This window comes from Solanum dulcamara, chromosome 10 (assembly GCF_947179165.1).
Source record: "Solanum dulcamara chromosome 10, daSolDulc1.2, whole genome shotgun sequence".
Lineage (NCBI taxonomy): Eukaryota > Viridiplantae > Streptophyta > Magnoliopsida > Solanales > Solanaceae > Solanum > Solanum dulcamara.
In genome coordinates, this window is record NC_077246.1 from 4756302 (window position 1) to 4828390 (window position 72089).

Below are 72089 nucleotides of genomic sequence, written 5' to 3' on the forward strand. Positions count from 1 at the left end.
TAATGACATCATGTAGCCTCCCGAAGATAAGTTACGGACGTCTCCGCACCTATCCGCGAGACTCTACTAGACGTTAGCTCTGTACAAGTGAGACCAACGAACCTGGGGCTCTGATACCAACTTGTCACGACCCAATTTCGTAGGTCATGATGGCACCTACTATAACCCTCTAGTAGGTAAGCCAACCCGTCAACCCGGAACTTCAAGTAATGTGTTTGAAGGCAAAAACTATATAAGAGCATTGAATTATAAAAGTAAACAGAATGAATAAGCGGAAGTAAACCAAAACATGTTTTAAACAACTAAAGATCCCTCCCAGAACCTGGAAGTCACAAGTACAGAGCTGCTACAAAATAAAATACGAGTACAAGTCCCGAAAGTGGACCAAAAAGATATAAAACAACTGGCTAGTCTCAGAAGGCAAAAGACGGGCCATCCATGCTGAAGGAGACAAGAATGATCTAAAAACGCCAAGTACTCACCCTAGTCTCCGAAGTTGACTGCAACAGGCTTGATTTATCCACGGCGATAGCTGGTGCTCGGTCCTGCATCACGAAAGTAGATGCAGAGTGTAGTATGAGTACCAAGACAACAGGTACCCAGTAGGCATCATAGGCCGACTGAGCAGAAAAGGTAAAAACAATATGAAAAAGAAGAATAGCCTAAATAGGAGTCAACATAAGCATCAAAAGGAAAAAAAAGTACTACCTATGAAAACTACAGCTAACTATACCCAACTGGGCCCCCATAAGCCCAACCGGGACACTCGTGCGCAAGTTAAATAAAAACTCGGACGAACCCCCATAAGCCCGCCGAGTACACAGAATAGCTACAACTACCAAGGCTAGGAACCAAGAATCTGCGATGTTAGCAACTGAAGTACTATATCATTTCCAAAACCCAGAATCTCCAAGAGTCAATCGATCTAGGGGTGACTTAGGGGTCGAGGCCGGGACTGGGACCCAGATGCTCGCCCGAATATTCAAAGTGGCCAAGGCCGAGACTGGGTACCCGGATGCTTGCCATAATACATAAGTGCGGGACTGGGTACCCGGATGCTCGCCATAATACATCGGTGCGGTCGAGGCCGGGACTCTATACCCGGATGCTCGCCGTAATACATCGGTATGATCGAGGCCAGGACTGGATACCCGGATGCTCGTCATACTAGCAAGTCGGTAGAGGCCGGGACTGAGTACCCGGATGCTCCCCGATAATTCAAAACGGAGGCCGGGACTGGATACCCGGATGCTCCCCGATAATTCAGAACGGAGGCCGGGACTGGGTACCCGGATGCTCATAGATAATTTATCCCATGGTTTCGAATATTCTCCTTTCCAACTAAACAATAATAGTACCGAGAATCTCATTTCCAATGAGTCAACCAATATGCCATCAAAACTAAAACCGGAGCCAAAGTCAACGATCACGAAATCTAGTGCTGCCGACGCCTTACAAAAGTCACGATTATATCGAGTTATGGATGATGGTATTTTTAAGAGCAAGAGTAACGCCTAGCTAAGGCCAAACTATTAGGCACTAGCCCGCTACACCATTCTACAAGGATCTAAGTCTACCGGAGCGACGCCGGGACATCTAAAGCAAGTTTACATCCTATACTAAGGCCAACATACCCCACTGTATCAATAACATGCTCATTCAACTCTACTTATAAAACTTAACAAATAACGACAAGATACACATGCTTCTAAATATCCGAAAACCCGATAATAAGCCTAAAGCATGATTTCTAACGCCTAAGATATACAATCAAACTACCCAACCCAAATTCCAACTATTTCAACATGCTTTCACACATTTCGGCTCAATCTAAAGAAAGGTAAACCGTAGCCTACCTGTAGGCCAAACACGCGGGCTCCAAATCACTGTGCTGGAGCTTTTCCCTTTCGAACGGCCTCGGAACGCTGCCAAGCTGTCAAAAATAGAACCACAACGTCGATACGGTCGTTTAGACACTAATTTCATAATTTTTGGAAATGGACCAATTTTGGGGTCGAAAACGGGAATTGTGGGGCCCACATACGAAATTCCAGATTTGACCCCCAAAACAGGTTCTAAACGTCACCCCAATCACACAAATCAGATTTATAACATAATTCGGGGTGGGAAATTACGTAAGACGATCAAAAATCAATTCCCACATTTTTAAACTAAGAAAACGATATAAGGCAGCCTCTTTACACGTCGATTTCTCAAAAACGACATACTGTCAATCAAAACAAATTATACCATGTCGTTCCTTGCGAAAAACCCCACTATCTAGCCTCAAGAATCACTCAAAACGGAGTTATATTGACCAAGATACACTCTTTCAAATTTCAACAAAATTTCATTCCGAAAATGACTAAATCTGCTGCTTAAAATCAATTTATTACCTCGAACGACGTGCCAAAAATAGATTCTGAAACTTCCACGATGTTCTCCTTAAATTTCCACGCAAGATAGCCTCTGGAATCACCCAAATCGGATTTATATTGGTCAAGATATAACTTGTCAAAGTTCTTCAAAAATCCATTCCGAAAATGGATACTGCTGCAAATAAAATCACGATTTTTACCAGAATCGAATACTCCAAATCAGTTTTCAATTTCTCCAATGCATTCTCCACGAAAAACCTCACAATTTTGCCTTTTGAATCACCCAATTTGGAGCTCTAGAACTCAAGAAATGAGGGTTCAAAGTTGAGGAGAAAATCTGAAAATATTCTGCACTGCTGCAGATTTTTCTGGTTTTTACCACAATTTAAAGTCTCCGAATGGACCCTCGGAATTCGTTCGGAATCCGATAAAAATAAACCAGATATGCTACCCTACTAAATTCGATATTCCGGACTCAATGGCACATTCAGAATTTCCATACGAGATCATTTTAATAAAAAGTGGGTCCCACACCCAAGAGTCATTTTAAGTCATATTCCACAACAGGCCTCGATATTAGTCCGGAAGCCTCAAAAAGCGAACGAAGGGTCGTTCTAGACCAAAATCAACATTCCGGAACTAACCGCGCTGTCAGAATTTTTATTCGAGCGCATTTTCCAAGAATGTTGACCAAAGTCAACTATAGGCTAAGTTTCAAAGTCAAAAGTGCCAAATAGCCCCAAACTCGTATTGATTGACTCGATAGTCATTCCAACAGTGCTACTAGCCTAATTTGGTCATTCCGGAGCTGATGGAACCATCAGAATTTGAATTCGAGATTTCGTTAGCCCAAAACTCAAAAAGTCGCAACTAAACTAACTTAGGCCTTTAAAATACCAAAATGGACTCGGGACCTCTAAAAATTCAACCAACACTTCTTCTAGACCAAAAACCATCTCCTGAATCCAGCGGAGTTGTCGGAATTCCATTCCGAGCATCGAAACTCCAAAAGTTGACCAAAGTCAAACCTTGGCTTAAAGTTCCTCAAATTCTCAATTCAAGACCTCAAATCTTCGTTACAGCTCCAAAACTGATTCCGTAAAGTCTCCTAACCCAATTTAGATATTTCAGAGCTGCTGGAATCGACGGAATTCCGTTCTGAGATCTGTAGCTCCGATTGACCCCAAATACCACTTTTTAACACTTAAAACTTATGAAACTCAAAATTTCCAAGGACTTAACTTTTCATAGGATTTTCTAAAAATCAACACCCGATAACAATTAGAAATGACTCGGGGCATCTAAAGGGATGGGTAAAATGGTCATTTTACAAAAATTTCAAAAAAATGACCTTGAGGGTCATTACAAACAATTAGCAAGCACATATAACACTTACAGAAAGACAAAACCATCACCTATCTCGAAACCAGGCTTTTGACAACTCTAAAATACTGGAGCTTTCCCTTTTCGGGTTTATTCGACTTGTTCTTGGTCTAAAAACAATCACATACATACAGAGGATCAATACAATGGCCTGATTTACATGTATTATAACGCAATTCCCAACTTAGGTCAAACCCATGATCGTAATCCCCCATCTAAGGCTACTTTCCACAACAAGTTCAGGCCAAACCCCTCCGCCATTGATTACCAATCATAATTCTAGGATCTAGGAATCAAAATACGAATGAGGGAAGTAATAATCTTACCTTTGGCGCGGACATTAGTGGAAAAATGATCAAAAGTGCTCTGGGTCGCCTCCTAACTTCTTAAGAACAGTTTTATGCAGAATTATCATTTCTGAGTTTTTTTACCCCGATTTAATCCGCGAGTGTCCCGCCCTAGAGGAAATAATCCCGCTCAGAGAGCTCTTAAGAGTCTCAAGGTCTCATATATCACAACATACGCTCATCCCATGACGTCTTAATATATACCCTTCATGCCAAGTCCAATTCGGGAGTTTTACTCGTCTGAATACGATTCACTAAAGCTGTACAAATTCTGTATCGTCTTGGCTATCAACTCAATCAATCAAGCTTTAAATTCAATCGCCCATCCATTATTGGATCACCCTAGTCATCACCTGACTCAGATTTCGTCCAAGTGTGGTCTAGGCTCAAAATTTCTAAGACACTACCAGAAAGTTTTCTAGCCTGATTTTCTTCCCCATTGACTTATTCGTAACGACAGAAACAGTATATCATATTTGTTCAATATACTAGTCTAAATAAACTATTTATTTTTTTAGTTTCTCTCTTTTTTAAATTTTAATTTACTTTTTTTCCAGTCATAAAAGTTCTTTTTTAAAATCACAAATGTAAAAGGTAATGTATGGATAAATTACAAATTACTGCAAATAATACTGATACTTTTCATGTTTTTCTTTGTTCATGGTTCAATATTGTAATGTTCGAGGAGAATAATTTTATATTGTTACATAAACTATTGTTTCATAGATTGGAATTCACGAGTATATATATTGAAGTTTCTCTCTCTATATAAAGGTGATTAAGAATATAAAGATTTTATCACTAACTAAGCTAACTCAAACACTTTTTTTAATATTTGATTTTAAATTTTAAAACTAATGAAGAGAAAACTAACTAAAAAGCGAATAAAGCGTTGTATCAATGGCCCACAAAAAAAATTGGGAAACAGGGAAATGGATTATATCAAGAAACGATCCATTGCAAATAATTATTCTCCACTAATTAATCATGGGTCAAGTACTTAACTTCAGCCCGATAATGTTTCTATATTAGCTCCTCTCGGACTTTAACAAGCCTACCTGATTAACTATTTCTAGCCCAATTAGGAGCATTAAGAACACCCGTATATGACTACAAATAGTTATCCTATCTCTAGCTAGAATCTACGATATGAGGATTAATGCAAAAAACTCATAATCTCTTCATTTTAATTTGTTTGAACTATTTTTTTTAGTCTTTTAAAAAAGAATGATTATTTTCTTTTTTAGCACTTTTTAATTTCAATTTTTCACATGACATGTTTAAGACTACATGGATTAAAGGACATTTTGATACATTTGACAGATCTTTAATTGTAATGACCTTGAGGGTCAATTTTGAAAATTTTCATAAATGACCATTTTATCCCTCTTGATAGTTGCCTTGAGTCATATTTGATCATTGCTTGGAGTTGGTTTTGGTAGTTCTATGAAAATCTAAGGAATATTAATACGAGTCTCCGAATGGAATTCCGTCAGTTTCATCTGTTTTGAAATGTGAAATTTGGTCTAGGAGAATTGTCGTTTTTGAATTTGGAGTTGTTTTGGGGGGTTTGAGGTCTTAAGTTGAAAATTTAAGTTATTTTAGACTAAGGTTTGACTTTGGTTAACAATCGGAGTTCAGATGTTCAGAGTGAATTTCTGATGATTTCGTTGGATTCAGAAGGTGATTTTAGGACTAGAAAGAGTTTCAGTGTATTTTCTGAAAGCTTCGAGGGCATTTTGGTCTTTTTGAGCTTTAAACTAGTTTAGTTGCGACTAAATAAATTTCGGGTCAACGAGGCCTCAAATTTGAATTCCGACTGTTCTATTGAGTTTGGAACGTCGAATTTAATGGGGTTACATGTTTGTTTTGTGTGCACGGGGTTCAGAACAAATCCGAGGGTCCATTCCACAATTTTGATGTTAAGGTGGTTGCTGTCATCTGGTGCCTCATGCACCATTCTCTACGTTCGCGAAGGCTCTACAACGTCCGCAGAAGGTTAGATCACTGACCTCCGCATTTGCAGAGGAGGATGGTTTCTTCTTCGCGTTCGTGGAACTTATGTTGCGTTTGCGGAGGATTCTTATTTGTTGTCTTCGCGTTTGCGGAGGGTAAAAGTCACTTGAATAGTGACTTAATTCCCAAAATTTGGGAAAGGGCCATTTTTCCTCGATTGTTGAGTTCCTAAGCTCAGGTTAGGCGAATTTTTATAAGATTTTCGAGATTCTTCAATTGAGTAAGTGTTTTTTACGAAAATTCTTCAATACCCATTGATTATATGATGATTTTAACCCCTAATTCCTCGATTTTGATTTTAAAATTGAGGGTTTTGCTCAAGAACTCGAATTTTACAAAAATGGTGATTATGGGTTGATTTTAACTCCAATTTCGAAATGGTTTTCACTAGTAGATTTCTAATACCTTGAAGAACATTTTCATATAATTTTTTTTGGAACTACCCCTTTGTTTTCACAATGGAGTTTTTGGATCGATTTTGGCCCGGATTCCAAAATTGATTATTTGGGTGTCGTTGCTCGTATTTTTATTGAGAATTCATATTTGAATAGATTTTGTTGATACGAAGAGCCGACGACAAGGGAAGGCCCAAGTTTCACAATAGTTTGTAATTGAAATTAAGGCAAGTGAAATTTTAAACCTTCGTTAAAACTTGTAGAATCTTGTGCTTCTTGTTATGTGCGTCAGGGAGTAATGAAAATCGGTTTGGGTTATTTGCTCATTTTGATTGGTATTAATAACAATGAAAAGGGGTAATAAAATGGCAAATTGATGGCTTATATCGATATGATTGATATGATGATGACTTGATACATTTGTGACGTGATTATCTTGATATAAATAATGTGTTTTTATTGTAATCATCTTTTTCTCGTATTTATGTGAACATTGCCTATTTGCATTGGTTCTGATACACTGTGTTGAAATTGGATTGATGATTATACCAAAGGAAAATGGTTCCGGTGATGCTGAAGGAAAATTGTTTCGACGATTGATGATTATGCCGAAGGAAAATGATTCCAGCGAATACATGGACCATGTGAGTCCCTCATAGATTCTGGCATGCTAGTGAGCTGATGTGTATCATTAGAATAGACATGAATCACTCTATGTAATATTTTATTGCATATCTTTTGTCATTTGTGGATTTATTTACCCCTTGGCGTTTTCCCCCTTGGCGTTTCCTTGATTGATACTATTGATCTTGAAGGAGCTGGTAGTGGGTCAGGGGAGAGGATGTTGGAAAGAGATTTTTGAAAAATACTTTTTCTACTTTTAATAGAAAAATTATTTTTCTAAGATTAAAGGAAAATAAATCCATTAATTAAAAAAACATTTAAACAAATCAATTATAAAAAAAAATTAAAATATATATTTACTTTCTTACCAAACACACCCTTTGTTCTTTGAATTGTACGTACGTATTATCTTTCATCAATCAGGAGTTGCATCTTATCTTCATCACCTGCTAAGTGCTGTTTATTTGTCTCTCTGAGTTAAATGTTAATTACAAGAATTGGAGGAGTTATTAGGGGAAATTAAATATTTGCTAATCTGTTAACTTCACATCTGTAAAACTAACAACTACCAACCAGACTTTGCTGGTTATGTCTTGTAATTCAGCACTAAAATTAAATGAAACTGTCTGTTTTTCTTTTTAACAACGGTGGTGTTTTGTTGCGCGCATATTAACTATTTTATTGTATATATATTTTTAATGGATATAAATATTAGATAACTTTACTCACTAAAACTAGACAATGGAGATTTTTTTGGGGGTCTTATATGTATAATTTTCTAAATCTTCTACAGAACAAAGATGTTGTAACAATTATCTTTTTCTTAAGGCATATATATTGCAGTCATACCCAAATTCCCAAAAATATCCTCTTTAATTTGTGGCAAAAGTACATAATATTATAGTATAATTAAAAAGAATATTATTTAATATCGTTAACCAAATATTGATTATTATTTTATGCGACTAATCAAATATTTTATTATTAAATATACGTGATTTTATGTTGGAATTAATTGTACCTCGGAAGCAACCAAACGATCCCTTAATCAACATTTTGTTAGTGTGTTTTTTTATTATGCATAGTTTGGGCCACCTACACCTCTCACCCAACTTTTGGACAAAACTTGAAAACCTTTACCACGTATTGTTACCTAATGTCACAATCATTGAATATATATATAAATAAAAGCGTTTAAAATATTTTTAAATTACGTAAAATAAACAAAAATATTCATTATATATAATTTGAATCAAAAATGTCATTGGCATTAATATTTTGGTTCAAAAATATCTCCGTCGTTCATAGTTTGGTCTAAAAATCTCCTACTGTTAGTAAATGGGTCAAAAATATCATTTTTGAATATATATATATATATATATATTTCTTTTTAAACACATCATTTTTTTTTATAAAAAAATTACTTTTAAAGAACTTTATTCTTATTTTCTTTCTTTTGAAATCATTTTAAGTAATAAAAATGTACGAAATAATTTTTTTTCTTAATCTCATTTAATCAATTAAATTAGAATAATTTTATGTACTCTTTTAACGGATACTATATATCATAGTAAATACATTATTAATTTTTATTTAAATAACGATAAAAAATAATTATAATAAAATAAAAAATATTTTTTTTTCCGAATTGAAGTAGGATAAATATTTACTAATAAGAAAATATTATTAGGAAAAGAATGTGTTCAAAATAGAAAATAAATAATTTATTTATTTGAAAAAAAGAGTATTTTGACCTAATAAGTAAGGACATTTTTAGACTTAAAATATTGACGTCAATGATATTTTTAATCCTTTTCTCTCTCTCTATATATATATATATGCGCACTCATGAAATATAATGTATCTATGTAATTATATTTTTATTGCATGACACTTGTATTATCATCAGAAATTATTTCAACTATCGTTAAAAATTACTTGTATAACATTCTGGTTAATTTATAAAATACTCATATATTTTATGCTTGAAATATATATTAGCTATATTTGCTACTAAATTCAAACTCTCTCTATATGTTTTTTTTTTTTCCTTCTAAAGTATTGCATTCGTGCTTATATTAATCCACCAAGTTCACCACCTCCACACTTATTCGATCTGGCAAAAACGATATATTTAAAACTATAGGAAAAAGGGTGTGCGAAGAAAAAAAAGAAAAAGAAAAGGAAAGTGTTGTTAGTAGTGAAATTAGTATTTGAAGTTTTTTAGGTTTGAAATTCCAACTCATTTTAAGTTATTGAGTTTAAAATTAATAATAATTTGTATATACTAAATAAATTTGTTAAAACAAATATAATATTGAAGAGAAAGAAAATAATGATCTCTTTATATGGTACATACACTCTTGAGCTAATGGTAGCTCAAAATTAAAGCTACTAATTTTAGCTGAAATAGTATTCTAGCTCCGTTCTCAAACAGCAGCGGAGCTAATAGAATACTAGTTCGAAAGAACCTAATAGCTTTTTTGTTTAAATGACTAAAATCATGAACCCATGAGTTTTCTGATTCCACTTCTACCCAGAAAGCTATAATAGAAATTACTCTCTTTATTTTAATTTAATTATCTCGTTTTGATTTGACACGAAATTTAAAAAATTAAAGAAGATTTTAAATATTATAATCTCACACTAAAGACATTTGTGATATACTAAAATATTCTTTAATCTTACTGTTTTAAATTTGTCATGTAAAAAATTTAAATTAAAAATTATTTTTAAAAACCTTTTAAAACGAATTAAAAATTAAACAAGCAAATTAAAATGGAGTGAATATATATCATAAAAAGTAACTAGTCATACTAATATCTTCTTTCTCTTGTACTAAAAAAATCTTTTATGGTAACATGTGGAGATGCAACTGAGTATAGTATTTCCTAACTTTGCGTTGTGCGTAGATTCCGGGGTCTAAAAGGGTACTATAGTAATAGTTATTTAATCTCCGTATACTATATAATTTTTTTTATAAAAGGGTGCACACTGAATTAACCTTCACCTAAAATGGCTTCGCTCATGCCTCTAACTCTCACCTCTTGACCATTTCATCCCCTATCATCAATAGTATAGTAGAATCAGAATTTTCGTTAAAAAATTTAAAACTCGACGAGTCGACACACAAAGTTACAAATTATTCGAAAGGGATTCAACATCTATTATATATATATATATATATAATATTATTTTAATTATAAATAAATAATATAATTTTCTTTCGAAGGGGTTCATCTGAACTCAAAGTGGCTTCGCCCCTGCCTATCATCCCCAACCTTACTATCCATACCATACCTTTATCATATTAATTTGCTAAACTATATATAAATATTTTTAAAATAATTTTTTTTTACGTATTTATCAAACACAAAAAGAAAAGTAAAAAACCATTTATTTTTTTAAGGTAATATTAGTCTAAGAAATATTATACGTGAAAAATATTTGTTCTCATACGAAACACACGTAAGTGATTGTCATTTCATGTGACCAATCAACATATTTTATTATTCATGATTCAACACATAGTTTTATGTTGGAATTAAGTGTTGGGCCAACTACCACCGCTCACCAAACCTTTGAACAAAACTCGAACTCTCTTCCACGTATTGTTTACCTAATGTCACAATCATCGAATAAGTCAAAATTATTTTGGTATATTGAACTCAATTTTCAACATTAGATTAATCGTCTAAGATCACCACATGCATCCTTCTTATTCGTTCCACCAAAAACAAATATTTAAAATTAGAAGAAAAAAATAAATACAAGTAGAAACGAAATCAGAATTTAAAATTTTAGATTTTGAAATACTAATTTATTTAAGTTACTAAGTTTAATATATTAGATTTGAACTAATATTATTGAATAAAGCTGAACCCGCAATCTATATTCTAGCTAGAGTTATTCAAATTCAATAGCTTTAATCAAATTCTATATTTGATTTAAAAAATCTACTAAATATGTATATACTGCAACATAAAAAAAAAAGTTCATATCCTTGTTTCGTCTCTAAACTTCTAGCTCAGGCCTTAAGTACTTTATATATATTTCTTCAACTAAAAAGTAACATGTCATACTCATCTCTTCTTTCTCTTCTTTTTTTTGTGCTCAAAAATCTATTTCCTAACTTTGCTTTAGGCGTAGATTGCGGGGTCTAAAGTGGTACTACTCTCAATCTTCAAAATTTCCTAACTTTTTATTCATACCAAATACCAAATAACAATAAACCTCACAAATAAAAAACGATGAAATTTTTTCAAGTAAATAGCAAAACCCCATCTTGTCATGGCATCAAGAATCTTATTTTAATCTCTTGTTTTGCTTGCACAATTTATTTTCTATATCCATTCATACTTGTCCCAAATTCCAATTTTCTTGATCATTCCTTTGTATCAAGACATGATCAACAATTTGATTTATCATCATCAATTACTCTTCAAAATGTCGTTTTTGGAATTGCATCTAATTCCAAATCATGGTCAAAGAGAAAAGAATATGTTAAACTATGGTGGAAGCCAAATGAAATGAGGGGTTGTGTGTTTCTTGAAAAAGAATTGCCTAGTACTACTACAAATGATTCAATATTTCTTCCTCCAATTTGTATTTCAGAGGACATTTCAAGATTCCCATATACAAATAGAGGTGGGAGTCCATCAGCAATTAGAGTGGCACGTGTGGTATCAGAGACAGTCACGCTTAATCTTAATCATTCAGATATCAAGTGGTTTGTTTTTGGAGATGACGACACTATTTTTTTCCAAGAAAATTTGGTTAAGACGTTGTCTAAGTATGACAATGGGCTTTGGTATTACATTGGGTCAAATTCAGAAAGTTTTATACAAAACAAGGTTTTCTCATTTGGTATGGCATTTGGTGGTGCTGGTTTTGCTATAAGTTATCCATTGGCTAAGGTTTTGGCTAGAGTTTTTGATTCATGTATAGAGAGATATCCACATCTTTATGGAAGTGATGGTAGAATTCATGCTTGTTTGACAGAACTTGGTGTTACATTAACACATGAGCCAGGCTTCCATCAGGTAACATTTTTTCTATCCTTTGCTTTTTTACTTCTTTTGTTTGCCTTCTAGAGGTCAAGGGGAAGTAATGGACCAAAAAGTTGTTTCCGTGTCACTTATAGATCGTGTGTTTGAGACATAGAATCAATCACTGATGTTTGAAATCAATGATGGATATTAATTTTTTTAGATTACTTACATTTTTTTCTATGGACTTTTTACAAGACATCTTCATTTTTACAATAATTTTTTTTTTGAAAAGACTGTTTTTTTATTCATTTAATAAAAGACTAAAAAATACAATAAAGTTACAAGTTTTATTCATCAAAGTAACTTAACAATGGATGAATCGTTCAAAAAATACAAATAATTGGTGAAGTTTCTGGCACAGAAAATAAAGCAATTGGCCGTGAAAATTTTGTCTAGACATTTAAAAGTGACAAAAAAAATTAACAATTACCTCATGCCACAAATTTGACTTTATTGTCATTTGTATTATCTATAAGTAATTCATACATCAATTAGTTTGTTACTTTAATGTGACAAGAAATAGCTATTTGACTTTATTATACTAGTGAGTAGAGCTTAATTAATTTAGTACGATTTAAAAAAAAGTTTCGTGACTTTATTGTTATAATAATATGTAAATGTCAGTGATTATACTTGAAATTAAGTTTCGATTTTAGGCTATTATAAATTTGAATTTTTTTGGCTAAGCTGATTTTTGCTCTGTATTTTTTTTTATGAAATTGAATTGATTAGATGGATTTTCAAGGAAATGCATTTGGATTTTTGGCTTCACATCCCATTAGACCTTTGGTATCTTTACATCACATGGAGAAAATTGATCCAATTTTCCCTAACATGTCAAGAATGAAGGCCTTGCAACATTTGTACCATGCTGCAAATTTTGATCCTCAGAGGATTTTGCAGCAAACAGTATGTTACGATCGACGATTTTCGTGGACCGTGTCAGTGTCATGGGGCTATGTTGTACAAGTTTTTGAGCTCAATGTACATTTGCCTGATGCACAACGCGTGCAGGAGAGCTACTTGCCCTGGAAAAAGAATGCTTATGGTACACTTTATGAGTTTACTACAAGGAAATTTGAGGTTGATCCATGTAGAAGGCAATTTGTTTATTTCTTGGATGAAGTGGCTTTGGGGGTTGATGTGATCAAGACTATTTACAAGAAGAAAACATATGAAAATTGCACATTTAGCAAGAATTCACCAACAAAACTACAAGAAATTAGAGTGTTCTCCACCAAGTTAGAGCTTGACCAGAAACAGGTAATTTGCGACATACTCTACTTTTTAGTCTGTTTAAAATAAATGCATATTATATTTAGCAAGGAATTATTTTAATTCCAACATTCACACTTTCACCTAATGACAACCTGTTGTAGCAATGACATGCATATTTGAGACTGCATGGTTCAAAAAGGCATTTTTGATTGTTATATGTTTAAGCTTATCAGATTCAAAAATCTTATTTATAGTTTTAAGTCATAGACATAAACATACATTCAAACTTGACAAGTAATACTCTAATTTTAAGAATGTATATCTAGACATCTTAACTTGATCTTAGTGGATATAGCTAAACACTCCAACTCATCCCCACTATGTCTTATAGACACCCGAAGCTGACATGACACATAAATATTGAAGGTGTCTAGATGTTCATTTTGTAAATTGAAGTGTTCAACTGATACAGTGGAGACGAGTTGAGGTGTCTAAATGTGCATATTCAAAGTTGAAGTGTTTGCTTGCCAACTGAGTCTAAGTTTAAGGGTCTGTTTTATATATTATATCTATTTTTAAACTTGCTATTTAGTCAAATTATGTTAACATTTTGTTTAATGTCATATGCAGTTGCTAGCACCAAGAAGGCATTGCTGTGATCTATTACCTTCTACATCTGATAAAGTGATGGAAATAGGGATAAGAGAATGCAAGGAAGATGAACTTATTTACATGCACAATTAGAGATTTTGTGTGAATTTTAACCAATGGGTAAACTGGAGATCAAAGAAAGTTTTGAGCAGAAAAATTCTTTTTTTCTTTGCTTGTGACAAAATAAATTAGGGAATTCAGAGTCAGATAAATAAATTAGGAAAATCATAGTTTTTTAGAATTGTTATTGTATATGTATTTAGTCAGTTTAAATATATACTTTACTAAAGCAATTTAGGGAGCTTTTAGGACTTTTCTTGATTTACCTGTGAGTTAATCAAGAAAAATCTCAAATTTGACTGGAAGTTAAAGATTTTTTTAATTAGCGTAAATATTTTTTATACTATTTCTTTATTTAAATATGTTGTAGCATGTTATTAATTTGCTTTATTATTTCAGATTACTATTGTCCTATTTATTATGAACAATCACTTATAATCATTTTTTAAGTCCGGACTAATATAAAGAAAATAAAGAAAAATTAAAGGATTGTTCCAGGACAAAAAAGGACATAAATTGAATTTAAGCTGCGAAAATGCATACGACTAACCATCAAATAAAAAAAGTAATAAATTAAATGGTCATTCAGTCATCAACATTGGTATAAAAAAAATAGAAATAAATATCTAACACATAAACTAAGAGCTATGCGAATCCTCAAACATATATGAAATAAAGATGAACCAACTACTTACGAAAGTAATGACTGTTTAGTTAGGCGTTAGTCTAATTTGCTTGTCGTGTGCAGACAAGCGCTTTGTCCCTTTTGATTTCTTCAGATATTCAAAAGCCATCTAACTTTACTAATACATAAGTAGACACTTTAATTATTCAAAACTTGAACAAATAAACGCACTCGTGCTACATGGCATCCTACATGATAATTTTATGTCCTACGTGGTGTCCTATGTGTATTATGCCACGTAGAACATGTGTATCTATTTGTTCAATTTTATACAAATTTAAATGTCTATTTGTGTACACCCCAAATTGGAGAATATAAATGTGAAATAAGGTCAAGTTAAAGAACATATTTATGTATTATGTATATCCAAAAATGTATGTACCATATAAATTTTTGTTATATCTTATAAAAATATATACTTTGTTTTTTTTATTCAAATACAAATTTCACTAGCATATCATATATACTTCTATCTTCAAAAACTTATCGACCTAAATACACGTCCTCATCGGCCCGTCCTCCGTAATTATCGTCACGCTATGCATAATTTGACTATGTTATAGAGACACTATTATATATGCACATGTACTATGTGTTGCTATAAATTGGGAATTTATAGACATCCCAATTCCCACCTAGGACCGGCCTTCGAGTTTGGCCACCTAGTATAGCTAATGTGTCCATATTCTATTAGCACTAATTAAGTGCCAACATTTTCTTGATAAATTGTACTAGTCAACTTTCACATCATATTCATTGACTCAAATTTAACCACTTTGCCCTTTATGTGATTCAGTCTTCCATTAAAAAAGCTGTTGAGAATAGAATAATGGAAAGTTAATTGGGACTCCTAATCTCTTTTTACTAAAGCAATTTAACAACATGTGGATATGTAACAGAGTTTCCAAGGCAAAAAGATGTTAAAATATGTATACTTTAATTTGTCTAGGGCGAAATTTGCGGGTCTAAAAGGCTGATATGGGCAAATTTAGTATTTATAAGTATTCATGCACTCAATAATAACATACTCAGTATAATTTTATAAAGAGTCTGAAGAAGATCAAAAGTATACAAGCTTTACATTTATCTTTTGGAGGTAGAAAGACTATTTTTGAAAGATTCTTGGCTCAAGTGCAACAATTTCAAATAAAAAGAAGAAGAAAATAATGAATAAAACATAACAACTAATAAGAGAAATAATGTAAAGCCTAAGAGAAAAGATTATCAACAACAAAATAGTGTAGTAGTCGAAATACAATAAACAGATGACGATAAATATCAAACACTAGAATACATCGACAGACACCAACAAGTCCGAACCCTCGACAACAAGACAACACTCCTCGACATGCACTTGGGAATTCAGATTGTTTTGCAACGAGCGAATCAATGGTATGTCCTCCCTTTTGTCTGTGATAAAATTAACTTATGAAAATATAATCTGTCTTATTAAAATGGGTCAATAATTGGCCATTTGTACTTCTATTCTTATTTTGTGCTAGTTTTTAACTTTTTACATCTCGAGATAAGTTATTTTTTAATGGTGCATAAGTTTATATTTTTGCATCATAATGACACATAAATTATGTCTCTTATTGCAGCATAATGACACATAAATTATGTCTTGCCCTTTTAAAGAACTTATGTCTCACTAATCATAAGTTGGATTTCTAGGGGTAAAAATTAAAGACCAACTTATTTAAAAGGCAAATCATATTACTCCCCTCACTCCATATTAAGTAAATTTGTGAATTAATACACACATATTTCCCTGCATTATATAATGGGCTAGTTTCAAATATATACAATAAAGTAATTACTTTAAAATAAATATACCATGTTTCTATTTAAAAAAAAATAGCCAAATTCGTACCCAAGGCGGATTTATGGGCTTAGAACTACAAAGCTGAAATCGACCCAAGCCAGGCCATGGACTCATGACTAAAAAGCCTAAATCACTTCAAGACATATCATTTTTACTTCATTTTCTTTTTTCTTTTCAGCGTTATTTTTTAAAAAAAATAATAATAATTCTGTTATTGTTTTTTGTAAAAAATAATAATAATTCTGTTATTGTTTTTTGTAAAAAAAACAATAAAAATCATAAGACCACGCAATTCATTTCATTTATCAATATTGTATAAATAATATATAAACATGTATATATAATGTACAAACAACTATGTAGTGTATAGGTAATGTATCGATATTGTATAAATAGAGTATAAACGTGTATCAATATTGTATAAATGATGTATAAACATATATATATGATCTATAAATAATGTAGTGTATATTAATATATCTATATTGTATAAATGATGTATAAATATGTATATATGATGTATAAATAATTATGTAGTGTATATGTAATATATTGATATTGTATAAATGTGTATAATATGTATCAATATTACATAAAAAGTCATATAATGTGTCGATATTTATTTGACTATCATGCATTTTCATCTTAATAAATAAAAGAATAAACAAAAAAAGACATAAATATTCATTTTTTTCCAAAAAAAAGAAGTGAAACAATTATAAAAGAAAAAAAATTAAAAAGTCAAAAAAATAAATTAAAACAACTATTTTTTGTTCTTTAAATAGCACAACAAAAAATATTACTAATAAAAAGTTTTTTTTTAATACGAAAGAAACTGGCCAAATGGCCAAAGTAATGCCGACGCCAAAATGCCACTACTATGACAAATTAAAGGCCATGGCCATTTTTTTGATAAGAGAAAAGGTCATGGCCATGTTTTTTGAAAACGAAATTGCCGAAGGGCTATAGGGTGTAATTAGCCTTTATATAATTTGGGCTTTTAAAGAGATTGTATATACAAATACAAGTTTTCTTTAGTGATTTGTATATGAGCTCTTAAATTCGCTTTGTATACATATACAAATCTTTATATATTTGTATATGAGCCCCACAGATTTGTATTTTGAGGCTCAAAATATACAAATACAAAAGAAAATACAAATTTGCTTTAGAGATCTGTATCCTAAATTTGCTTTCAGATTTTTATATCAGCCCCAAAATTTGTATAATAGTAAATTTCATTAAACTATAGCCGCAATTCATAATTATATAAAACTATAGCTATGTTAAATAATAAACTTGTAATGTTATATGGTAAAATTATAAATATTGTGCATATAACACTGTATAAATACACCTTATAAATATTGTGTATATAACACTATACATTGTAAATATGAGAATTGCACATTTAGGAAGTATACAATTGATACAAATTAAATTTATTGAGCGAATGAATATAATTGACGCACACAAATTTCTATTCGTTGCAAATGAATACAATAAATATAAGCATCTAACACCCATATATTGCTACAAATGACAAATAACTAAAATGTAGCTATGCTTGGTAATATATGCAACGCTGTAGTGTCTTGTGAAAATTAACGAATGCATGTACACCTTTACTCTTCCATGTGGTTTTATCTTTGCCAATATTGCAATTGATATAAATTATAGTTGTTGTGAAAAAAAATATAATTTACACACATAAATTATATTCATTACGAATATAATGAATATAAACATCTAACATCCATATATTGCTAAAAATGGTAAATAGCTAAAGTGTAGTTACGCCCGTAATATGCAATAGTTTAGTGGCTTATGAAAAATTATTATATTTGATATACATATTGGTGTGATTAAATATTTACTTTCGACAAAAATTCAACCTTATACGCTGGCAATAATTCAGCCGCCATTGCATTGAATTTCACCTACATTTATTGGTCATATAATCCATTAAATTCTAAAGGCAAATGACCTACTTCACTAACTTTTAATCATATATTACTCCTCCCATTTCATATTAATTGTTAATATTACTGAATATAGTTATTTTAAATTATTTATAAATTTATAAAATTAAGATAAAATTAATTATATTTTCTTCATTTTACTCCATCATAATTAACTTTTTAAATATGTAAATAAGTTTGTAAAGTTTTAAGTTTTTCAGTGATAAAACTATCCTTCTTATTTATGATTTATTAAGGGACGTACAAAAAGAAAAGTGAGCAACTAATATTAAACGGAAGAAGTATAACTTATAATGTGAGAGTTATTTTATGAATAATTAATGATATTGTAAAGAGCAAAATAATTAAAGATGTATAGAGATATTTTAGTTAGTGGGTGTGAAGGTACCATTGGACTCGTTATAAGTTAATCGAAAAATCAATCTAAACCAAAATTTGAATCGAATTGATTAAAGGGAAAATGACCTGATATGTTTCTTAGCTTTGTCATTTAGAACTGATATACACTTCGTTATAAAAGTAGCTCATATATATCATTATGATTATAAAATGACCTGATATGTTTCCCAGCTTTGTCATTTAGAATTGATATACACTTCGTTATAAAAGTAGCTCATATATATCATTATGATTATAAAAGTAGTTCACATATACTTTTACTGTTACAAAGGTGAGCCACATATACTCCAATTGTTACAAAAATGGCTTACATATACCTTTTTCATCTAGCGGAAGTGAAACAAAATTAATTTTAAATTATTTTTTTTGATTTTGATTTTAAAAAAAATTTATATATGGATATATGATCCTTCTAACAAAGTTCAAAGGTATATTTGATCCTTCTCACACATAATTTTTTTTTACTTCTATGATTATCATTATTTGAGTTTCTTTTTCTTATTTAATATTTTTCTTCTATTCTGTAGTGTAAAAATATGAGAAATAAAAAGAAAAAAGTGTAAATAGAAAAGGAAAAAAATTAAGACTAATTTTTTTGCTACTATATTGTAATTGCTTTTGTATGTATAAAAAAATTGGACATCTATGAGAAATTTTACAAGAAAATTAGTTAAAAAATAAATTTGACCATCAAAATAATAAATTCAAATTAGCCATTAAATCAAAAATTTTAAAAAATATGTGTGAGAAGGATCAAATATACACCTACATGGATTATTTTTTAATTAAAAAAATAAATTTAAAATTATTTTTTATTTTCGTTAGAGGAAAAAGGTATATGAGAACTTTTTGTGAAACAAGAGGGTATACATGAGACACTTTTATAACAAAGACTATATCAACTCTAAGTGACAAAATATATGAGTATATCATGACCTTTTCCCTTGATTAAATATATTGATATTTTTTTTGGTTTGAATTAATGCGATATGAAATTGATAATATTTGATTTAATTTAAATTTTGATAAAAATTAAATTGATCCTATAAATTATATTTTTTATCCCTCTTTATGAGTTTTCACCTTTTTCATATAATGTATATGTTTATCCAAATTTTCAACTGGTTCCTTCAATTTATATTCTTAACTATTACATTAATATTTACATGGAGTGTAACGATCTCTTTCCATCGTTATGGATAAGTCAATTGAGAAGGAATTTGGGCCAAAAAACTTCTAAGTAGTAACTTAAAAAATTTGAGCCTAGACCAGACTTAGACGGAATTCGAGTCAGGTGAGGTACAGGGTAATCTGGTAATGAATGAGGGATTTAATTATCAATTTGATGGTTTGAGTTGATAGATAAGATTCTAAGGAGATTGTACAACTTTACGAAATCAAATTCGGGCGAGTAAAACTGTCGTATGGCGTGAAAGGTTCCTTTTAGAACATCATGATTTGAGGGTATGTTGCAGAATGGGGACTTGAGACTCAAATTTTGAGTTTTTTTCCCGTGCAACCCATCACGGTGGGATTATTCACGCTATGGAGGGGTTGCCATGGCGGGGGTAAGTGTCTCCACAATGGAGTAGTTGCGGATTTAAACGAAAAAAGTTCCAAAAACATTATTTTCTGCAATTCTCATTTTTGGAGAGCAAAGGGACGAACTGGGGTTATTCCTTTCAGTTTTCCACTCATTTTGCGCCAAAGGTAAGTTAAATACTTCCTTAGCTTGTATTTTGATTATTATAACCTAGAATTCATGCTAAATACCTAAGGGGAGGGTTCTTGGCCTGAATTTAATGATGGAAAATAGCCCGTTGGGTAATGGGATCATGAAAGTGACCAAAGTTAGGGTTTTGATGTAATCCGGATATTGTAGGCCATTGTTTGTGGATTCCTTGTAATTATTGTTGTTCAAGAACAAGCTAAGAGATTTCGAAAAGGGAAAGTTCTAGCTCTTTAGAGTTCCCAAGCTTGGATTTTGAGGTAGGTGATGGTTTATTTTCTGTCCGTGTTATGTGTGTGTTAAACTGCAATTGATAATATTGCCTGCATGCATAAGACTAGGAAATGATGTAATGAACTTAATGAATTGACTACTGTGATCAATTACATACAATGAACCTGTTACTTGGTTGTGCAAGTATGTGAACTATTCTTTATGGACTGTGATTGTGATATTGGACCGAGTTTCATGGTCTGACACATATATTGAATCGGGTGTTACATTCTGACACATATATTAGATCGGGTGTCACATTCTGATACATATACTGGATTGAGTGTCACGTTTCAACATATATACTAGATCAGGTACCACGCCGATAAAAAATAACGGTTTTAGTATGAGTCCCATGAGAGGACTATTGTACTAAGATTGACACTGTGAAATTGTATAATGCTTATGAAGTGATAATTATAATGTGTTTCCATATATGCATGTCTTTACTATGTTGTAGTTACTTGTGCATGTTTCACTTACTGGATTGATCGCGTAATCCTATCAGTACATCATTTTTATGTATACTGATACTGCACTTGCTCTTTCGTTGTTGAGAACAGGACATCTTCAGGTTGCTGATGATAGACCTCAGCTAGGAGACTAGTGATCATTTGAATTCAAGGGTGAGTATGCTCTTTCAGGCTACCGTGGATTTTTCTAGGATCTTAGTCCAATATTTTTGGACTTAGACCTTTCAGACTTTTTTTCTTATCATAGTTTTTGGGATTGTATCCCTTTACTCTTAGACTTATTATGTAGTAATCTTGGTACAATGACTTTCAGGTTCTAGGGGGTTGACTTCCGCATGTTTGACTATATTTATGTTTGACTGTTTAATTTTATGAGTTTATGGGAACTCAGCTTAAAACTTATGTAAAACTGTTTCCACATTTTTTATTGCCTAATTTTGTGTTAGGAAGCTAGTTCGTGGTAGAATTTTGGTTCTCCCACCAAAGGGTTAGTGTGGGTGTCACTCATGACCAAATTTGGATCGTGACAAAGTTGGTATCAAAGCCCTAAATTCGTTGATCTTATTGTATCAAAGAGAGTCTAGTAGAGTTTTTCAGAACGATAGAGAGACATCTGTACTTTTCTTTGAGAGGCTATGGAACTCTAGGAAATCTCTCTATCTTCTTCTCCCTTCGTGCTATGACTTGATTCCAATTGGTATCTGGTGATCCAAATTGGTATTTAATTTATTTCACTCTCTTATTTGCAGATGGTTAATATGTATTAAAATGGTGTCCGACCCATATCTCCCATCGAGCGAAAGGAGGAGCACACAGTTAGAGGACGTGATTGAGGCAGGGGCAGAATAAGAGGATGCGACAAAGGCTGGGGAAGGATAACACCCATCAAAGGTGCAGCTCAAGCTGATAATGACCCATAAGAAGAGGCCCCTCCCGCACCGAGGATGAAGTGGAAGAGAGTGTAAAGGTAGAGGTTGAGGAAGATGCTGGGCAGGAGAATCATGCAGAGGCTGAAGTTGCAGGACATCCCTCTTTGGACTATGCTATAGCTCAGCAGATCATGACTTTTCTGAGTGGGTTGGTCGGCACTGGAGCCATTTCCACAGTCTCGTTGCTCAAGCTTCAATTTCTTGTTCCGTTGCTACTGCAATTCCTCAGATGGATGGAGCATTGGACACTAATGCCTTCTTCCGTCCACTTCCGGGCCCAAGGATAATAGGCACTGAGCATGAAATGCTAACTAGGTTTTTAAAGCTGAAGCCTCCAGTATTCTAGGGTTCTTAGAGTGAGGATGCCTATGAGTTTATCCTGGATCAGAGAGTTGAGTTCGTGACTTTCCAGCTCCAAAGTGAAGCTAAGCAATGGTGGAGAGCCTTTGTGGAATGTCGATCGTGTTTTGCCTCCATTCACTTGTGTTCAGTTCCATGCCCCATTTTTGGAGAAGTATGTGCCCAAGACTCTGAGAGATCGCAATAAGGATGAGTTTATGGCTCTCGAGCAGGATGGCATGAGTGTATCTGCTTATGAGGCTGCCTTGTCCAAATATGCTATGCAATTGGTATCTACAAAGGTGGAGAGGATTCGTTTGTTCGTCAAGGGATTGAATCCCATGTTACAGGTATTGTCTATTCACATAACCTCTGTAGGTTGAAGCTTCAATGAAGTGACAGACTTCGTAAAGTAAGTGGAAGGAGTCCGACGGAATGAGCAGGCCAAGGCTTTGGCTAAGAAGTCCAAAAATACAGGTAATTTCAATGATTTTTTTGTCTTCGATGAAGAAAGTTCAGCCATACTTCGACTTAATTACCCCTATGATCCATTAATTCATCAAAGTAAAACATATATAATTATGGTAAGAAATCCTAATAAGATAAGAACATTAGATCAAATTCTAATCGCAGGAACTTCAATCACAATTGGAAAACCTAGGTGTGGATCCAAAGCTTTACATACAGGTTTCTGGGAACTAATAGCTTTTGCATAATATATATATATATATATATATATATATATATATATATATATATATATATATATATTTATATATATTTAATTATAAATTTAATTATTATTATAAATTAATTTAAAATTATTATAAAAATTCATAAAATTTAAATTTTAAATCTGGTTCTAAAACCAATTAAATTGACAGATTCATTATTGTTTCCTCTTATTTTATCTAACTTTGGTGGATGAAACTTCTCATTTGGACAAGAGAATATTAGACTTAGCACCAAAATGATTATAGTTCTAGAAACAGTAAACGTAAAGAGAAGTTGGTCAACTTGAGATATATATCACATACATTAATACATTCTATTCAAACTTTTACGCTCACATAAATTAAGTCTTCATCATACTGAGACATATCGACCACATATACTGGTCAACTTATCCATCAATTCTAAAGGCAAATGATTGATTTTTATTGTTATAAATATTTAGTTTATTAGTTATTGTATGAAATTAAGAGACATAATTTCATCTATTTTTTTAAATCTTGGTGTTTGCATCTCTCTTAAAAAGAATCATAACATAATTACCTTAATTGGGTGATGACCACGTAGTATGACTTGAACTTCTTAATTATTTGGACAAGAGAACACTCCCTCCAACAATAGTTGTCTAATATATATTGATTTGGCACAGAAATTAAGAAAATAGTAGTCTACTAGCTCCTTCCTTATCAAATCTTTCCCAAATAAAAACAACAGAAACTAATTTACAAAAGTTCTCATATTGTAGGATTGCCATATTCTTCCTGATGGAATCATTCAAGCCGTCTTCAAATCTAAGGCACATTGTCTTTTTCCTCAATAATAATACCTCCGGCATAACGAGAAAGTCTAAGAAACTTTTGTTGATACTCAACGATAGACATGCCTCGTTGCCTTAGATTCGAAAACTCTTTTTTCTTAGCATCAAATAAGCAGGCGGGGCATATTTCATACGAAATTCTTTACCAAAATCATCCCAAAAAATTACCAAATCACCCTTATTAAATTCAAGTCATTTAAATATTGAAAAATGAATAATATTTAATAGCAAGAATAAAGTAGATACATCATGATAAATTATTCATTAATTCTATAAGCTTGATAAATTTTATTGGACATTTCAAAATAATATAATGGATAAGTAAAGATGAACGGAGACCAAAATAATTATACTAGTTCTAGAAGCCATAATGTAAAAGGAGTTTGTCATCGTGAGATGTCACTACAAGAAAAGCTTAGTTTGTGGGAGATTTTGTGCCAATTAGTGATAGTTTTGACCCTCACAAATTGAATTAGGTGCTTTTAAAAGGCAAAATATATAAATGTGTCCTTTAATTTGATCTCAAGTGATATATATGTCTTCTAACTTTGTGGGCATAAGTAGAGACTTGAACTTGTATAAAATTAAACAAATAGACACATTCGTCCTATGTGGCGTCCTACGTATATTATGCCACATATATCTATTTGTTTAATTTTATACAAATTTAAGTATCTAGATATGCACATTCAAAATTAGAGAGTATAAATAACATATTTATATATTATGCCTTTTAAAAAGGCTACATTTATTATTGTCACGAGCATTATTGCAGCGGCTTATTAGAACCTATACCATGATCGCCACAAAATGAATTTTGAATTAGTGGAGGTTTTTAAAGATAATTAGTGACAAATTATAATCCCCACTGTATGAACTCAATATTTTAAAATATTAAACTTGTGGAGATTTATAACCGTCATAGTATGATACCAATATTTATATAGAACTTTAATTTGTGATGGCTTATAAACCCCACCAATTGTTAATTATTATTATTTTAAAAAAAAATCGAATTACATCTGGCCTGTATAATCATACATATAATAATTTTACTATACAAGATATTTAACTAAAAGAGTAATTTGATTAAATTCTTCTTCTTTAATCTCAATTTATATATTATTTTCTTTTTTGTCACATTAATTAATCTCTCTTCACATTTATTGAGTAAGAATAAATGTGGAATTACTAGCTAATTATATTTTGATTTTATAAAATGATAATTATGTCTAGCAATATAATTTTAGTAAGAACGATAGGTAAAAATGGACCGGAGGAGAGAGTATATATATTCAAACTTTTACTTTTTCTTTTGTTCATCATATTCAAACTTTTACGCTCACAACTCACATAAATTCAGGCTCCATCACACTGGGTCTTAGTGTATATTTACTGGTCATTAAATACTCTAATAATCCATTATATCTACTTTTAAATGTTTGATTAATTAATATCTTTGTGGAACTTGGCACTAATTAGTTCAAAAACAATTGAATGGCTGATTAGATTGATTAGATCAAGGGGGAATATATCTATACGAGAAAAAAATTTGATACTTTCAATTTATATGTCATATATTTTTATTTTTTAATTTATTCAAAAATGAATATTGTACTTCTTATTTAGAAAAAATAATTTAAAATTTTTATTTTATTTTTAATGAAATGAGTTATTGTGTGATGAAAATTGAACTCAATAAATGGACAAATCAAAAAGTGATTTGCTACATCAATTACTTAATTCTATTATTGGTGTCCTATTATTTGACTATTGCTTAAGTACAATTGAATGATATATTTCCTAAGCAAGTTGATTAATCACAATATGATTATTTGGTTATCACAATCTATGTGTTCTTATAGATAGACTAAAAAAAGGAACAGAGTTCTTTTTGTAGTACTTCGCTCCTTTCTTTTTTTTTTTTATTTTTTTTTTAAAATCGAGTAGAAAATATCAAAAATATTCGAGTTAGTTATAAATTATGAACAAGCGAACTAGCCTTTTTATTGATTATTGAACACTAATACTTACTAAAAAGAGTTTGCCTTGGTCTATGAACGGAGAGGATGAAAGCGAGTCAATATGCTAATTCCTCATCCGCAAATCAACCCTTCCATTAGGTTCTTTTCTCAAAAAATAAAGAATTGAATAAGAAAATCTTGAAAGAATTTGAAAAGGCAAACGACAAGTCGAAAACAATAAAATATGAAAAAAATTCCGTATGTTCTTTTCTCAAAGAATAAAGAATTGGAGGAGGGAAATTTCGAAAGAATCTGAAAAAGCAAATGACAAGTCGAAGACAATGAACTATCAAAAATTTCTTTCTTTTTCATATTTATAAGCTAAGATTAAACAAAATGATTAACAAATAAAAATTCTAATGCAACAACCAATACAAATATTATTATAAAATAAATTAACTTAGCAAAATAAGAAGTGGAGAGTAAGAGAAAATAGAAAGGAGCAGATGAAATTATATTTTTTTGTATGTATATTTACATTTGCAGTAACTATTTATAACCACTACAAATAAAGAAAGTAACAAATTGACACAAGTTGATTCCTCAATTTGGTGGGACAGAAGTTAGTGACGGAGAAGAAATAGAAGAAAGAGGGAAAACGCACAAGGGAAAAAGGGTAGAGAAAGTGACATCCAATTATATAATATACATATGTATATATATATAATTTGTTTTGGACTCTAAAAAATTGCATATGTATATATATATAATTTGTTTTGGACTCTAAAAAATATATTAGTGAATAAAAAAAGCAATTGAAATAATTCAGAAATTTTGTGATTTAACACTTGTATTTTATGAATTTTCCAACAACATACTACTGTTCAAACCTTCGATAGGAACAAAACGAAATTACTCAACTTCCTACCCAAAACCATAAAAATTGCAAAAAATATAAAAAATTAACAATAAAGAAAAAGTCAGCAATTATGGCTGTATGTTTTGATTTTTCTACCCTCTACAAGTATTATATATGAAATGGTTCTCCACATGTTCTACATACCATCTCATTTTTTTCTCCATCAAAAATATGGCTTCCTCAAAATTAATCTCTTGTCTATTTTTTCTTTCATCCATTGCAACAGTAATTTCCACAGATCCACTATTCCATTTTTGCTCAAAATCTGATAATTTCACAGCTAATAGTTACTATGCACAAAATTTGAAAAATCTCTTAGGTGATCTCTACTTGAAAACTCCTCCAACAGGATTTTCAACTAGCTCAATTGGTCAAAATCCTGATCAAACAAATGGACTTTCTCTATGTCGTGGCGATGTTTCAAGCAATAATTGCAAATCTTGTGTATTAGATGCTAGTGAAGAACTTGGAAAACGTTGTCCTTACGATAAAGAAGCCATAATATGGTACGATAATTGTCTCTTGAAATATTCCAACAGAGATTTTCTAGGAATAATCGATAATACGTACAAGTTTTACATGTGGAACATTCGCGTTGTGAGCAAGCCTGAATATTTCAATGCAAAGACTAAGGAGTTGTTGGGAAGTTTGGCTGAAAATGCTTATAAAAAGAAGAACTTGTATGCAATTGGAGAAATGGATATTGAAGAAAATAAGAAATTGTATGGATTGGTTCAATGTACAAGAGATCTTTCTAATGAGGATTGTAAAAAATGTCTTGAGGGTATTATTACTGAACTTCCAAGTTGTTGTGATGGGAAAGAAGGTGGAAGAGTTGTTGGTGGGAGTTGCAACTTTAGATATGAAATATACCCTTTTATTAATACTCCTTAAAACTTAGAAAAAATATATATAATACTATATTGCTAATGCTCAAAAGATGATATAATATGGTATGGCTTCAATCAAAAAAATAGATTGATGTAATTTTGTTGAATATGTTTAAGAAATGGTGGATGTCATTTTCCAAGTGGTCCCACTTTTAAGTGGGCAACTTTTCCTTCCATTTGGTATTTGATCTTCATCTTATGCCTATATATAGGCAAGGGTACACGAACAGATATAAGAAAAAATATATTCTCCGGTTTCTCTCTTTTCTCTAACTCTATTTTCTTTCTTATATTGTTAAGTTAATCTCATTTTATAACGCGTTATCAGCACGAGCTTCAGTCGCTTTGAGCTATATTTTTAAGAAGGTAATAAAAGGGGTAATAATTTTATTTTCTTAACATGTTTAATATTTCAAAACTTGAATTTGTTGTTCTTGATATTTCTGGAAAAAGATACTCATCATGAGCGCTAGATACCGAAATACATCTAGAATCGATGGATCTGGCAGACACCACCAAAGATGAAAATATGGCATCTAGTCAAGACCGTGCCAAAACCATGATATTTCTCTGCCACTATCTTGAAGAGGGATTAAAATTACAATATCTCACATTAAAAGATCCCCTTAAATTGTGAAAAAATTTAAAAGAAAGATATGACCACCTGAAGTTGGTCATGCTTCCACAAACACATCATGATTGGCTAAACTTGCGATTAATGGATTTAAAAAATATAACTGAATATAATTCTGTCTTGTTTAGAATTATAGCTCAGTTAAATTTATGTGGAGACGAAATAACTGAGCAAGATAAATTTGAAAAACATACTCCACATTTTCACCTGCGAATATGCTCCTGTAGCAGCAATATCGTGAAAAATATTTTAAAATATATTTTGAATTACTATCTTACATTTTTATTGCTAAACGCCACAATGAACTATTAATGAAAAATCATGATAGTCGGCCCGTTGGTTCTTTGTCACTCCCTGAAGTGAATCAGACAAATTATAACTAACGCGAAAGAGGTCATGGCCCCAGTCGTAGTCGTGGTCGAAGAAGAAATTATAATCATGATGGTCGGTTGGAATCGAGAAATAATCAGCACTATAAAAGGCAGAGCAAAAGGCCAGAAGCTTTACCGAAGAAAAATTTAGAAAGTGTATGTCATAGATCTGGAGGTATGGAGCACTGATCATGGACTTGCCGGTCATCAAAACGTTTGGTTCAGCTATATCAGGCGTCCTTGAAAAGAGAAAAAAATAATTCATAGACAAATTTTATTTCTGAGGATAATATTGCGCCTATACATCTGGATGTAGCTGATTTTTTTTAATTTTCCAGAAGAAAATATGAATATTAATAAGACTAATAATATTTAAATCATTTTTTTATTTTATCTGTACTAAATATTATGTTTGTATTTTCCTAGTCCATGTAAATAAATAAAATTTGTGTAATAAACCATATATTAATTATAATATTTACTTTATTTTTTTTTGAAGAAAAATATGGATATGCCTCAAATTTTGTTTGGATCAATGATCAATTATGAGGATATTTGTGTAATTGATAGTGGAACAATTCATGCTATTTTTAAAGATGAGAAATATTTTTCCAACTTGCTTAGAAAGAAAACAAATTTTATTACAATTTCTGGTAATTCAAAAATAATTGAAGGTTCCGGAAGAGCTATTATAATTCTTCCTAAGGGGACAAGAATTGTTATAGAAGATACTTAATCTTTAAATTGCGTAAAAAAAATAATGAAATGGCTGTTTTATTGCCACTATTATCTTCTAAATCCCCAAGAAACTTGTTAAATTTTAAAAATATCCGCAGAAATGGATATCATGTTGAGATACAAAATGAAATAAATATTGAATATCTTGATCTATCAAAGAGTTTCTCAGGCCAGAAATATGTTTTGGAAAAATTACCAACTTTGTCGTCTGGCCTATATTATGCAAAAATTAGTGCAATTGAAGCACATATGATCGTAAAACAGAAGTTTACTGATCTAAATAGATTTGTGCTATGACATGATCGAATAGGTCATCTTGGATTAATAATGATGAGACGAATCCTTGAAAATTCAGCTGGACATTCGTTAAAGAACTAGAAGATTCTTACGAATGATGAATTTTCATGTGTTGCTTGTTATCAAAGCAAATTAATTGCCAGACCATCGACCCTGAAGGTTGACATCGAATCTCCTAGATTTTTAGAGCGTATACATGGAGATATATGTGGACCTATTCATCCACCTAGTGGATTATTTAGATATTTTATGGTTCTAATAGATGTGTCATTTAGATGGTCTCATGTGTGCTGTCACGACCCAACCCCGTAGGCCGTGACTGGTGTCCGAGTTGGGCACCCAAACGTACCCTTATCCCAAATTAATCTATTTTTTTTTCCGAATAAACAAATGTATTGATTAGTAGAAATTGCTAAATATATTATAGAAGTAAATATACGCACGAGAGTTGAAAGGCTGTCACAAAACACACAAAAATCCAAACCATACATCTAAAACCCACGACATAACTCTGTCTACAGACCTCTACAGATGATAACATAGTCATAAGACAGGACAGGGCCCCGTCGTACCCCTGACCAATATATACAAATATACAGAGATAGAGTCAGTACCAAAATACAAGGTCCGAACAAAGGAGCACTGTCAATAACACAGCAGATGTCCTAAACAGGCGGCTCAGCACAACGAACGTCGGTACCTGCGGGCATGTAACGCAGCCCCCGAAGAAAGGGGGTCAGTACGGAAAATGTACTGAATATGTAAAGCATGCACTGAACTATATAAAATCATAATCTGAATAGTATATGCAAAACATAAAATCAACGTTTAGAATTTCAAAATGCTTATCAAAATCTCAAATCATATATGTAAAGACATATGCCATATCCGGCCTCCTTAGGGACTCGGTGAACAAAGTGTGGTTGCCCTCCCATCATCAGCACCACGGCACAGCATAATACCAGAGTAGGGAATATCTCCGTAACAAATCATATCATATCAGATGGCCATATCAAATCATATCATATCATATCACAAACATATATGTACATGGCACAGCATAACTCCGTGGCATAATATTTACCACCCCATGGTACATGTCATACCTGCCCCCTCACGTCGGGACACGGCGAACAATGCAGAGAAATACGCACGAAAACATATCCTGGCCCAGGCTCAGTGAAAGAAGCATTGAGGCATCCACGAGTGGAGTAGTGAGAAACTAAATGCAATTTAAATTACAAAACATTTATACAGACTCGATGGTATAATTTCGATAACAGATCATAAAAGGAAACTTGAATAATAATAGTAGTACAAGTACTTCCAATATCACCATAGTTTACGTAAAAATAGTATTTTCCGAATCATCTATGTACTTTCAAAATATATTATGGGAATTAACGGAATAATTATTCATATAATATTAGGAAGCATAGCAAAGGGTTTCTTTCAAATTCTACCTACCGTAATTCAAACGGAATAACGAAGAAAATTTCGGAATAGTGGGGCCCACCTCGGTCAAATGAGGTGGCGTATACAAATCACGTGCGTTAGACTTCATAACATTATTTAGAGGAGTTTCAAGGTATTCGGAATTCATTTGTGAAAAATCTAGAAGTTTAGACAATTTTTCCAAAACTATTCATAATTACCTAATTCAATTACATTGAATAGAAAAGGGAAATTTTCGAACGTCGATTCCGAAGAGTAGAGTGATCCCCGAGTTTCGTATTCAATCCTATTACATCTAGGACATGCCAAGAGAAGAAAATGTAAAGCTTTACATACCTTTTTGACGTTTTACGATTGTCCAAATTCAATTCTCGTTTCCTCCAAAATCTACAATTGGTCACATTTACCAATTACTATTCATAAGACTTTAAGAATTCAATTTTCCAATACTTGTCTACAAAAATTTCGGCAGCATCTCCCCTATATATATAGCAACCCCGAGATTACAACTCGGCCACAATATCAACAACCAAGCCAACAACAACACCAATTTCATCAATAATCAATTTAAACACACCATAATATAAATTGGTGTAATTTTCCAATTAGTGCAACAACTTTCAACCAAACTTTGCATTTCCAAATAAATATGAATATCTCATATCCATAATTAGTTTCAACTCATTCCAACATAAGTGAAAAATATTCCAAGTAAGCTATCCAATTCTTTTTTTCAATTCCATACTTCACTTAAAAATTCCATAAATACAATAAAAATATTAAAATTCATTTTCTTTCTTCAACTTCACAACCAACAACACAATCCATACTTTTAATAATTTACCTCCATCTTCTTATAATATAACACTCAAATTATATAATTCCTACAAACTAGTTTAATACCAAATACACCATTTAAGTTTCCCTATTTTCCAAAAATTACAACAACAACTAGCAAGCTATGCAACCTTAATTTTTTTTTCCATCTCATCACTTAACTCTTATTTCCAACTTCAATTAATCTCATCCAACTTTCATTTTCAACACCAAATAATTAACATAACCACCATCCAAATACTACACAAAAATACTACACAAAAATACTACACAAAATTTACATAATTCTTACTCATATAAGAACATGTATACATGGCATCATATTACCATGAAAACTTCCATATTTTCATAAATTCCATACACCTCCACATACTATAACATACACAAAACTTCATAACATAATAAAATGAATCAATTCTTACCTTTTTCTTCTAACTTCTTCACTTCCAAATCAATGAAAAAAAATCTCCAAACTTCCAAAACAACTACACCATGTTGTAGAGCACCCTTGACTTAGTAGGAATACTAGAAAATTATAATTTTTGGGGATGAAATTTGGAGAGTTAATATTACTCTCTCATGGCCGATTTTCTCTCATATTTTTTCCTCAAATTTTTCTTCTTCTAATTCTCTCAAAATGTCTAGAAATCTCTAGGATTTTATGACTAAGAGGTTTCCATGTGAAATTACCATTTTGCCCCTCACCTTTCCTAAAAATTCCAAGTTGAAATTCCACCTTTGTCCTTAACCTTTTATAGTATTTCCATATGTACAATTCCAAGTTTACCCCTAACCTTTTATGGTATTTCCACATGTGAAATTCCAATTTTACCCCTAACCTTTTATAGTATTTCCACATGTGAAATTCCAATTTTGCCCTTTAACTTTTATAGTATTTCCACATGTGAAATTCTAATTTTGCCCTTTAACTTTTCCAATAATTCCACCTCCCAACTTAATCAATAGAAACTTGTATATAATAAGACCAAGCATAGTCTTACCCTTGACTTGTTACAAGTATTCCCAACATGTCCTTAGGTGCAAAGTACGGGTTATAACATGTGCCTCTTATCATCCCGCAACCTCGCATTTGCGAAGTTGTTAGCACAAATAATAAGATTGAAAGCGTAATTTTCAAATTTTCCAATTAAGGCCATTCGCCTTAATAATGTTAGAGAATTTACATTCCAAGCTTTTAATGATTATTGCTTATCAATTGGAATAAAAATTGAACATTCTGTTGCTCATGTTCATACTCAAAATGGCCTTGCAGAGTCATTTATAAAGCGCCTACAATTGATAGCAAGACCTTTACTAATGAAAACAAAATTGTCAATTATTGTTTGAGGTCATGCTATCTTACATGCAGCAGCACTTGTACATCTCAGACCGACACATTATAATAAATACTCTCTGTCACAATTAATATTTGGACATGAGCCAAATATAACTCATCTAAGGATTTTTGGTTGTGCGGTATACGTGCCTGTAGCACCACCATAACGTACAAAGATAGGCTCTCAACGAAGGTTGGACATATATGTTGGGTTTGACTCACCCTCTATAATCCGATACCTTGAACCGTTGATTGGAGACTTATTCACTTCTCGATTTGTAGATTGTCGGTTTGATAAAACAACTTTTTCGCCATTAAGAGGAGAGAAAAAGGAACTCCAAAAAGAAATTGCGTGAAATATGTCATCACTATCTCATTTTGATCCATGTACCGCACATATGAGCAGTAGGTCCAGAAGATCATCCACTTACAGAAAATAACAAATCAAATGGCAGATGCATTTACTGATTTGAAATGGATAACTAAGTCACATATTCCTGCAGTGAATGTGCCTATCCGGATTGATATCCCAAAAGGATCATCTACTAGTATCATAACTTCTGAATCTCAAACACGCCTGAAGCGTGGTAGAACATTGGGTTCAAAGGATAAAAATCCTAGAAAGAGAAGCGTAAGAAATAATAAAGATGATACTACACAAGAACCTCCTGAAGAAGGTCAAGATTTAAGTATTCCTGATATTTCTGAAGAAATCAGTGAATCTGAGATTCAAGTGAATGAAGAACTTTCAATAAGTTCTACCGGTGATGAGATAAATTTTGATCTATCAAAAATTATGGTGGATAATATTTTTGCATATAATGTTGTAATTAACCTCATGCAAGATAGTGAAACTTTTGAGCCTTAATCCGTCGAAGAATGTCGACATATATATGATTGACCAGAATGGCAAAAGGCAATTCAATCAGAATTAGACTCACTTGTTAAACGTGAGGTTTTTGGACTTATGGTCTAAACCCCTGAAGGTGTGAAACCAGTTGGCTATAAATGGATTTTTGTGCGAAAACAAAATGAAAAAAATGAAATTGTAAGATACAAGGCACGCCTTATTGCACAAAGATTCTCTCAAAGACCCGGGGTCAATTATGAAGAAACATATTCACCTGTCATTGATGAAATAATATTTAGATATCTCATCAGTGTAGCTGTACATAAAAATCTTGAAATACATCTAATGTATGTAGTTACAGCTTACCTTTATGGTTCACTTGATAATGAAATTTACATGAAAATCCCAGAAGGATTAAAATTGCCTAAAGCATATAATAAGTCTTGAGAGATATACTCAATAAAACTACAAAGATCATTATATGGTTTGAAACAATCAGGGCGTATGTGGTATACTCGTCTTAGTGAGTACTTAATAAATGAAGACTATATAAATGATGTTATTTGTCCATGCGTTTTTATTAAGAAAACGGAATCAGAGTTTGTTATACTCGCCGTTTATGTTGATGACATAAATCTCATTGAAATATCTGAAGAGGTCCAAAAGTCGATTGAATATCTAAAGAAAGAATTTGAGATGAAAGATCTGAGAAAGACAAAACTTTGTCTAGGTCTGCAAATTGAACATTTAGCAGATAGGATCTTTGTCCATCAATCTGCCTACACTGAGAAAATCGTAAAACGATTTTACATGGAAAAATCACATCCATTAAGTACTCCAATGGTTGTTCGATCACTTGAAGTGGAAAAAGATCTATTTCGACCTCTAGAAAAGAATAAAGAACTTCTGGGTCCTGAAGTGCCATATCTCAGTGCTATTGGTGCACTTATGTACCTTGCTAACGCAATCAGACATGATATAACATTCTCTGTTAATTTACTGGCAAGGTATAGTTCATTTCAAATATGAAGGCATTGGAACGATATCAAGCATATTTTGCGATACCTAAAGAATACTATTGATATGAGTTTGTTTTATACTAACAAAGGTTGTACAAACCTTATTGGTTAAGCAGATGCAGGTTATTTATCAGACCCACATAAAATTCGATCTGAGACAGACTATCTATTTACACACGGAGGAACTGCTATATCATGACGATTTACAAAACAGTATATTATTGCTACTTTTTCAAATCATGCTGAAATAATAACAATTAATGAAGCAAATAGAGAATGTGTGTGGTTGAGATCGATGATACAGTTCATCAGAGAAAGATGCGACCTAGAAAATGATGTCAAAGTACCCACAATTATATTCGAAGACAATGTCGCGTGCATAGCTCAATTGAAAGGTGGCTTCATAAAAGGAGATGAACGAAACATATTTCACCAAAATTATTCTTAACACATGATCTTCAGAAGAATGATGATATTAATGTACTACAAGTTCGTTCAAGTGATAATCTTACAGATTTATTCACAAAGGCATTACCAACATCAACTTTGGAGAAATTAAGATATAAGGTTGGAATGCGTCGTCTCCAAAATATCAAATGAAGTTTTCATTAGGGAGAGTAAAATACGTGCTGCACTTTTTTTTCTTAACCAAGGTTTTTTCCCACTGAGTTTTCTCGATAAGGTTTTTAATGAAGCAGCACTCAAGGTGTATTACTAGATGTGTACTCTTTTTTCTTTATTAAGCTTTTTCCCATTGGGTTTTTCCTAGTAAGGTTTTAACGAGGCACAAGATTTATGGATGTTCACGATAAATATGTATATTATGTCTTGTAAAGTTTTTCACGAGACATATTTCACGTGGACATCCAAAAGGGAGTGTTGAAGAAATGGTGGATGTCATTTTTTAAGTGGGTCCCACTTTTAAGTGAGCAACTTGCCCATTTGGTACTTGTTCTCCATCTTATGCCTATATATAGGCAAAGGCATACACGAACAGATATAAGAAAAAATATACTCTCCAGTTTCTCTCCTTTCTCTTACTCTATTTTCTTTCTTAAATTGTTAAGTTAATATCATTTTATAACTGAATATAGCTTGTATTGTACTTCTTGTTTTTGCTTTGTTTGACTTACTGTATGTAAGGTGAATACAGAATGGACAAATATGTTTATTTACTTTGATATATATAGTAGTGATATCAAATTATTACAATGATGTAATTTCTTGAAGAGGACTTAAATGCATGTCGAGATATTATAAGTGACATAATGACTAAAAATCATCTGCGAGAAGGTCTTTTGGCACAGGCATACTAGTAAGCGATTTTTTGGTAATTCGTGATCGAATAAAACCTAGGAGCTAGCTTTAGGGGCAGATTTGAATGATTACGAGATAAGCAATGAGACAAAGGAGAGCACTTAGACGAGTCAGCCAAAAAGAAAGACCACCAAAAGTAACGACTTTCCACCTTTTCTTCTGTTTTTGGGGCTTCTTTCAGTTCCTTAGTAAGAATGGACTTTACTGTCACAATTAGCGCTGTGAGAATGGATTGGTCTAACCCAACTCAACTCTAAAGGGCTAATGAATTCAATGAGTTAAGACGGGCTGACTTTTTTAACTTAAGGGCCTATAAAATAGCAGCATAACCCAGCCCTAAGCGGGCTACGGGTTGGCTCTTCAATCAAGAGATAAACAATATTGGCCTCTTAGAGAGACTATCGAACATTGATGAACACAATACCAATACATCAAAAATTCTCATATTCATGACACACTTTAGTGTAATACTTACAAAACAACATAATATGCAAGATACAACAATCAACATTCATAGGATTCATTAGAACAACATACATCATATTATCATTTTTTCATAAACTAGACAAGAAAGGAGAAATAAAAACTTAAGCATAAATACAAAAGTAAAAGAGGTCAAAGATTCATAGTTATAATTACCCCAATTGCTTAATTGCTGAAGATTTGACAAAATGAAACACTACTTAAAATATATATAAAAATATTTTTAAAATTCACGACCCATGGGCTGGCCTCTGAGGCTCGAAGGTTGAGCCTAGGAGTCTGGCGGGCCAAATGAGACTAGGCTAAAAAACCTCGTTCCTAAATAGAATAAAATTTTTTAAGCTCAATCTCACTTAATTCAAGAGTTGGATTGGGCTGGCATGGCCTCACTTTAATTCGTGAGCAACTTCACGAGAGCATTGTAAAAGGGGAATATGGGACAAACCTATTTTGAATCACAACTATTGAGATTCAACGACCATAATTGGTCAACTGTCCCTCATGCGTAGACTTCAGAATTAGAGGAAATTTTAGAAGAAAAACAAAATTGGAGAGAAGTTAGAAGAATTAGAGGTGATGTTGAAAAAGCTACACTAATTGCTTTTAATAATTAACTAATATTTGACTGAATATAAATTAGTGGCAATTGATAAGTTGTTGCTAACTAACTGACTCTAAATTTCTATTTTGATATAGTGACAAGCATAAAGGAAAATTTATTTTTAATACATTAGACAAGTTAAATTTTTTTAGAAAAGAACACTCTATGAATAATTCACAAATATATGAAGTAATCAAAATGAGAGTTATAAATCCATGATATCATTAAAGAGCAATTCAGTGGAATAACAAGATACGAATAAGATTTTAAGTCAATCGGCATGTTAAGATAGAGTTTGGTTTATTTTAGTGTTTAAGGTTAAGTTGGTTGAAAGTGATTAGCTGGCCGGATATTTAAATTAGCTGTTAAATCAGTTAGTTATTTTTTAGATTGGTGTTGTGCAGTAAACCAGTTAGATTTTTAAATATTTTTCTTGATCTTGTGTTTGTATAAATAATAAACAACAATCACGAAATGAGTCACTTTTCATTTCTAAATCATAGTCTTCATTCTTCTTTGCTCCTCTTTGTTCAATTGCAGTTTTAGTTGTAGGTTAACAGAAATTGTTCAAGTTTTCATCAATGGAGAATTAGAATTCTCCATAAATTTTCTGTAATTCAACATGGTATTATAGCCGTAAAGGTTAGTTTCTTCCGCAATCATTCATCTTTCTATCAAAACTTCAATTTCCAGTTTTTCCTTTTTCATTTCTCTGCTTCGTTACTCGTCCTTTTGCTTCAAATTGACATCAGTTCCATACTGAAAATCGTTGTATATTCATATTTGTTTGAGATTATAGAATCAAATCAATATCAGGAAGCTACAGATTGAGTTCCAACCGAAAATCGAGCTCCAACTCAGGAATTTGCAGATTTGACTGGTGTATTCCATATACATCCATCTGAAAGTATTGAATCTATAATTATTCCAGTGATTTTTGATGGACCTGGATACTGTTCATGAAGACGAGCAGTTTTTGAGCATTATCTGTAAATAATCAATGAAAAAATCGACAATCCACATCCAGACTCAGCTAGCTTCGCACAATGGGAGAGATGCAATAATACGGTAACCTTATGAATTTTGAATTCTTTGTTGAAGTATCTTAGGGACAACCTACAATTTATTAACGATAACAAAGAACTTTGGGAGGAGTTAGAGGACAGATATAATTATACTAATAGAGCAAAAAAGATCAATGAACTCAATCAAAACAACCTTAATGTTACTACATACTACACTAAAATGAGGAAGCTATGGAAGATCTTAGCACTCCAAATACAAATTCACCATTCACATGCTTGTGCACTTGTGGTGGAAAGACGAAAATGCACAAAGCTGAGCAAGACAGGAGACTCATTCAATTCTTAATGGGATTGAATGAAATATACACAGTAACAAAGGATAGTATCTTAATGATGAAGTCATTGCCTACAATGGCTCATGACTTCTCTATTCTTGCCCGAAAAGAAGGGCAAAGAGAGGTCAAGCCTCATAACAAATTCAATTTGAAATCAACATCTCTTCATGTGAATGCTTCCAACACTAACACGAATTTAGAACAAACTATACTCCATATAAGAACAGTCGGAGCAGTGGACCTCCAAATAGGTTCAATATATTTTTTGAGTACTGTAAGAAGCCTGGACATACCAAGGACAAATGCTACAGACTCCATGGATTTTCTCAAAATTTTAAGTTCACTAAAAAAATGCAGGATCAACAACCATTGCTTATGAAGTTTTTGAGAAAATGATAGAAAAAAATTGGAAGATAAACAAAGGAAAAGTTCATAAGAGGAGTGATGAAAGATATATCCATGAGAAGCAAAGTCAAGTCCTAACCAAGCAACAATTTGATCAATTAGTGACCTTGCTGTAACACATTCGAATTTAGGGAGGAAATAACACTGGCAACACTGCAAGAGAGGCTATGAATAACATTATAGGTGGAGCTGTGAACTTTGCAGATATTCAAGCATATTACTCTTTAATTACTGATATTGGTAGCTTATCATGTAAATGCTTCAAACTATCTGTTGACTCTTGGATCCTAAACTCAAGGGCCACACACCACATGGCTTTTAACAAAGCACTACTTACCAATATCATACCTTTGCCTTATCCTTTTCTAGTTACCCTTCCAAATGGCTATAGGGTGAAAGTGATTAAAATTGGTGAAACATGTTTAATTCCTTAACTAACTTTGTATAAAGTGGTATTTCTACCTAGATTCAAGTTCAACTTGATATTATTGCATTGTTTAGCTTCACATTTCAAAAGAGTTGTTAGTTTCCGCAGCTCTTCTTATTTTATACAAGGCCCTTCACTAAAGAGTCCTCCAAAGACTGGTAAGGCAAAAAATTAACTCTATTTATTGTGCTCAAGATGTCATACTTCTTGTTTTGCTCTTGCTTCTATTGTTTCAAAAAGTGTATTACTTAACTTCATGTCTGTTTTTTCTATTTTACCTTTTTCTTCAGTTCCTTTTAGTAATAGATCATGTAGTCTTTTGCCTGGTCTTTCTAGCCTTTCTAGTCTATTTACTTGTGATAAAATCACCACGCACACACACACCACTACACATGTAATACCCACAAGCTCAAGTGTAGTGATAAAATCACCACACACATACATACCACTACACATGTAAGATCCACAAGCTCAAGCAATAAAATTGTGCTTCCTATTTTTGATTCCACTACTACATTTTCTAATATGAATGATTATGTGTCATCCTCTTTTATTAATAATTCTCTCATATCATGCATGCCTCATAAAATAATATTGATTAGTTTGGCACAATAGACTAGGATATGAGCCTTTTGTGAAAATGAAAGGAACTTCCTTCATTCCCATAACCTTCTCACACAAACAATCTTTCATGTGCATTTTCTGCCCCATGGCTAGATAAGTTAGATTTCCAATCCCAACAAAAACCACCGTTTTCAGCACCAAATCTTTCGACCTACTTCACATGGACCTGCGGAGACCTTATCAAGTCCTAAACCATGATAATTATAAGTATTTTTTGACCATAATTGATGGTTTCTGTAGATCAACATGGACTCAACTTCTTAATTGCAAAGACAACACTTTACAGACCATGACATCTTTCATATCTCTTGTGAAAAATCAGTTCAGAATCACTATCAAATCAATTAAAACTGACAATGGCTCAGACTTCACAGTCCTTGACTTGAGCACCAAGAGGATACATATTTTCAGAGACATGTCATTTTATAAGAATGTCTTTCCTTTTGCACTTTCTGATTCTGAATCTGATTTTAGTTTTGACACAATATTAAAAAATTAACTACTAATCCAAACAAGTTGAACTCTACTCATAGTGTTTTAAACAATGCTTATATGTTGGATGATGAAACCACAACACCCCAACAAGTGCCATTTTCATATAACAGTGGTCCTCTTTTGGCTCCTGATCCATCACGACCAAATGACAAATCCTTAAGAGACTATTTTTTGCTAGAAACCACTACTCACCAAGACTAAACACCAAATCTTAGAAGATCCACAAGATCACATACCACCCTACCTTACCAGAAACCATTACTCATCAAGATCAGTTACCAAAACTTAAAAGATCCAACAGACCACATAGCATCCCTACCTATTTGAAATAATACAATTACTCCTTGCCCTATTTATAACATCAACCTCATCTTCTCACCTTGTTTTTTATGAGCACCATTTGTCACTTAACAACTTCAATCAAGATAGTCAATAGCAAGTTAGGAGTATTTCTCATGATAGTGAACCATGTTCATATGAAGAGACAGTGCTTGATCCCGCTTGGCAAGCAACAATGACATCATAATCTGAAGCCCTATATACTAATAACATTTGGGATCTTGTTAAGCTACCTATAAGGAAGAAGGAAATAGGGTGTAGGTGGGTTTATAAAATCAAACACAAAGCTAATGGGCCAATAGAAGGATATAAAGTCAGGCTTATTATGAAGAGGTTTTAACAAGTTGGTATTAACTAAAATGAGACTTTCTCTCTAATGGTCAAGATGACCACTATTAGGACCTTAATCAGTATAGTTGTAAAGAATGAATGAAATATGTACCTGCTGCTTGTGAACAATACAGTCCTCCATGTAAATCTGAATAAGGAAGTGTGCATTCTACAGGATGTGAACAATGCACAACTCCAAGTCTCATAGTGGAGGACACAAGGTTAGTCTTTAGACTCAAAAAGTCTCTATATGGACTGAAACAAGCAAGTAGATAGTGGTATGACAAGTAGGCCCAAGTATTGTGTTCAAAGGGCTATTCTCATTCAAATAGTGATTACTCCTCATTCTATAGAAAGACTGGCACCTCACTAGTTTTTGTTGCTATATTTGTTAATGATGTGATCTTGACAGGTATTGATGTTAATGAGATCACCTTTCTGAAAATTTTTATCCACGATGAGTTCAAGATAAAAGATTTTGGAAGGCTCCAATACTTTCTAGGATTGAAAATACTCTACAAGGACACTGGGATCTTAATCTCTCAAAGAAAATTCACCACAGATTTATTACAAGAATTTGATTGTTTAGATTGCAAACCAATCATCTCACCTCTTGAATCCACAGTTAAACTCAAAGCTAATGAAGGTACTTTGTTGAAAGGTCCCACATATTACAGGAAGTTAATAGGCAAATTAAACTTTTTGACCAAAACAAGCTTGGACATAGCCTTCAGTGTCCAAACCTTAGTCAATTATCTCTCCCCAGAGAGCCACACCTCAAAGCTGCTTACTATGTATTAAGGTATCTTAAAAATGATCCTTGCTTAGGAATATTTGTCCAAATAGTGCAGATTGCACTATCACTACATATTGTGATTCAGATTGGATTGCATGTCCTGGTTTTATCATTCAGTGGTTACATTGTGTTAATCTTTTATACAGCTAGTAATTTTTTCTTGCCCAATTGTGCACACTACTATTAAAGAACAAGATAAATTTTATAGTTAAACATCAAAAATTGTCATTAACATTATTTAGCGACGGATCATGATAAATTATCATAAGATTATATATGCTAGTTCTGAAATATTAATTAGTAACGAAGTTCATAGCTAATTTAATAATTTTTAAATGATATGACAGTATCCGTTCATCGGGGGGGGGGGGGGGGGGGGGTTTAGGTAAAATCCAAAAATCAAATCCCGCCAAGTTCATACGCCTATCATGAACTTGAATAATCACATGCACGGCTACTAAAACAACGAATCGTATCAAATTGATTAAAAAAAATACCGCCTTGTCATGGTTATTTGATATTGAAAAAATTGACATATTACAGTTAAATAATAAAATTTCCTAATTAATTTCTAACAAATAAAAAGTGAAATAAACTGAAAAATTTCAGAAATCTTGCGTTAACACTTTTTTGTATTAAATAAGAGAAGAAGAGTGAATCAAAGAAGAAATAGTCAGTTTACCAGCCGAAACAAATACAAGAAAAAGTCAGCAACTATATGACTATGATCCATTTTTTTGCACTATATAAAGTGGTGCACCAAATAAATTTTATACCATCTCATTTTTTGTTCCATCAAAAATATGTCTTCCTCAAAATTAATCTCTTGTCTATTTTTTCTTTCATCCATTGCAACAGTAATTTCCACAGATCCACTATTCCATTTTTGTTCAAAATCTGGTAATTTCACAGCTAATAGTTACTATGCACAAAATTTGAAATATCTCTTAGGTGATCTCTACTTAAAAACTCCTCCAACAGGATTTTCAACTAGCTCAATTGGTCAAAATCCTGATCAAACAAATGGACTTTCTCTATGTCGTGGCGATGTTTCAAGCAATAATTGCAAATCTTGTGTATTAGATGCTAGTGAAGAACTTGGAAAACGTTGTCCTTACGATAAAGAAGCCATAATATGGTACGATAATTGTCTCTTGAAATATTCCAACAAAGATTTTCTAGGAATAATCGATAATACGTACAAGTTTTACATGTCGAATGTTCAAGTTGTGAGCAACCCTGAATATTTCAATGCAAAGACTAAGGAGTTGTTGGGAAGTTTGGCTGAAAATGCTTATAAAAAGAAGAACTTGTATGCAATTGGAGAAATGGATATTGAAGAAAATAAGAAATTGTATGGGTTGGTTCAGTGTACAAGAGATCTTACAAATAAGGATTGTAAAAAGTGTCTTGAGGGTATTATTACTGAACTTCCAAGTTGTTGTGATGGGAAAGAAGGTGGAAGAGTTGTTGGTGGAAGTTGTAACTTTATATATGAAATCTACCCTTTTATTAATACTCCTTAGATCTTAGAAAATATAATATGGAAGGCTTGAACTAAAAATCCTATATTAATGTAATTTAGTTTTAATAGGTTGTACTTTTTGTTGATGTATTATTTGGCTCAAGTATGTGTTTTCATTTTGATAATTTAAGAGTGTATCTATTTTTTATATATTGTTTTGTCACTTAAACATGATTAATCAATATGTGATCTTGCATTTATTATATCACTTAAGCATGATAAAACTCATTTGACTTGGTATAAACATTGTGCAACTTTTTCTCACCTCAATATAATACTTGAGCACATATTTGGTTAATGATTAAGGTAGATCTAGTCTATGAATGGATGCTGTAAAATAATAATTCACTAACATAAAATCGAAAATACATGTAACTTGATATCCTTAAGATGGAAAATGATATTTTACAACTGATAAACTAAGGGGATAGTGTAAAAAATCTATATCACGTTATCAACATGTCTAAGTTTTTTCAATATTGTTGGAGAAACGACAAATGTATAATATGATATTTCTCCGTTTGACCCAAGTCCACCTGCGTTCAATTGGTTTTAATTTGTATAAGACTATGCACATTTATAACAAAAAACTTATATATATTGATCAGTTACATCACTTATGAATTTCTGTCGATTGTGATTTAATTGTAACCAATCTGTTCAAATTTCAATTTAAATGAGTTTTACTGCATAGTTGAATAATGAAAATTGGAAGAGGTAACATCTCCATCTATATAAAGGACTTGTATAGTCTGGTTAATTGAAAAGGAAGAAGCAGAATTAGCAATAGAAACATCAAGTTTTAATTTTTTGTAATGTCTACGTCAAACAATCAACCAAATGGGCTAATTGTAGAAGCTTCCCCTGGACAACGGGTATCTTTTCTTTGATTCCTAGTTTAACGTTGTATGAGATTTGTATTTCAGATCTCTCACAACTCACAATTAAAAAATAAATCCCCAATTGTCATGCTCTTATATATAAAAAAAATCGACTAAGCCAAGCGAAAAGGGTTGTCCATAAATGGGAGAAATTTATTTTTCCCCTAATTTAGGTCATAGACTATTGAGTCTTAAATATATCATAGCTATTGCACTTCTGATTTGAAAAGCGGGACATCTAAATTCTACATTTGTTACTCCGTCAAATTGGTTCATGCTTATATTGGAACTTTGCTTTATTAAAAAGTCAATTCTAATTAATCTCACTTCTGACCTGTTCAGTTGTTCCGTCTAAAACTAAGTATTGTAGGACACATCACCAAGATTCATAGGTATCGAAAATCATTGATTGGGATGGTAAGGCATAAAACAATTAGGCATTGTGTGGATGAGTTAAGTATGACTACCTCGTGATTTATAAGCACCCAACTACACCTTTTTTTAAAACAAAAAAAAATTCTCCATCAAATTAATTAAAAATGCCCATTCAATAAAGAATTATGCTTGACAAAGATGAGACCATGGATCGCGCTCCTCAATTTTTATTTGTATATTCATCGCATGTCATCCACATCACATGAATTTACAATAGCAATAGCTACAAATTTCTCCTTTTGTTGTGTTCCTCCAAACTATGTCAAAGGAAGAAAACAGGCTCGTAGATGGGCATAGACAATAAGTAAGCCATCCACGCCATCACACCATGGGCTCTTTGTGGACTACAACAAAAAGAGCTACATTCTCTGCAATCTTCATACTCATCTCGAATAACTTGATAATTAGATATTATGTTGGAAACTAACAAAGTAACATTGAATCGACAAATTAGACAATAAAAAAGAAATATATCGAAGGACAACATAAAGTTAAAATGGTTTGATTAATTAACTTACATTTAGGGGTAGAGATGAGAAATAGTATGAGAGAGTACTTTTAAATATTTAAGGGTGAAACCGCCCTAACAAATTAACAATATATTGTTTAGTGTTTGAATGATGTGCAATTAATTATCTTTTTTACATTGTTATTTTTGCAGGACATTTCATTGGAAGAAATAGGTCAAAAGAGTTCAAAAACTTTTCCTACAGAACCAACAAACTCTTGGAAAAGTGCAAAACCTTGAAGCCTCAAATAAAACAAGAGCCAAATTGGAATCAGCTTGATTTTGTAAGTGACATACATCTACATTTACTTACTTCCCACATATGACATATAATCATTGTGGTGTGATGAATAGGATCAATTTCAAAGTATTTCCCCCTAAGATGGACCTCCATGGCCCCGCATTTAGATTAACTGGTACTAGAAATCAGGTGAAAAATGGAAAAAAAATTACCCAACCTTAGATTGTCTCTTGGGTAAGGTTCAAAGTATTTTTGATGTTCTTTTATTGATTCGTTTTTGATAGATTCTATTGGGTTTAATTGATAGGTTGAATGGAAAATTGAGGGAAAAGAAGTAGAGGGAAAAATGAGTTGTTCCCTCTTGCTTTATGAAATAAGCATTTGTTCCACATAGGTGTTGGAAAGAAAAAATCTCCTACTTAAAAGTAGAAGCACTCCTTCATGTTGCTAACGGGTCAAGAAGGGGGTTTCCCCTCGCGCCGTCGTTGTCGCTCGCTCGGCCTCGGATTTGGATTGGACCAAATTTCCTTTAATTTTTTTAATTAATTATTATTATTTAATTAATTAAGTAATTGAAAAATCCTGACCCGTGACCCGACCCATTTCTTTCTTTTCCGGATTAATTTATAACATTTCCTACCCTTTTTTCAACGGATTTTTTCTATAAGGTTGCAACCTTTTCTGAAAAGTTGCGACCTTTTCCCAACGGACACCTTTTCTGAAAAGTTGCAAACAGGCTATATATTTCTGTTGATCCTCAGAATTGTTCCTAACGAAAATTTCTGATAAACATCTTTTTATTCTTCTTTTCTGCACTTCCTAAAACTCGTATGATATATTGCCTTCGAGTGGTTCGCAGTCACCATAATTTGTTGTACCGCTATTCTGGTGAGTAAATCGTTCTATCCTGAGAGGAAAGATTCCAAAACCTTAGGTACATTAAGGGAAATAATTTTCTTAAGGACACACTGTGCATTCAGTGGGCTCGATTTTTTATTTTTACATACTTTTTCAGATATTGTTCTTCTTTTCAGTTTCTGTCATTTAATTTTCAAACTTTATTGTTACTGTTTCAATGTTTTACAATACAGTTTACTAACAGATTCGACAAACAATTTAGCATATTCTGGACTGAATCTATATTTTATTTTGGACTTCACATTTTCCATCCTTTTTGTGTTGGCGAAGCTAAAAAATTTACTAAGGGAATGTTGCAAAGGTAGCTCCGCCACTGATCAAAAGTTAACTTCATGTTTTCACATTTGTGCAACTCATGTCCTAATTTCCTATCTTGCATGCTTTTTATAACACTACAAACGAAAATAGATTTTACTCGCAATAGATATGCACATTTGTAAAGAGTGCTAGTTAAAGTCTTTACTGATATTAGTTAATTAATTATCATTAGATTCAATGTCGCTATAGATCTTAACGGCATTTACTAATTAAAATGTAATTGTCTCTAAAAAAAACATAGTTATTGATATTTAAGTTATTGTCAATATGCAATTGCCAGTAAAAATCATTTTTGATGTAGTGTCAAAAGTTGTCATTTTTTGCCCATGTCTCTTTCCTTTCTCCATTCTGTCTCCTTTGCTTTGTTCCAATATGTTCGTTGGAGTTGTTCAGGAAGCGAGATCATTGGGATGACGGAAACATGATTTGGATTGTTAGTGAAACTCACAATACTAGAAATAAAGTTTTTTTCTCACCGCTAATCATGAGTGGGAAATTGTGATATAGAATATGATTATTCTACTCATTTCTCATCGAACCAGCTCACTGGAAAAATATCTGGTGGGAAATAAATTCTCACTGAAATAATGGGAAGCTTCCTAGTTTTTCCGTGTGAAAATATTACTATTTTTTCTTTTCTCACCAATTTAATCATAATAACCGTGGGAATAACTATTGAACATTTTTCAATGGAAAACTTGGGGGGGGGGGGGGAGGGGACTAAAATAGTGACTTTTGTAGTGGTAGTCTTAAATTAAAGATATGTCAAATATGTCAAAATGACTTTTAATCTTATGGTCTTAAACATGTCATGTAGAAAATTGAAATTAAAAAGTTCCCAGAAAAGGAAAAAGACATTTTTTAAAAGGACTAAAAAAAAGTAGGACAAACAAATTGAAATGGATGGAGTATTTTCTAACAATTAGTCAAACACAAATCGTTATTCTCCCAATATACTTTCAGTTTAGCTTTAAATTTCTCATTTTATCTTTAGTGAGATAGTTTTTAGTCAAATAAAAAACTAATTGGAATTAGGATCTAGGATTTAGGGTTTTACTTAGATTATCCAAGAAAGAACATAGATGGAGAGATATTTTGCAAAAGTTAATGCTTAATTAGAAAAAAATAATTGTTTTTGGATGCTTAATATATTCACATCACCCTTCTTACAAGTTAGTTACGAAATTAGGTGATCTTTAGGTGTATTATTTTTGTTGGTAATGGCTATAATATTCACGTTGTTACGAAAAAGAAGTCTTGAAATTATTTTTTTCCTTAAATCTTGTATCCAGTCAAACGCTTCATCTAAATTGCAAAGGATGGAGTACTATATAAGATATATATAAAACAATAGTTAAATACACACATATATAAAAAAAATCAAAAAAAAAAAAAGAAACCATACTTTATACCTAAATAAATGTATAGTATATTGAATGCGACGTTCTGCCGCGCATGCCATCTCAGTCGCGGAGCAAGTGCAATTTAGTCTTTTTCGAAGTCAATTTCCTGTGATGCATACCTAATGCCCAGACATTATCACGCACAATCGTGAGATGGAGTAGTCTGCGGCTCGAATTCTCGGATTCATTAAAATCAGTGGGCATGGAGTCTTCATCGCCTCCAATTAGCCCAAAACGATGCACCTTGTGAATGACGGTCGTTCTCATCTTGGACCTGTTCAGGCTCATGCAACACTGACGTCATTGAGGAATGCTACCTGGTTGATCCTGCCAGTAGTCATATGATTGTCTCAAAGATTAATACGTGTAACAAACCTCGACTTTTGAAAGAACTGAATTTATTATATAAAAGATTGACGCGGCCTCTGCCCATTACTAAGATGATTTATTGATAATTCGACGGATCGCACGATCATCATGCCAGCGACATATCATTCAATTTTTTTGCGCACGCGATGCACCCTGGCACCAGGCACGCATACTTGATTCTCCCTGGCACTGCACAATCGATGCACCGGTGAATCCGGGCACCATGCATCGTGCACATTATAGTTTATACTGCATCGCTTTGGACATTATAATTGAAAAACATTTTATGAAGAATATTTTAATTTCCACTGTATCAAACACACCCGTAATTATAGTTTATACTGCATCGCTTTGGACATTATATTGAAATTTTTTTTCCTTTTCTTCAAAAATCGTTTGGTGTACATTAGAACGAATTTTTTGTTAGTTTTGAAGATGAATTTTTTCAATTTGAAAGTTGATATTTTTTTTCCATGTATAAAACATCATTTTAATTATTTTTTAAAAAAATAAAATACATGTCCGAACATAACTTAAATTTCTTTCAAATATCATTTTTCAACTTTAACTTCAACTTCAAATACTACTTATGTCATGCAATTCATGTCCTAGCACTACATTAAATAAGGGATTTAGCTGCAATTATATAGCGGCAATAAAATAATTGTCACTATATTATATTTAACGGCAACAATAAATATGGATATTTATAACTAGTACTTTATATAAATGTCATCAAAGAAGGTTTCACCGACTTTGAATGCAATGTCATTAACTCAATTGTTGTTAAATATTTTTATGGCTATAAATATTACCGCTAATTTTTTTTTTAATCATAACTAAATATCTTTTTTGTTGTAGGGTAGGTCTACTTTGAGAAAAGTTTAAATAAAAGATCAAAAAAAATCATTGGAAAGAGAAGGCAAAATGACTTCAAAATTTTGGAAGAAAATAATGCAGCCCTTAGGTCCGTTTTTTGGGATTAATGCTTTAGGTCATATATTTTTTAACTTTTCCTTGCATCAAATGCATCATATAATTCTATTTGTTTTTAGTAGGTCTTATGAATTTGAGTTGGTCAGTTCAAAATCCAGCCAGGACCTTTGAAAGGAAAAAAGGGAAAATAAATCAGTAACAATAAATAAATAAAATTATTACAATAAATTATAAATTATAAATTGAACAATTCCATTATTTTGTGTAGTAGTCAATTTATAAATAGGACTAACTAGAACTTGAACGTGCATCCACCTAACGACAGCCTCCAAAATTATGCATTGTTGCTTGGTCAACAAAAGTTATATCAACCACTCCTACAAATTTGAATAAGTTTATTACTCCATCCGTTTCTCTTTTATTAATTTTCTATTGATCGAGAAATCTTAGTTAGTTGATTAACTATCTATATTTTACTTTGTTGATGTAGTTGTTGATGTAGATTCGATTCTCCATTTTGGAATTTCCTCCCTCATTTTTCCTTTCTAAAAAACAAAAAGAAATCCTCTATTGATTAGGCACAGTCCTTAATAAATCATTTATTAAGCGTTGATTTTACCAAGTTATCTTTGGTAAGGTTTATTAAAGTTTCAATGCCAATAATATGGGAAGTATGGATATTTATTACTAAGAAAAATATACAATGAATTTTTTTAAAAAAAAATTGATAAGTTAAAATGAATAAGTAAAAAAAAAAAAACGGAAAAAGTATCTTGATTGTTACCTTTTTACAAAGAGGCATTTTTCAAGGATTTAGGGTGATTCTCCTGTTGGGGCTATCTTTCTTCTATCTGAAAGGCAAAGGGCCAAAGGCCCACCAGAGAGACAAGTGAATTTCTGGAAAGATAACCCATTTGAATCGATTTTTTTTTTTGGTTATTTCTAAAAGTTCTGGAATAATTAGGAGATTCTAATTATGATAAAATCAAATTCGTTCTCGAATGATTCATCGACAAGTAACTATAATAAATGTGCCTTGAAGAGACTTTTTCTCAACTTGTTAATCACATATACTGAGAATACATTTCATATTCTTTATCTGACAAACCCATTCCAAATATATAATTATTTATTTTTACAATAACATTCCATATTGAAGCATGTTCTTGTGATACGTTGGACTTTGTAAGGAGTCAATAATGTTTAATTAAACTAAAACAAATATAAAACTCTTATATGCTCTTACCAAGTCCATCTTATTTGTCATATGACAAAAACAAATCCAATTTGCAAAAATCAACTCTAAAAAATTAAATACAATAGTAGTCGCTAAACACAGTGGCGGACCCAGCATGTGTCCAGGGGTTCATCCGAACTCCCTTTGGCGAAAAATTATACTATTTATACATGGTTAAAATATTTTTTTATGTATAAAAATAGATGTCGAACCCCCTTCGGCTAGTTCGTGTGTCTACTTTTTCAGATTTTGAACCCCCTTATTAAAAATCCCGGTTCCGCCACTGGCTAAACAGACCATATAACTAATAGTATATTTTTCAATAATAATTCATCACTAATTTTTCAATACCTAGAATTAGCGATAAACTTTTGTTGACATTCCTGTTTTTTTAAGTGATTACTTTCGAGGAAAATTTTCGCATATAGCCATTAAAAAATACATTAATTATGTTTTATAGGTATAGTTTGTTAATTACGACTCGTAGCTACATATTAGAGAGAGGAGAGACGAGAGCGAGAGAGGACAGAGAGTGGAGAGAGGCAAATTGTATATGTATATATGTATATTTGTCGATTTTATGTCTGTCAAATAATTGCATATATATAACTGGTATACATATGTATTTGTATATCTGGCAAGCGAGATTGTGAGAGCGAGATTGTGGGATTTCACTGGGTATGTTGTTGATGTTGTTATATGTATAATTTGTAACGTATACGTATGCACTTGTATATCTGGCAAGCGGAATTGGGAGAGGCGAGTGAGAGAGGGAGGAGAGAGCCGAGCGAGAGAGGCTAATTGTATTTGTATATCTGTCATATAATTATATATGTATAATTTGTATTTGGATGTGTATAAAAGAGGAGAGGTGCGAGAGAGGAAGAGAAGAGAGAGGCAACGTAATTACAACTAAAATTAAGTTGCGAGTCGTAATTAATTTAAACTATAACTATGTTAGCTAATTAACTAGTATATATTTGCTTACCCGCGTAATTTTCCCTACTTTCTTTCAATACTTCATGTGCTAGTGATATATAATAAGTATCTAGTAAATTAGTCCTTACCACATATTAAAAAAATCACCGTCATTAGCGTGTTTGGATTATAAAAATATGATAATCTTAGTCAAACTATATATTTATGTCCTCTTTCAAAAGAAAAGTTACATATAAATAGCAGAAACCAATTCTCAAAATATAGCGAAATTAACAAGTGTTGTAGTTTGCTGATCCTAATTATAACATTTTTGGTGATTTAAAATGGCAATAGTTAAAATATTACTGAGCTTGGCTACCATAGTCATTGTGTTTGGTTCTACCATGGCTGCAAATCATACAGTGGGAGCTCCTAATGGTGGATGGGATCAGAACACTGCTCTTGCAACATGGGCTGCATCCAAAACTGTCGTAGTTGGTGATAGTTTAAGTAAGTCATGCCGTTAATCTTTAATGTTAGAAATGGATCCACATTTCGAAGTTTATGGGACCTCAATACTATAATACTTATTAGATTCATAATCGAATATTTATAGATATTTCATAGATTTCTGAGTATAGCATAGGGTTTCTTGACATCAATTTTGTTCTCATAGCCAAAGTTTTAGTTGGCGCAATCCTCTCTAGAATCCACCCTTCTTCTGTACTAAGGAGGGTTGACATCCATATCTTGACCCTCATATATTTTTTTATTTGGTTCTCACTCGGTATTTGGTATATGTATTTGAAACTCCAACTAATCTAGATTTGCATTGCACTAAGGCCTATTTAAGAGGGAGACGCTTCATAATAGATTTTTTTTTCATACCTAGGATGAACCAAAAATCTATAGTTAAGGGTGGAGAGATTTTGTTCATTCCATCACAACCTTTATTAATAATTCTATGCATGTTTGTCAATTTTCACACTACAACAATAACAAAAATAACATATCCAATGAAATCCCACGAGTGGTGTTTGAGAAGGATAGAGTGTACGCTGACCTTATCACTATCTCATTAAGGTAGAGAGACTGTTTCCAAAAGAGAGTCCAGCTCAATTCTGATACTAATGCTTTCTAATTTTTTGACAGTTTTTGTGTATGCTCCAAACCATGATGTTCTTGAAGTTACAAAAGCTGATTATGATTCTTGCCAGACAACAAATGCACTATCAACAAATGGTGGAGGGATGACTATTATGCCTCTATCTTCTACTGGTAAAAGATACTTTATTTGTGGAACTGGTGGACATTGTGCCTCAGGAATGAAACTTGAAATCAACACACTTGCCACAGCTTCTCCTCCTCCTGCAGTTGCTCCACCTGCTAAATCCCCTGTTTCATCACCAACGCCGAAAATTGCACCTCCTGTTTCATCACCATCGCCGAAAAATGCACCTAAAATCTCCCCTGCAAAATCCCCTGCTGCTGCAGTTCCTCCATCATCAACAACTATTGAGGTTCCGACATTGCCTCCTTCTAGTGGTTTCGTACCAACATCATCTCCACCATCACCATCTCCACCATCGTCTGCTGATAAAATTAGTGTCCTTGCTAGTTCCACCGTGGGATTTGGCGTGGTCATTATGATGTTGTTCTTTATGTAATCCATTGGGTTTTTTGTTTTTGAATTATTGTTTTAATTCTCTTTTGTGTATGATTTATTCGATCGTGGATATATTGATCGAGAGAAATCTTGTTTAAATTGTCTAATGTTGATGAGGTCGTTACACAAATAACAAGTCGGATTCATTGTTTAGCTGTATTAGTCCATCATCAACAACTTTTGAGGTTATATTTTGATCGAGAGAAATTCTTGTTTAAAATATCTAATTTTGATAACGACGACATGGATGTGCACTTGTGATAGAACAAAAAATAACATACTCTATATAATCTCACGAGATGGGGTCCGGGTTTAAAGAGGTGTAGTGTACGTAGATCTTTCCTTACCTTGCAAAGATGGGGATGTTGTCTCCGATAGATCCTCGAATTTAGAAAAAAGTAGAGGCAACAATGTAGGAAAATAAAAAAGAAGTCTTCACAACCCCTTGATTTCTTGCAAAGGTGGAAGAAATAACAAACTGACTCGGATAGCATTGGCCACGTGACATGAAATTCCGTGTGAATCGCAAAAGTCACCTGCAAAGACTTCACAGAAACAGTATTTTATTATGTCAATTTATATGGCGCTATTTAATTGATTACGGAGTTTATTCTAAATCAAGTGTGTGATTACAAAATTTATATTAGATATTTAAAATTTGGCCTTATAAAATGCGATATATGAAGTAATTTAGTTCAATAGCAGTTTTTTTAAAAAAAAAAAGATGCGGGCCCGTAGCTCCCACATGCTAAGCGAGCGCTCTACCATCTGAGCTACATCCCCATTCATGGCTTAACTTGCTTCAGTTTAGCTGATCAAATTAGTTTATCATCAATTATAATGCTAACAACTTGAGAATGGGTTTCAAGCTTAAGTATAATTTTCAATTTCTAACTTACAAGAATTTTTAATCCAGTGTCTTTTTAAGGATCAACGTTTAACTTGTGTCTCCATTTTAGCAAATATAAATATTTGCTAGAACTTCTTATCTTCCTCCTCTTTCTTCTTCTCTATTTTTTATATACTGTATAAAATTGAAAACTTATTGTTATTATGTTTTTTTGTTAAAAAAAAAAAGGCATTAGGTACGAGCAACTTTTATTGCTAAACATCACAACTTAGTCGTTAATCCATCAGGACATATAGGGCTGAACACGAAAAATTAAAAAATCGAACCAAATCAAATCGGAAAAAAAAACCGACATTTATTTGGTTTGATTTGGTTTGGTTTTTAAATTTAAAAACCGATTATATTTGGTTTGGTTTTGGTTTCAAGTCTAAAAAAACCGAAAAAACCGAACCAAACCGACTTTATATATACATATTTTAAAAATTAAATTTGTATATATATGTGTGTGTTTAAATTTTTTTATGAAAAAAATACAATTTATATTGAGTTTTTATATTTTTGATCTTGGGTCATTCTTTTGAATTATACTAAATAAAGTAAAAATAAATAAAATATAGACTTCATACGCAGAAAAGCTACTCACAATTACAAATAGTAAAACTTTAGGTGAGTCATTCTCTATTATTAAACATGTATGCGTCAATCTTGGCTAGTAGCTACTAGCTACAATGAAATTTATAATAAGAAAATACTTTTGAAATTTATTTTCTGTTTATTCAAATAGTGACTACAAGGTATTTTAAAAACCGACAAAAACCGAAAAAACCGATAAAAACCGACAAAAATCGAATAGTAAAAACCGATATAGTTTGGTTTGGTTTGATTTGACAATTTGAAAAACCGACTCAATTGATTTGGTTATTTTTTAAATAAAAACCGATCCAAACCGAACCGTGAGCACCCCTAAGAACATAGCATGTGAACAATTTGTTACAAAGTTAATTATTACGATATTTGTGTTAACGACTAATTTGTATCACAACTTTTAGTGATCTGTTAAGACTTGTGAGTCGTGACCAAGTTTTGACCCCCCAAATTATTTCAACACATTTCTCTATCAAAATCGATTATTGAACAAAGCATTATATTTAGAGGTTTGTAACTATTCAAACATCATTCTAAGTCATGTATTTGTGATGGAGTTTAATTTTTTCTACTTTATATTTTCTAAAGTTATACAAATTAAGCTCAAGATTGTTTGATTTTGGGATTTCTTAAAATGCTTTCATGGCTAACTATTCCCTAAATTAGAAGATTCTTTATAAAGATACAACACATTACCATTAATCTCCAAAATAAACACTTTTATATTTAGAATTTCACTTAAGAATATATTATTGCAGGGTCTTCTTCTTTAGTTGTAGGCCGTTCTTCACCATCTGACATCAAAGGTGAGAATAGATACAAGCACAGAAATGTCGGTAGCGCTGATCTATGGCCGAATATGAGAGAGAGATACGAAGGGAGAGGAGAAGAGACGGTCAAAATATGTATCGAATTAGGTGTACATATATCTGACAAAATATACACATGTTTTTTGACTTTCACGTTACGACCTACGCAATATTTTATAATTTTACAACGGATAAAGTTCAATTATAATATATACTTATATTATATTATATTACACATATGTAAGATGTACATGTATTCAACTCAAAACTTGTACAATGCAAATTAATACTTAATAATCATGCAATTACCATTAGTTGAAACCATCAAACACTAAATTATCCATGTAAAATCTGTCATTTCAAAAATTAATTCTTACAACTACGATCAAGCAAAGAAAATAGAAATACCCTATTTGACGCCCCCTTGTAGAGGACTTGGGCCTGATTCGCTATCGAACAACGAGGACGTCGATTCTGAAGCGTACACTAATTATGAAAATGTGACATTATGCCAGTGACACAGTAGATGTGGCATAGAATGCGACAGAAAAGATGGCATGTACAAAACACAAAATTCCACCAATTGAGAAGAAATGACGATGCAATAAACCACAGGAAGCTCTTGATTTGTTGTTTGACATTGTGCCAATCACCAGCATTCCCATTCCACCTGCCATTATGATCCTAAAATTCCAAAATTCAAACAAATTACCAAATGATCATGAGTGACAGTCGGAATTTATAATAAAAATTTTTAAAATATATTGAAATAAATATACAAAAAATCAAGGAAATTCAACATATACAAAGTAATTTTATATATACAATATAATTTTTAATTTTAATATCCCAATTTAATCTCTATTCACATTCATAAAAATAACATGACATATTTAAGATTACTAGTTTTACAGCACGACCGTTGCACATATATGTCAAATCATGCAGTATACAACTTTGTAAAATAATAGCAATATAATTAAAATAATTTTTTGAGTTAATAATTACAATAAAATTGTAAGGACAATTTTTTGTGAATACTAATGTTGAATCATCATGTTAATTGGGCTATGTATCACTTTTCACATTGTACACATAAGGAGCTTCTTCTTCTTTCTTTTTTTTTAAAGAAAGAAGAAGATTTATAACATCAAGGAAAAATAAGATTTTACTTTTTGTTTTCTCAAATTTTTTGTCATAAAACTAGAAACAATGGCCTCAAATCACGGTAGAATTTATTGATTGGAGCAACTTCCTTTGTCCCACCCCTAAAGTATTGTGGGGCTCGAAGAGGTAAAAAGTAATTTGGTGGCTTTATTTATAGTATATCGTTTCAAATTATCTATAGTAAATATTTTTTTTCAAATTATTCATTATTTTAAAAGTCTAAGATTAAATTAATTATCTATTTCCTATTTCATCCTTACTAGTAATTGTTTTTAAAAATTACAAACACCTCAGTTACTCAATTATAGAGTGATGAGACAAAAAATAAAACAAATATTAAACAATAAAATTATATCTTAAGACATAAATAAAAATAAGATAGTCATAAATCTTCTTAATTAATATTATTTGAAAGGTGAATAAAAAAACCAAGAAAGATAATTTAAGACAAACTAAATACATTTTAATCGCAAATAAAATAGGATTGATTATATGATCTTCATTTAAACTCAATTTATATCTTCATCATGCTAATAAAAGAAAAAAAGAAAATAATAATAGAAATTTTCTACTAAGTTTAAAACTTACCCTCAACTAGTTAAACTTACATTATACTTCATTTTTTTTAGCTAAATCTTTTTTGATACTTTTAAGAATAACTATGAGAGCCGTTTGAATTGGCTTATAAGTTGCTGATAAACTATTTTCAGCTTATTTGAGTATTTAATTGGTCAAATTAAAGTATTTTATGCTTAAAATAAGCCAAAAAAAAAAGAATTAAATCTGTTTGGCTTAACTTATCAGCTTATAAGATAAAAATAACTTTATTAGGCAAAAAAAAATGTAAGGATGCCCCCATTTTTTTTTAAAACTTATAAGTTGTTTTAAATAAATTAAACCAAATAGGTACCAAGTCTTTCAAAATAAATGACTTTATTGATACAATTGCTAAAACTTAATGACTTTAACATGACCAAAAAGAAAATTGTGTGTAAGATTTTAAAAAAAAAAATAGATTTTCAAAAAAAAATGAAAAATTGAGAAGTAGTTAATGACAATATGTACCATGTGAAAAGAAGACAAGCAAGTGATAATTGTCTACTTGGTGGTGCTTTTTGTATGTCATCACCAGTACAGTAACAATAGTTGCAGCCTCCAATAAGATTAGCAAGAATATGAGCAGCTAATAGAAGTCCAGCAGCAGCTAACCCAAGAACAAATGCATCATGGCTTGGCTCTTTACACTCAAATAACCATAGTTTCAAGTGTTTTTCCTTCAATACCACAAAAATAAAAAGAGTTTCAATTAATATGATAAATGTTTTAATTTCTATATAACAAATATATATGTTAATCTTATGATGTTAAAGCATGTTTGAAATGAAAGAGTTGCCGGAAAACAGATTAAAAAAAAATAAGACAAATAAATTGAACCGTGAAAATAAGTGTATTTTTAAGCACATATAGAAACATATATACCTGATTTTGAGCTCCTTCTGCTTTAATTCCAAGAAGACCAGCTACAGCATCTAAAGCCACAATCACTAAGCATGCAAAAATCCCAAAAAATTTAGACATTTTTTCATGAACTACTTCAAAGAAACTTTCAAAAGGAAGGAATAAATTTTCTAAGGTTTTTTTAAAATTAAATAAATAAGCACCCCTTCACTCTATTAGTCTCGTGTGAAAAAGTGTAAAAGCAAAATATATCACATTGACGAGATTTGGATAGTTTAATAAGCTGGGCTATATAATATACTCGTGCAAAAATCGAATCGATCAATAAATTAATTTGAAAAAAGTGTTACTGGTTTATTGTTATTGAATTATTGGGTTAACAATTATTTAATAGTTTATAAAAAAATTATTAGGTTATCGATTCGATATTTATTTTTTTAATATTAGATTATTGGGTAAATCGATAATTTATTAAGACTATAATAATTTACTATTTTAATTTTTTTTACTCATACATAAATATCAAAGTATCAACTAAAAAATATCAGTATAACTACTGTATCAAACTATCAGTATCCTACACAATTCACAGTTCACACTACTTTACAGTTTACACTATATTTTACCCTTTAGGCTTTTGTATTTCACAACGTCAAAATCTAAAGAACTAAGACGGCGGCAACTACGATTTGCTACGACAACGGCAAAAGTTAGGCGACGGCTAGAATTTTGAATTGTGAGTATTCATAACAAGAACGTCTCATTTGCTTCTTTCGTTGTATGCCTGTATCGCATCAAAATGTTAGAGAAGCCGTATATTTATTTTTTAAGCATTTTCTTATTGGTTAAATCGAAAATCGAACCGTTAAATATCAAAAATCGATAAACCAAAAATCAATAATAAATATCTTATAAGTTTAGTTATGAATTTAACGTATTTAAAAACTAAAAATCAATAATAATTAAAATCAAATCAAATTGAACCGACCAATGCACATCCTTATAATACAAGTGGTGAGCTAAAATGAAATGGGATATTAGTTATCTTTTCTGTATCAATGTATGCGAGCATAAAAATCAAAATATGCAATTATTATAATATCAAAATAAAATATACATGAAAGTACTACAAATCAATATAGCTAATGATTCATAATATCTTAAAAGAAAAAATGAAAATTATAACTAAAAAAAATTATTTAGCTCTCCAAACAGTAACACTTCATATAAAATTGAGAAGAAGAAAGTCGGAATGAACTTATAGGCACGATATTTCTACTAAATCATATTAATTCTATAGTTAATTAATGGTAATAGAAAGTGAAAATGTATACTCCCTTCATTTTAATATATATCACACTATTTATCCTTTCGTCAATTTAAAAAAAGAATAATATAATTTTAAATTTTAAATTTCTTAATTTATCCTGATAAGATAATTTCTAATCATACAAATATCTATAACTTCTTTTAGACACCACAAACTTCAAAAAACTTCTTTTCATTCTTAAACTTCGTTTTTAATTAAACACATTTGCATAAATAACGAAAGAGAAAGTATTAGTAATATGTTTGTTTATTATAAATATATGAGTAAAGAGTCAAAAACACATCTAATTAAAGTATTTCGATTATTTGATTTTTATTTTTCAACTATTAAGTGTGTATGAATTTCCCTCCGAAATTATCACCAGATATTTATTGAACTATACCTTAATTATTAATTCTTCATTTTTTTAATCTAAAATATCACAAATATTTATTAAAATATATTTAAATTATCAATTATTTTTTCGAATCATAACATCATCACTATTCAAGTAGGACCTAGACAGTTGAATGATGGGTGATTAATTCTAGGGAAATTTGTCAATATGATTCTAGTTTCGTTTTGGCCTTTTCTTCCACTTTTTCTTTTACCATATCTAGGATTCCTTTAAGTGGGGAACCAAGAAATTTTATCTCTAATGTCTAAACCAGCTAAGAAATGGTGTGGAAAAGTCATCAATCACAGTCAAAAAGGTGACCAGAAAATGTCATTTCTGAGCTTGAAGATAATAATGACATAACTTTAAAATGACTTGTTTAAATGACAAATATTTTTGGCCGTTAATTTAAAATAGTGAATTCGAATTATCGAGAATGTAAAAAGGAATGGAAGTTTTTAGAAAATAATTTTTAAAAAACACTTTTTTTTCGTAAGTTGATGTGAAGTATTTAACTAGACATGATATTTAAAAAAAAACAATTATTTGAAGAACATTTTAAGTGAAATTATAATATAATCTTTTCTCATAAAATTTCAAATTTCTTATCTAAGTGAAAAATAATGTCCAACTGTCGTGACTCACATCTAATATAATCATGGTGAGATGAATGAGATTAATGATTGGGAAGAAAATATAGGTTTTCAAGTAGAATTATCAATTGTGATGAGATAGATGAGATTCTTTTTTATTGTTAATTATGTTTCGATTGCGATTAATGAGAATGGAGAAATCCCTAGTAGGGATCACTCCTCCCTTAAATGAGTTCGTGGATTTGGTGCGAAAATTTGAATTAATCAAATTAATTAATTTCAAATAGACGAATCCAATAATTTTATTAAGTCCTTATATAATTTTTTTTATTAACACTGTATAAATAAATAATAACAAATCCAACAATTATGATAATTATAAATAAAATAATAATTAATTAATTTAAATTTCAAATTCTGATTTCATCTTTCCAGCGTTAGGATTAGACAGTCCAACATGCAAGTGGCTTATTTCAAATTATATATTTGGAATCTAATGGAGTGTGAACGAAGGCAGAAATCTTTGGACTTCTATGCTTCAAATAAATTCAGCCTGATGACATTCAGTGGCAGTACAATCACTATTGCTTTTCTGATTTTTTCGAAAAAATATATTTATAGTGAAAACTCATTGAAATTTTGAGAAAGTGTTTCATAAATTCATATTCTTTGTTTTATATTAACTGTCCATTTTACTATAAATAATTATTTTAAATTATTTATTAATTTATAAAATTAAAAAAAAAAAACATTTTATTCTTATAATTAATTATTTTTTAGAAGTGTAAACAACTTCGTAAAATTCTAAAAAAAATTCTTAAATAATAAATTAGTAAAATTATTCTTATTTATAAATTTTTAAGAAGTGTGTAAAGAAAAAGTATTGAACAACTAACATAAAACAAAAAGAGTATATGAATGAAATAAAATGAAATATAACCATGTTAAGAAGGGATAATTACGTCAAATGGCCATTCGGCAAAAGTAATTATCAAGAAAATGGGCATTCGCTTTATATGCATGTATAGTTGGTGTATATTTCATGTATAGTCAAACTATATTCAGTTTTTGAGTGTATCATAATGTATATTCAGTGTATAACTCATGTATAAGTAATATATATTGTATAGTCAATGTATACTTTCTATGACTTTTGGCAAGCTATATTGTATAGTCACTGTATATTTTCTATGATTTTGGTTATTTTTTATGTAAATAAAATATGATTATATTTTTTGTAAACTAATTACTTTATTATATATATTTGAAGTTGTCCTTTTAAGAATCCCTTAGAAATGAGACACTTAAAAGAAGTCGTTACAAAGAAATTCAATTAGTGTGGTGTACTTTATTTGTAATCAAGTTTTTTTAAAAGGAGAAAATAATATTTTGAAAGTAATAAAGGCGCATGAGAACAATGATGAAGTCGTTTGTAGAAATGTGCAACTGAATGTACAGCTAGATTAGTGAGCTAAGTGGTTAGAATGTTAGTTACAGAATTTAGTTTGTTAGTGTAGTTAGTTACAGATTAATTAAAGCAAATATTAGTTAGGACTTGTATATAAATAGGTGTACATCATCTAATGAGAAGTAAGTCGGTTACATTTCCCTTATGCATTGTTTTATCCAAACTCTCCTTCTTTCTCTTTTCTCTACTTCAGCTTCGATGGCTCTCATATAGTTAGGATTATAACTCTCAAAATGGTATCAAAGCTAGTGTTTTCAATGAAGCCCTAGCTGATGAAGAGAGCATTTTGAAGCAATTCATTTTCTGCATAATTGAGAAGAATTGGAGCAACAGTTTAAGACCAACCTCAATTTACTTATCGGAGATAAATTAATTTGCTTACCAGAGAAGAAATCAGAAGATGACGAATGGAAACAAAGCATCAGAAACCTCAAGTCAAGAGATAAATACATTGAATTCAACTCAAATCGAGAAGTTCATAGATATTCATCCCAAGAATCCACTGTACCTTTATCCATTTGATACACCAAGTAACATTCTGATCTCTCAACAGCTTGCTGATATTGAGTACTACACTGGATGGAGTAATTCTATGAGAGTAGCATTGTTAGCAAAGAACAAAATTAGTTTTATTAATGTAAAATGTTGAAAGGAACGCTACAAAGGAGATTTAGAACATGAGTGGGAGAGATGTAATGCGTTTGTGTTATCATGGATCACGAATTCAATTTCAAAGAAATTGGCAAATGGCTTGATGTTTTCACATAATGCAAATAGTGTTTGAAAGGATTTAAAAGAGAGACTTGATAAACGAAATCTAACTAGGATATATCAACTTCATAGGGAGATCTGTACAATGAATCAGGGAACACTTACTATTTCTGAGTACTACTCTAAGCTGCAAAACCTTTGGGATGAATATGTATTCCTGGTATCTCTACCAATATGTGAATGTGACAAATATAAAGTATATACAGAACATATGGAAAGGCTAAAACTCATGGAGTTTCTAATGGGATTAAATGATAGCTTTGCTCAATCGAGAAGTCAAATACTCATGACAGTTCTTAGTCCAAGCCTTAACCAACCCTACAAAATGATAATGCAGGATAAAAAACAAAAGACTCAATCAAGCCTAATATCTAATTGTGTTTTACCCCTGCAGAAGCTAGATGTTGATTTTACCGCCTTAGCCTCAATGCATAACAATAAGCTCAATCAGAACATAAGATTATACTGTGATCATTGTCATCTGAGAAACCACACAAAAGCTAATTATTACAGGTTGATTGACTATACTCAAAACTACAAATTTACTACGAAGAAAAGTATTGATGATAGAAGCAATAAAGGACAGACTTCTCGAAACAACAGCCCACAGAATTTTGGGGGTAATAGAATGTCTTAGGCCAATAATGTGAACTATAACAAAAACCTTAACAATATGAGTCTGTCACGATCCAATTTCTCAGGTCATGATGGTACCTACTATAATTCACCAGTAGGTAAATCAACCTGTCAACCCGGAATTCCAAGTAATGGGTTTGAGGGCAGAAACTAAGCAAGAGTGACGAATTAAAAAGATAGGTAGGAAGAATAAGCAGAAGTAAACCAAAACATGATATAAATAACTAAATATCCCTCCCAAAACTTGAAAGTCACAAGTACAGAGCTGCTACAATATAAAAGACGAGTACAAGTTCCAAAAGTGGACCGAAAGTATATACAACAACTAGCTAGTCTCAAAAGGTAGAAGACGGGCCATTCATATTAAAGGAGACTGAAATGATCCAAAAACATAAAGTGCTCACCCTAGTCTCCGAAGCTGACTGCAATAGGCTCGATTTATCCACAACGGTAGGTGATACTCGGTCCTGCATCACGAAAGTAGATGCAGAGTGTAGTATGACTACCAAGACAACAGGTACCCTGTAAGCATCATTGGCCGACCGAGCAGAAAAGGTAGAAACAATATAAAAAAGAGGAATTAGCCTAAATAGGAATCAACATAAGCATCAAAAGGGAAAAGAATACTATCTATGAGAATTACAACTAACTATACCCAACTGGTCTCCCATAAGCCTAGCCGGGACACTCATGCACAAATTAAATAAAAATTCGAACGAACCCTCATAAGTTTGCCGAGTACACAGAATAGCTACAACTATCAAGGCTGGGAACCGAAACTTTGCGACATTAAGAACTAAAGAACTGTATCATTTCCAAAGCCCCAAATCTCCAAGAGTCAAAGAACAAGGGATGCCTTAGGGGTCGAGGCCAGGACTAGGACCTAGATGCTCGCTCGAATGTTCAAAGTGGCCAAGACCGGGACTGAGTACCCGAATGCTTGCCATCATACATTGGTACAGTCGAGGCCAGGACTGGGTACTCGGATGCTCGTCACACTAGCAAGCCGATAAAGGCTGGGGCTGGGTACTCAGATGCTCTCCTATAATTTAGAACGGAGGCCGAAATTGAGTACCCGAATGCTCACAGATAATTTACCCCATGATGCCAAATATTCTCCTTCCCAAATAAATACAACTGTACCAAAAATATTTTCCCTAATGAGTCAACTAATATACCGCCAAAACTTGAACCGAAGCAAAAGTTAATGATCACGAAATCTATTATTGCCGACGCATCATGAAAGTCACGATCATATCGAATTATGGATGAGGGTATTTTTAAGAGCAACGCCTAGCTAAGGCCAAACTACCAGACACTAGTCCACTACACTATTCTATAAGGATCTAAGTCCACCGGAGTGACGCTGAGACATCTAAAGTAAGTTTACATTCTATACTAAGACCAAAATACTCCACAGTATCAACAACATGCTCATTCAAACTTCCTTATAATACTAACAAATAGCGATAAGATACATGAATTCTAATACGCGAAAAATCTGATAACAAGTCTAAAACTTGAATTCTAACACCTGAGATATACAATTAAATTAACCAACTAAAATTCCAACTATTTCAACATGCTTTCACACATTTTAGCTCAATCTAAAGAAAGGTAAACTGTAGCTTACCTGTAGGCTAAACACGCGAGCTTTAAATTACTGTGCTGGGGCTTTTCCCTTTCCAACGGCCTTGAAATGCTGCCACGCTATAAAAAACAGAAGCACGATGTCGATACGGTCGTTTAGACATTAATTTCATAATTTTTGGAGACGGACCAATTTCGGATCTAAAACGAGAATTATGGGATTCGCATACAAAATTTTGGATTTGACCCCCAAAACAGGTTCCAAACGTCACTCCAAGCTCACAATTCAAATTTATAACATAATTTGGGGTGAAAAATAATGCAAGATGATCAAACAATCAATTCCCATATTTTCAAACTAAAAAAACAAACAAGACAACATCTTTATGCGTCGATTTCTCCAAAACAAAATCTCCCAATCAAAACAAATTATACCATGACACTTCTTGCGAAAAACCCCACAATATAGCCTCAAGAATCACTCAAAACAAAGTTATATTGACCAAGATACACTCTTTCAAAACTTAACAAAATTTTATTCCAAAAAAGACTAAATCAGCAACTGAACACACATTTTTACCTCAAACAAAGCTTCCCCTCGTGTTTATGAGCTAACCATGAGATTTCTCATGAAATTATCTTGAATTTAGATACTTGAATCACCAAAATCGGGTATATAAGCCAAGAAATAACTTCTCAAAGTTCTTCAAAAAATCATTCCAAAAATGGACATTGCTGCAAATAAAATTAAGATTTTTACCTTATCTAATGCTCCAAATCAGTTTTCAATCTCTTCAATGCGTTTTCCTCGAAAAATCTCACAAGTTTGCCTTTTGAATCACCCAATTTGGAGATTTATAGTCCAAGATAAAGGGTTTTATAGTTGAGACAAAAACCAAAAAAAGGGCTGTTACTGCTGCTATGCTGCAATAGATTTTGGATTTTTCCAAAATCTCCGATGGGGTATTCGAGATTAGTTCGGAATCCGATAAAAATAAACTAGATATACTATCCCACTAAAATTGACGTTCCAGACTCAATGGTGCATTCAGAATTTCTATACGAGATCATTTTATTAGAAAGTAGGTCCTATACCCAAGTGTCATTTTAAGCCAAATTCCACAACGGGTCTCGAGATTAGATCGGAGGCCTCAGAAAGTGAACGAAGGATTGTACTAGACCAAGATCTATATTCCGAAACTAACCGTGCTGTCAGAATTTTCATCCGAGCTTGTTTTTCTAGAATGTTGACCAAAGTCAATCATAGGCTAACTTTCAAAGTCAAAAGCGCTAAATGGCCCCAAACTCGTATCGATTGCCTTGATAGTCATGGAAATAATGCTACTAGCCTAATTTGTCCATTTTGGAGTTGATGGAGCCATCATAATTTGAATTCGAGGTCTCTTTGACTCAAAACTCAAAAAGTCACAACTAAACAAACTTATTTCTTCTAGACAACAAATCATCTCTCGAAACCAATGGAGTCATCGGAATTCCATTCTAAGCAACGAAACTCCACAAGTTGACCAAATTCAAATCTTGGCTTAAAATTCCTCAGGCTTCAAATCTTCGTTACAACTCCAAAACTGATTCTGTAAAGTCTCCTAAGCCAATCTCGATATTTTGGAGCTGTTGGAATTTCTAAAGACAACTTTTCATAGAATTTTCTAAAAATCAACACCCGATACCAATGAAAAATGACTTGGGTTAACTAAAGGGAGGAATAAAATAGTCATTTTACAAAAAATTCAAAAATGACCTTAAGGGTCATTATAGAGTCATGCTAAAAACTAAGAGGTCAATAGAAATCCACCTGACATCTCTTCTTTTCAAACTGTACCAACCTTCACTCCTGATCAGTACAACCATTTGATGAAGATGATTGACAAGGAATCTATATCTCAGGAGCATATTGCTAACATGGAAGGTATTCATCATACCCTGCTTGTACATACAATGCATCCTTTACTTGTTCTGTTGTAGGTCAAGATCCACCTTTTTTGATTATGGACTTTAGAGCCACAAATCACATGGTTTCTAGCATGGATGTACTGCTTAACCCAACCCTTGCACCTCTTCATTCTAGTAATGTGCATCTACCAAATGGCCAAACCACAACTGTCACTCACACTAGTTCTGTCAATTTTTTTGACAAATATAAAGTACACAATGTGCTTTGTATCCCACATTTCACATATAATCTCTTATCCATTTTCAAGATTACTAAAGAGCTTAACTGTTGTGTTTCTTTCTATCTTTATTTTTGTCTTTTTCAGGACCTTTGCACTGGTAAGGTGAGGAAGATTGGTATGGAATGAGGAGGTCTTTACATACTCTAATCTACCAAGAAGGCACCACTTGTCACTACTCTTTATTCCAGTCTTTCTAGTTTCTTGTCCTCCACAGATATTTCACTTTGGCATCTGAGACTAGGACATGCCCCTACTGACATTCTTCACAAGATTGACTACCTGCAGCCTCACATACAGAATACCAACCTTCATTCTTGTACTGTGTGTCCTTTTGCAAGACAAACTAGAATTTCCTTTCCCTCTAGTACTAAGAAATTTGCATCCCCTTTTGAACTTCTTCATATGGATGTTTGGGGACCTTATAAGCAACACACTTATAATGGTCATAAATTTTTTCTTACCATTATTGATGATTACTCTAGAATGACATGAAGTTTTTACTAAGATAGAAAAGTGAAGTTGTTACCTTCATTACATTATTCATTAATCTCATCAAAACTCAATTCCCAGCTTTTATTAAACTATCAGATCAAACAATGGGCTTGAATTTTTAACTCCCAATGTCACACTCTTTTCTCACTCCTTGGTATAATCCACCAAAGTACTTATGTCCACACACCTCAACAAAATAGTGTCGCTGAAAGAAAACATAGGCATTTACTTGAGATGGCCAGAGCTCTAAGATTCCAACTCATGCACCCTTAAAGTTTTGGAGGGAATGTGTTCTTACAGCTATTTCCTCATAAATAGACTTTTCTCCATTGTTTTAGTAGGTAAATCACCTTATGAAGTATTTCATAATCAAGTCCCTAAGCTACATCAATTAAAAGTCTTTGGTTGTTTATGTTATACCATTACACCTGCTTTTACTGATAAGTTTTCCCCAAAAGCAATTTCCTCAGACTTCATGGGTTATTCTAATACACAAATGGGTTACAACTTATACAACATAGACATAGGATCTTTTTTTGTCAGTAGAGATGTCTCCTTTAGAGAAACTGTTTTTCCTTTCACACACCCCAAACATACCTTTCTCAATGCTCAACCTCCTTCTCATACTTCTTCATCTCCTTCTCCTATTCCTGCTTATCCTCACCCTGTAGATGAATGTTTCCCTTCCTCACCTTTATTAGACACTTAGTCCTTCATCATTTCCTGAGTTTCATTCTTCTTCTCAGTCTATACCATTACCAGCTTCTCCCTATTCTTCCTCATCCTCACCTATACCTGATCTTATCCCTTTTACTGTATCTCTTCCAGTACCTACAAGAAGGTCATCTAGGTCCATCAAACCTCCTATTTGACATACAGATTATGTTACTTTTTCTAAGCCTCTACATCCCATTTCCAACTCTTTGATCTACATAAATGTCACCCATTCTTATAGATCCTATCTCACCACTTTTTCTTCCTCCTTATTTGAGCCTTCTTCTTTTGAAAAGCTGCTATAGATAGTAGCTGGATTCATGCTATGAACTAGGAGATTCAGGCTCTCAATGCAACCTCAATGGAAGTTTGTTAATTTACTTTCAGGCAAGACTCCTATTAAATATAAGTGAATGTATAAGATCAAATATAAGATTGATGACAGTGTAGAAAGGTATAAAGAAAGACTAATTGCTAACAGTTTTACTCAACAAGAGGGTCTGGATTATCATGACAGTTTTTCCCAAGTTGTGAAAATGATCAATATGAGATGTGTTGTTCCCTTGGCTGCTAAATATGCTTGGCCACTTTTACATATGGATGTGTACAATGCCTTCCTACAGGGGGATTTGTTTGAAGAGGTATACATGAGTTTGCCACCAAGTTTTGGAAGTGAGGTGGAGCACAAAGTGTGCAGACTGCTCAAATCTTTATATGATCTGAAATAGGCCAGTAGACAATGAAATCTGAAGCTCACCAATGCACTCACACAATCAGGATTCACTCAAAGTAAATTTGATTACTCATTGTTGACAAAAAATAATACCATTGTAGGCATTGTGATCATCCTTGTATATGTGGATGATCTCCTAATCGCCAAAAATAATGATGATCTGATACAAGAAGCTAAAAACATATTGCATCACAACTTCAAAATGAAGGAACTAGGTGAATTGAGATATTTTCTTAGAATTGAATTTGCAAGGTCTAAGAGTGGAATACTAATGAATCAAAGGAGGTATGCATTTAAATTGGTATCAAAATATGGCTTAGCTACCGGCAAAACAACTACAACACCTCTTGAATAGAATCAAAAGCTGACAAGCATAGAGTATGACAAGCAGTTCAATATCACAAATGATGACGAGTTAGAAGATAGAAGAGTGTATCAAAGATTGATTAGAAGGTTGTTGTATTTGGCAATGATAAGGTCTGATATCTCATTTGCAGTGCAACATCTGAGCCAATTCATGCATGCTCCAAAGAAATCTCATTATGATGCAGCACTGCATGTGGTAAGATACATCAAGAGTCAGCTTGGTTTGGGACTGTTAATGAATAGCAATAAATCAGGAAAGATCAGTGCCTATTGTGATGCTGATTGGGCATCATGTGTGTTGTCCAGAAAGTCTGTGACAGGTTTTGGTATCAAGATTGGTAAGTCTTTGGTTTCATGAAAGTCAAAGAAACAGAATACTGTATCAAGGAGCTCAACAGAGGCTGAGTACAAGAGCATGGGAACCACTATTGCAGAGCTAGTATTGTTACAAAGATTACTGCAGAAATTGAGAGCCAAAGTTGATTTACCTGTAGAACTGTATTGTGACAGTAAAGCAGCAATACAAATTGCTTCAAATTCTATGTATCACGAACGAACAAAGCACATAGAAATAGATTGTTATTTCATTAGAGAGAAACTGCAAAAAGGCATGATCAAAACTGAGTACATAATAAGAAAAAAACAGATGACAGATGTCTTCACCAAAGCATTAGGGAAGCAGTTGCATAGCAGTATGTTGTTCAAGTTAGAGATGCTGGACATATTCCATAACCCAACTTGAGGGGGAGTGTAGAAATGTGCAACTGAATATACAGATGGATTAGTCAGTTAAGTGATTAGAACGTTAGTTACATAATTTAGTTTGTCAGTGTAGTTAGTTACAGATTAATTAAAGCAAATGTTAGTTAGATTTTGTAGATAAATAGGTGTACATCATCTAATGAGAAGTAAGTCAGTTACATTTCTTTTATGCACTGTTTCATCCAAAAACTCTCCTTCTTTCTCTTTTCTCTACTTCAATTTCAATGGTTCTTAGGTAGCTAGGATTTTAGCTCTCAACATAGTTATTTTAGGATCTAAGGTAATTTTAAGTTATTAAGTTCATATGAATTTAGCATTCTCATGTGGCGTATAAATTTGTATTAATGGCAATATGAGTAAGAGCAAGTTTGTCTCAACTCTTCTAGAAGTTAACTTCAAGATATTTTTTTGCATTTTATCTGAAAATAAAGGAAGAGGTTGAAATAATGTCTAACATTCCTTATATGAAGTGAATTTTCAATACTTGGAAGGTGAAATTAATCTTGACTTGATTTTTGCAACACTTGATTGCTCTTTGGGGCTTTTATGGTAATGTTGAGCATCTAGTAATTAATTTGAATCAAGGTGGCCATTGTTAAAGCTGCCTCAAATTTTCTTACTTTGCCTTTTTATCTTGACTATTCCAGTTTGATCATGATGTTTCAATTCCACTTCTTTCTTTAAGACTTAGTCTGTGTTATTGGGTTGACAAGAGCTGTTGAGCCTAGAACAAGTAAAATGATCAGGTTAATTTGCTATTCGGATCGAGTAATGAATGTAAGACTTGTTCCATTAATAGGTATAGTGATCTGTGATTCAAGGGTTATGCATATTAAAAAATTTGTATGTCCTCTCTTCTTCTTCTAGAGTCTAGGTTTTTTTTATCTCTATAGTTTTACTTGTTATTTCAATATTTTCATTGTAATTTAGCAGTTTAGTGTTGCAATCTACAATTACGATTCTCAAATTATAATCGCGTTCTCATTCTC

General features: G+C 32.1%; 5 protein-coding genes and 1 long non-coding RNA gene across 6 annotated transcripts; 4 read left to right on the forward strand and 2 right to left on the reverse strand.

Moving 5' to 3' along the window:
• The first annotated feature begins 11198 nt into the window (after nucleotides 1-11198).
• LOC129871644 (uncharacterized) lies at nucleotides 11199-14478 on the forward strand. Its single transcript, XM_055946599.1, has 3 exons — nucleotides 11199-12185; nucleotides 12927-13457; nucleotides 14043-14478. Exons 1-3 carry the CDS (start codon nucleotides 11394-11396, stop codon nucleotides 14154-14156), a joined length of 1437 nt encoding a protein of 478 aa, XP_055802574.1. The 5' UTR covers nucleotides 11199-11393; the 3' UTR covers nucleotides 14157-14478.
• Nucleotides 14479-27330: 12852 nt separating this feature from the next.
• On the forward strand, nucleotides 27331-28339 carry LOC129870704 (cysteine-rich repeat secretory protein 38-like). The gene has a single exon (XM_055945547.1). It carries the CDS (start codon nucleotides 27361-27363, stop codon nucleotides 28081-28083), a length of 723 nt encoding a protein of 240 aa, XP_055801522.1. The 5' UTR covers nucleotides 27331-27360; the 3' UTR covers nucleotides 28084-28339.
• Nucleotides 28340-30514: 2175 nt separating this feature from the next.
• Nucleotides 30515-33025, reverse strand: LOC129871133 (uncharacterized). The gene is made up of 3 exons (XR_008762193.1): nucleotides 32834-33025; nucleotides 31911-31961; nucleotides 30515-30819 (listed from the first exon to the last, which is right to left on the reverse strand). It is a non-coding gene; the product is annotated as an uncharacterized LOC129871133 (long non-coding RNA).
• A 10570-nt stretch (nucleotides 33026-43595) lies between these two features.
• LOC129871082 (cysteine-rich repeat secretory protein 38-like) lies at nucleotides 43596-44432 on the forward strand. Its single transcript, XM_055945951.1, has one exon. The coding sequence runs from the start codon at nucleotides 43597-43599 to the stop codon at nucleotides 44317-44319; it is 723 nt and encodes a 240-aa protein (XP_055801926.1). The 5' UTR covers nucleotide 43596; the 3' UTR covers nucleotides 44320-44432.
• An 8321-nt stretch (nucleotides 44433-52753) lies between these two features.
• On the forward strand, nucleotides 52754-54346 carry LOC129871051 (uclacyanin 1-like). Its single transcript, XM_055945916.1, has 2 exons — nucleotides 52754-52992; nucleotides 53635-54346. Exons 1-2 carry the CDS (start codon nucleotides 52827-52829, stop codon nucleotides 54147-54149), a joined length of 681 nt encoding a protein of 226 aa, XP_055801891.1. The 5' UTR covers nucleotides 52754-52826; the 3' UTR covers nucleotides 54150-54346.
• Nucleotides 54347-56739: 2393 nt separating this feature from the next.
• Nucleotides 56740-59318, reverse strand: LOC129870618 (protein VASCULATURE COMPLEXITY AND CONNECTIVITY-like). Its single transcript, XM_055945440.1, has 3 exons — nucleotides 59099-59318; nucleotides 58685-58893; nucleotides 56740-57136 (listed from the first exon to the last, which is right to left on the reverse strand). Exons 1-3 carry the CDS (start codon nucleotides 59195-59197, stop codon nucleotides 56959-56961), a joined length of 486 nt encoding a protein of 161 aa, XP_055801415.1. The 5' UTR covers nucleotides 59198-59318; the 3' UTR covers nucleotides 56740-56958.
• Between the last annotated feature and the right edge of the window lie 12771 nt (nucleotides 59319-72089).

What these genes read in the sequence shown, in the direction of transcription:
- LOC129871082 (XM_055945951.1), top strand. Translation starts at nt 43,597, where the DNA reads ATGTCTTCCTCAAAATTAATCTCTTGTCTATTTTTTCTTTCATCCATT.
- LOC129871644 (XM_055946599.1), top strand. Translation starts at nt 11,394, where the DNA reads ATGAAATTTTTTCAAGTAAATAGCAAAACCCCATCTTGTCATGGCATC. An exon ending in ATGAGCCAGGCTTCCATCAG is followed by an intron (nt 12,186 to 12,926) that starts GTAACATTTTTT and finishes TGAATTGATTAG; the next exon opens with ATGGATTTTCAAGGAAATGC. An exon ending in TAGAGCTTGACCAGAAACAG is followed by an intron (nt 13,458 to 14,042) that starts GTAATTTGCGAC and finishes TGTCATATGCAG; the next exon opens with TTGCTAGCACCAAGAAGGCA.
- LOC129871051 (XM_055945916.1), top strand. Translation starts at nt 52,827, where the DNA reads ATGGCAATAGTTAAAATATTACTGAGCTTGGCTACCATAGTCATTGTG. An exon ending in CGTAGTTGGTGATAGTTTAA is followed by an intron (nt 52,993 to 53,634) that starts GTAAGTCATGCC and finishes ATTTTTTGACAG; the next exon opens with TTTTTGTGTATGCTCCAAAC.
- LOC129870618 (XM_055945440.1), bottom strand. Translation starts at nt 59,197, where the DNA reads ATGTCTAAATTTTTTGGGATTTTTGCATGCTTAGTGATTGTGGCTTTA. An exon ending in CAGAAGGAGCTCAAAATCAG is followed by an intron (nt 58,894 to 59,098) that starts GTATATATGTTT and finishes GTGGTATTGAAG; the next exon opens with GAAAAACACTTGAAACTATG. An exon ending in GCTTGTCTTCTTTTCACATG is followed by an intron (nt 57,137 to 58,684) that starts GTACATATTGTC and finishes TTGGAATTTTAG; the next exon opens with GATCATAATGGCAGGTGGAA.
- LOC129870704 (XM_055945547.1), top strand. Translation starts at nt 27,361, where the DNA reads ATGGCTTCCTCAAAATTAATCTCTTGTCTATTTTTTCTTTCATCCATT.